Source organism: Thalassophryne amazonica, chromosome 13, assembly GCF_902500255.1.
Source record: "Thalassophryne amazonica chromosome 13, fThaAma1.1, whole genome shotgun sequence".
In the NCBI taxonomy this organism is placed as follows: Eukaryota; Metazoa; Chordata; class Actinopteri; order Batrachoidiformes; family Batrachoididae; genus Thalassophryne; species Thalassophryne amazonica.
Window position 1 is genome coordinate 12,266,873 of NC_047115.1, and position 72,089 is coordinate 12,338,961.

The window sequence follows — 72,089 nt, forward strand, 5'->3', positions numbered from 1 at the left end:
ATTGGAAATGTTCATGTATCCAACAACAACAACAAAAACTGTCTATAACAGTGATGGTTTGTCTTAGAAATAATACTGTATAGTATTATAATAGTGTATAAGTAGTTTGTCCAAGTACTTCTGGTCACTGAAAACAGAGGGACTTTGTATAAAAATGCTGTAATGTGTAATGATTAATAGCATATTTATCTTAAACGTCTTGATTTAAAGTTGAAGGTCAACAGTACAAGAAGCTCTTGTTTCATTTCATCTCCATTTTGATGGTCTACAGAGACAGTGGTCTAAATTCTGAAAGTACTTGTGTTGTTAGTGCTGTTTATATACGAGGTCTGTGAGAAAAGAAACCGACAGTTTTATTTTTTTTAAAAACTACATGGATTTGAATCACGTGTGATTACATCAGCCAAGCTTGAACCCTCGTGCGCATGCGTGAGTTTTTCCACGCCTGTCGGTGACGTCATTCGCCTGTGAGCACGCCTTGTGGGAGGAGTGGTCCAGCCCCCTCGTCGGAATTCCTTTGTCTGAGAAGTTGTTGAGAGACTGGCGCTGTGCTTTATCAAAATTTTTTCAAAAGCTGTGAGGCACATCTGAGTGGACATCATTTGAGAAATTCAGCTGGTTTTCTGTGTAACTTTTAACGGCTGATGAGATTTTGGATTGTTTCTATCGCTGTAAGGACTTCCCACGAAGCGGGATGTCGCGCAGCGCTCCGAGGCGACATCGTCATCCTGTTTCAAGCTGAAAACCTCCAGATTTAAGCCTCTGTTGACCCAGGACGTCGTGAGAGAACAGAGAAGTTTCAGAAGAGCTCGGAATCAGCAGTTTATCCGGACATTCCACTGTTAAAGGAGATTTTTTTAATGAAAGACATGCGGACGGATTGGCGCGTCAGCTCGCAGCCGGCGAGGCACGCCCGCCACAGGAAAAACACCAAAAACCAGCTGAATTTCTCCAATGATGTCCACTCGGATGTGCCTCACAGTTTTTGAAAAAATTTTGATCAAGCACAGTGCCAGTCTCTCAGCAACTTCTCAGACAAAGGAATTTCGACGAGGGGGCTGGACCACTCCTTCCACAAGGCATGCTCACAGGCGAATGACGTCACCGACAGGCGTGAAAAAACTCTCACATGCCCACGAGGGTTCAAGCTTGGCTGATGTAATCACACGTGATTCAAATCCATATGGTTTTTTAAAAAATAATAAGGTCGGATACTTTTCTCACAGACCTCATATATACACACACAGTAGTGTGTCATATGTAGTTTTCTTAAAACTTGGAGAAAATAAACTGAAAGTAAACCCAAAGAGAATCCAGACTGCACCGAAACAAGAGAAACCAGTAGAGTGCTCTGTGAGAACATATGACAACCAGTGAAACTGAGATAGTAGCAACACACAATGTGGACAGGAAGCGAGGAAAACATACAGATTCATCTTCAAGACCCCTCCCTTCCAGTTTCTCTGTCGAGCATTCTCTGGCCCTCCTCCCTCATCTCCAAGCTCCACATTAGTCAGTCTGAGTGTGCGAGGGCGGGACGTCAAAGGCAGACAAGTAGTGAAAGGCTGAGCGAGCTCGAAGAAAAGCCACGGAGAAGATGAAAAAGTGAAAGTGGATGTCTCATTGTGACACTTAATATATGTCCCAATATTCATTGCATGTTGTACCCCTCGCTCCTCTCTCCCTTGACCGCTCAACCTGGTTGGGATTTAAATTAAATGGTGTGTGCAGGTATGCATGAGAGAGGGAGAGAGAAATAGCTTCAAGTAGAGAAAAAGAATTATATCTCTGCCTTGTAAAGCCTTTATTAAAGTTTCTGCATCATTACACGCAAGCATTTCCACACATTCGTGGACGCACGTATGCACAGCTGATTTTGAGACGTCTGTCTGCATCCAGATTCCTTTATATTACTGTGAAAACAAGCGTGCATGTGTTTGTGCTGCTGTAGATCCTATCTGATGCAATTTATATCAGGAAGCCCTCACAGTCACATTCAAGAAAGTCACCTAAAACACACACAAACATGGATTTATATTTGGAGAGACTTTATGTGGAGACAATGTAAGGGTGAAACCATGAAGTTCTGATGGATGAGGGATGGATGTCTCAGGAAAAAATGATTTCTGAACTAAATTTCAAATGGTGTCATTTTCAAGTTTTACGGGGGTCTGGATAGGTTCCAGACTCCCGTGACCCTTAATTGGAGGAAGCAGGTATACAGAATGAATGAATGAATGAATGAATGAATGAATGTTCAAGATATGTTCCTGTCCATATTGGTAGTAGTGGGCACAGCTAACCAAAAAGTTAGCTTTGAAAACCATTAATCCGATAACTGAAAAGCTGATAAACTAAAAAAGCTAAAAGCTAAAAAATTTATCTTTATTACCGATGACCAATAACTTTTAGTATTGATTCGGATGCGGCTACATCATATTACACTGTCAACTTCTGATAAACCAGTTTCACTTTAAGTGCCACAGAGGCTGCTGGGTAAATTCAAGAATCACAAACACATAAGAACGCAAGAACAAATTAATCAATAAAAAATAAAACTCCAAACACTGTCATCATCTTTCAAAAGCAGTAAAACACAGTATTACAAGTCACAGTTTATCTTGATATTAGATACACCGTCATTTACGAACTAAAACGTTGCTGCTTTTTTCACACACTTTCACCCCTGCAGCTTAAACAACCGGAATACGTCCATTAATTTATTCAGTGCGATTCATCTGAATAAATAATCCACATAAAGTGTCCTTTTTTTAAAATCCAAAACAATGTCTAAACAGTAGAGAAAAGTCCCTCCCGCTGTACACACAGCTGTGCTGTGACAGCTTCTCCCCCACACCAAGTCTTGGTGATTAAATTATACCGTCAGCCACAAAGAAATAAAATAAAATAATGTTAAAATTAGTCTGTTTTGGTTTTGTGTTGAGCAGACGATAACACTCACTGTAATGTCCAAAGTGAACCTAAACTACACTACCCACAATGCTCCCTGTGTCGACCGGCCAATCATGTTTTGCGTTTAATGATGCCATCATCAGCAAGCAACAGGCAGCCAGTCTGCTACAAACACACAACAGACAGATTAAAATGTTTGATTTTAGGGTTTACAAACGTTTTTGACTGTTAAACTTTGCTCACTTTACCCGCAAAAAAAAAAAAAAAAAAATTATCAGACTGAAAGTTGTCAGAACGAAATTTATCGGAAGATAATTGGTCCAATGATAGTTTTAAAACTCATCTGAAAAGCTAATTTGTGAGCAAAAACATTAGCTTTGATAATTAGCGGTTATCGGATTCGCTGAACTGTGCCCACCACTGCATATTGGTAAACTTTTAATTACATTTTCACATATTAAGTGGTGACAAGAAGTGAGTTACTGTGTGTTTTTAGCTTTCCTTTCACAAATACATGAAGTTAGCCCGTAAAGGTATTGTGTTCTAAATTAGTACTACAATGAATTGATTCATTTTTGTCTCAAGTAATAAGATGAACACCTCAGCAACTAAAAATATAACCCAGGTTGAAAAACGTCAAATTTTCCCTTTAAACTACAGATAAAGTATTTTAAAGACACACAAATGTTGCTGTATTTGTAGTGAGAGAGAGAGTAAGAGAGAAAAAGTCTCAGTTCATCGGGATTTGGAGTCTGTCCTAAATTTTACAAGGCAGAAGATGAGATATATTCTGCTACTTTCTGGCGCTACACTTTCACACAGCCAAGAGGAAATCATTGTTTGTTGTTAAGCTGTAAAACAATTTCAATTCAATTTATTTATTTCATTTATATAGCGCCAAATCAGAACAGAATTGCCTCAAGGCAAAACAAACAGAGAAGGCAGGTAGGATATAGTGAGGGAGACAGTGGAGTGAGATACGCAGTGAATGAGGCCTGTGAGAGAGAGAGAGAGAGCATTTCTGCACAGAAATATACAAAATAAAAAATAAGCTTTTTTTTTTTTTCTATTGTTGAAAAATGGATGTTTTAAAACTCAAACAGCTCGGTCACATGTCCACACAACCTGACAGGAGGTTGTATGAATGCTCATGACACTTCCCTCTTCGTCTATCAACAACTGTGTGGTTTTGAAGTTACTTGTAGCTTCAGATTAGCTCTCTTGTTGGTTTCTGTCATTCCTAAAGCCTGGGTCTGGTTCCCAGCAAGGCCATTTGCTGCTTGTTAATTAAATCTGACTAATAAACACAACTGACAACAATAAAAAACGTCTTCTCCTGATTCACAGTCTCAAGCATAGATCTAAGTTGGGAACATGTTCTGCTTGTAGACCTCCCAAAGTGAAAACTTCTCCCAAAGAGAAAACTACCCACTCAGATGTCTTTTGTTTAAACAGAGTGAAGCTGAGTTGAGGTTCCTGCAGCTCATAAAGCACCATAGCTGCCATCCCAATTACTAAGAATGCCATTTGGCGGATGCTTTTATACAAAGTGCCTTACACTCACATAAATGCATCCACTCACCAGCTAGGGCGGTCCCACGGGGAGCCATCGTCTGAACAGCGGCAGTGTTAGTGGCTTGTTCTAGCTGCTTAGCTACACAGAATTCAGTAAAACGGCTGAGTCTTAATCAGCTTTGGAAAACAAACCTGTGAAATTGAATTTTCACCCTAAATATTCAAGGTCAGCTGCAAAAATTGCAACTGCACACTATCAAATGTGTTCTCGTGTACTTTTATAGTATCACAGTGAGATTTAGTGCCCTGATTTAGTGCCACACATTCTTGCAAATATAGTTGCTCTATAAGAATACACACTTGATACTTACACCGTAGGTACCAATGAGGAGTAGGTACACTGGCACCAAAACACCCAAAGTCAGAAACGAGATGAGATGAACGTATATTCCTGATATATTGGGTCTGTGACAATTTAGGTCAATTGCCACCAACAGAACTTGAGCAAATATTTACGGGTCCGACTCTGTAATTGACCATCCCAGGTCTTCTGTTGACCCAGTGGGCTTGTGCAGCCATGTATGCACTGACACTTTCATCCTCAATGTAGATTTTCTCATTCATCCTCGAGGACTCAAATCTTTGCTGGATCTCATACGTCAAAAAGAAAGCCAACAGCACTTGTACCACCTTGTAGGTGCATCTGTCGTCTGTAATATTCATATTTTGTTTTGGTTCTTCTGCAGTTCTCATTTTGTGTTTCTGGCTTGGCACTTGTTGCTTGTTTTCATCTTGTGACGTAACCACCAATCAGCGTACAGCCCCACCCAATAGTTTTTCAGGACCGTTCACAAGTTTGGGTCCAGGGACCGAGCTTGCCCATGAAAAAGGCCCACAGAAGAGGGGTGGGCCGATGCATGAGTTTGGCCAATATGATGTACATCGGATTTTGAGTAACATGTCTAATTTCATACTCACTCAGCACTCACTCATCTTCAACCGATTATCCGGGATGGGGTCGTGGGCGCAACAGCTCTAGCAGTGGATCCCAGACTGCCCTTTAATTTCATCTAATTTCCAATTAATACAAATTTCATTAATTTCATCCCAACAGGCAATCCTTGACGAATTTCGTCACAAATAAAAATATCGTAAATAACTCATCTGATTGTGTCCATTTTTTGTTCTGTTCTCATTCGTTAATTTAATTTAATTTCAGCTGGGCATTTAACCCTCCGACGGGCAAATACGATAATTTAATAGCGGATTAATAATCACTTGATTGCTGCAGCTTTGTTGCACACACCATGATGGCGAGAACTAAAAGATCATGAAAGATAATGTTTCTATTTGAAACAAGTTCCAAGCAGAATGAAAGAAAAACAACCTTTTGTGACTGGATTTAACACAACGTATGAAATTGGAAAAAAAGTTCTATAATTTTATATGAGGCTGAATTGGCTTGTATATTGTAAATTACTGTATATGACATAACATACAGCTAAATGCATGACCCTCATTCCTGTCCTAACAGATCCACATGAACCTGAACGGACTTTCTTGTAGCATGCTGAGGCTGGTGCTGCAGAAACCGATGGACATGTTGGAAAAAGCCTCATTTAAAAAGTACAAAAGTGATTAAAAATTGACATCCAAAATCCCAATAAACACCAAGATGTTCAGACGGGAGCGGAGTTAGCCTATTTACCCTAAATATATTTTAAGCACCCCTAAAAAAAAAAAAAAAAAAAAAAATATATATATATATATATATATATATATATATATATATATATATATATATATATATGCTTCTATACTACTATTTTTTTAAACAACCTATTTCAAGCATTATGCCAAAATATGTATTAGAAGAACACAGTAATTTGATCATCTCCCCTTCTTGGGCAAATGGTTCAGTCCACGAAGTGCGCCTACATTCATCTCTCTCTCTGCTCTGGCATGTGTTTGTGTCACGTGGTGCTGCTGTGGGTGGCGCTCATTTAGCAGAGGTCCTGTGAGCGCTGGTGGTAACCTCGCCCAGCCGCGCTGTCATGTGATTTTTGCGAGGTATTTATTCACAGTTTATGTCTCAGAATGTGAAGAGCAAGTGCAACTTTCTGAAAAGTGCTTATTTTACTCACCTAGCTACCTATCGCAAAACAGTATATTGCTCTACAAATTTGTGTGTGCTGTGCGTGGTCAAATGTAAGATTGATTCGGTGTTGTCTTTTTTTGTTCAACTAAATCCTCTTGTCAGCTACTAAATGGTGCTGGACCTTCAATCTGTGTAGCTTCCATGAACAAATCACTCTCCTACATCAAATCCCATGTACACAGATCTTACCTTAAATGCTTAGTTAAGGTCCTTAACTAAGCATTTAAGAATTAAGACAGTAAACTTTACCACGAAGTTTAATGCACAGCATGATAATAAGTGAATAATTTAAATTCCTGCTAAAAAGGCATAAATCATAAAACTCATTTTGTGTTTTTATTTGTTGGTAGTAAGTGGCAAACCAAGCCTGCAGTGCAGTGATGAATATCAGAGCATTTTTTTCAAAAGCAAAAAAAGCTTCAGGTGAGGTTTGTGCACTCTATAGCAGGGTTCTAGCTAGCGCAAACTTGCGTTACGGCCTGTTACGCTATAATTTTGGACCGTTATGCTTATTTTCGACTGTTACGATTTTCAATACAGCATCTGTAATCAACCGTTTCTGCAGTGCTTCGATTCAATGGCTCATGGCTCTTTGATTCGCTGCTCTTCAGAAGCGGTAAGTCCGCTTCTTAACCCCTCTGAAAGCCATTAAAATATCACGAGTCACTTTTGTGTGGATTAAAGTCACTAAAGGGGACTCTTGTCTTGTTGCAGTCGACAAAATGAGAATCGTCCTCCGTGCGGCTCTGTGCTGAGACCAGAGTCCGCTCGGCATTAATAACTTCAAAACGAATTGCCGCTTTAAATAAAATGACACCTCTTACAAACGTTGCAATACAGACAAACTACAATTGACTAAAACGTTTTTTCCTCCCAAAATGAGACGTCTTGCATTCTTTATAAACCTGACCTACAGCACAGCTGTAAGAGCTCAGCTCATAGGTATGGAAATATATTCATGCCAATAATAATGTCTGAAAGGAAATGCTTTTGACAAAAACAATCAATCAATCAATCAATTTTTTTATATAGCGCCAAATCACAACAAACAGTTGCCCCAAGGCGCTTTATATTGTAAGGCAAAGCCATACAATAATTATGTAAAACCCCAACGGTCAAAACGACCCCCTGTGAGCAAGCACTTGGCTACAGTGGGAAGGAAAAACTCCCTTTTATGTTTATGCCCAGAGATCAAGGATCCACCATGTAGAGTTTATTATGTCCAGAGTTTAAGGATCCAGTAACCAATTTCATATTTATTTACTTTAAGACTCAATAAAATGTTGTTCAGTTTCAACTTAATCAGCTTATAAAGTGCCAAATTACAAGAAAAGCCATCTCAAGGTGCCTCACACAGAACAGTTCAACATAAAAAATTTAAATAAATAAATAAAAAAATTCAAATACCTAATCAAAAACAGAAGTAAAAGAATAAAACATAACAAAATAAAATCTACTCATAAGAAAGATAATTCAAATAGGTTTTAAGTATTGACTTAAAAATGTCCACGGACTCCAACTGCCTCACTGAGGGCCATGTACTGGCTAACCCAAAATGAGACTGCCCACTCAACAAACTTCCCCAGCCTTCTGGACATGATGAAGGGACTTGGGCTGTCGTACCTGGCTTTTCCCCTCTGGGTACCCCTAGAATGGCCAATTTTTAGCTTGAATTTTCAAAAGCTTCCCCCTTCCGCACCCCCCCTCAGTTGCTTCGCTCCCTTGACATTACCACTACGCTAAAATTTTATCCTAGCTAGAACCCTGTTATAGACCTTATGTCAGGGGTGGCCAAGTTCGTTCCTCGAGAGCCCCTGCTCCAACACACCTGAATCCAGTGAAAGGCTCATTAAAAGTCTGCTAATGAGTCTTTCATTGGATTCAGGTGTGTTGGAGCAGAGACACAACTAGGAGTGTCAGGAAGGTGGCTCTCGAGGACCGAACTTGGCCACCCCTGCCTTATCTGATAGATATGGACATTGAGAATAGCAAAGGATGGAAGGTAAAGCTCAGGGTAAACTGAATATGTGTATCAGACTGTGGAGGTGTCTTACTTGTGTTACTGGTGTTTTGGTATGATTTCTGACTTTTAAGTCACACATTTTTATTTTTCTTACTTTTAAGGACTTCATTAGATCTTGTCTGTTTTTTCTATGCTTTGCTGTTAATTCAATAAATAATTCATATTCATATGTTTCTTATCCTGAACCCATTTATGTGCAGTATACCATCTGTGTTCTCCATCCAGCCTTATAGTGGAGTGCTGCTGTAGCTGTGCTAAACCAGGTCCTCCTGCACAGGGCACTAAACCTCACTGATCAGAACACCTGCAACTACTGTATTTTTATGACTTACAACGTGGATGTACGTGCTGCCAGAAAAACCGAGACACCAATCAGTTTGTAGAATAAATCAATGAATAGCCAAAACTAAAACACAGTCTAAGTAATGCCTAAAACTGACTAAATATAATTGAAAAGTGATACCAGGGTGAGTGTTCTGTACTAAGTACTATGACATAATAACCTGTTAAGATGAAATAAAAAATCTTCAATAACTATAGGCTCATAAGACTAATATAAAACCAAGGATAATATACTGTACTCAGCCTCTGAATATTTCAGACCTGCTCCTAAGTTGCAATTACTATTTGTCCTCACCACATTAGGAGATTAAATTATTTGTTATATAAACTGCACCAGAATGCAGGAATTTTATGTATGGGCTGTTATCTATTGCTAATATGTTTTTTTTTTTTTTTAATCATTCTGACAATGAATGCAGCTTTTACAAGCAATGTTTTCACTCTGAAATCATGGGAAATTGTATTTCTGGACAACTAGATTTTAAAAATTTTAAAAATGTGCTAAGCACTCCTAAAACTGGAAGTCTAAAATCGCCTCTGTGTTCAGATGAATAACATTGATCGTTTCTTGCCGATTGTCTGAAGACAACCAAACATACTCAGATGAAAATAGAACATTTTTGGTGGCGGTAATAGGTGGCGTGTGGGATAATGATTGTTTAACTGCTACCGATTCCAGCCATTTCTTTGATCCTAATCAAATCCATATCAAAAGATTAGGTTCATCAACTGAAAGTGGCTTCAAGCAAAATTTACGATGATAGTTTGATAAGTGACAAACATTAGTTGGATAAGATCTTCGCCCGTGGTGATGTACGGCGTGTGTGTGGGTGTGTGTATGTGTGTGTGTCTAATGCAAGCTGGTCTACCAGCTTGTAAAAGAATCTTCTTTTACAAAAACCAACCTGAGAGCAAAAAAAATAAAGAAGCGATATGGAGACAGATGTGGACACAGACTCTGTTTTAGGGGAGGAGAGGAGAACAAAGAGAGAGGGAGACAAACAAATGAGAGCTTTCTTTTCTTTGTGCAGTACCTTTAAATCTCTCACCGCACTCCTCCTCTGTGTTGGTAAATTATTCACAACCTCTGATTTATCACCCAGAACAACAACACAAATATAATACTTGTGGGTCTTAATGGGAACAAAACTGGACGGCAGCTTCCTCCAGCAGTAGAGACTCGGATTATACAAAGTGTTGGCCAAACACCCCCCTCAAAATTACATACTTTACATGTACATGTAAAAGAACAGGATCATATATTCTTATTTTTTTTTAGATGCTTTCCTCAGAGACGAACAAATCTGACTCAACAGATGATTCTCTCCATATTCTCAGCAACGAGGTCTGGAGTTTCCTGTTCCAGCAACGGCAGCGGTGGTGGATACATGTGGAATAACCAGGGCTACAATTTAAGAGTGCGATAGCCAACTTTAGTTATTGGCAATTGAGTACTAACATTAGTGGTTTTCTCTGAATGGTTCTTTAAGAGTCCCACTATTAAAATCACAGCAGGCCTAATAGATCTGTTACATTGCAGTTTCAGTGGGTAATAGAACAACCTGCGGTTAATAACGTGCAGCTGAAAATCCTACCTCCAGGAACAACAACTGAATCAATTCAGCCTTAAAATTTTAAAACAGGACCTGGAGAGGTGTTTTATTATCAAATTATCAAACCAGCTATTAACGCCTTTACCAAAGATTGTAGCATTAGTGCTCATGATGCTCCAGAATAAATTGTTTTAAATCATAGAATTTACCTCCGTTAAAGTTTGGAGCCTTTTATGAACCAGGCTGTGGGACAATGAAACAGTTTTGTTACAAATTTACAAAGTACACACACTCAAAAAGTGGCTCATTGGATGAATTCAATTCAGTTATGTGCAGGATTTCCATCCAATAAATATATCTAGCCCCAAGTCAAAACATATCCATGCAAGATAATGTAATTTTATTTAGTTGGGACTACATATATTTATTAAATGGAATCCAATCCAATGAGTCAGTTTTTTGAGTGTATCACACAAACAAATGACTCATTGGATGAACTCAATTCAATTATGTGCAGGATTTCCATAAATATATGTAGCCATAAGTCCAATAAAACACATCCATGCAAGATAATGTAATTTAATTTAGTTGGGACTACATATATTTATTAGATGGAATCCAATACAATAAGTCAGTTTTTTGAGTGTCAAACAACTGACTCATTGGATGAACTCAATTCAATTATGAGCAGGATTTCCATCTAATAAATATATGTAGCCCCAATTCCAATAAAACCCATCCATGCAACATAATGTAATTTAATTTAGTTGGGACTACATATATTTATTACATGGAATCCAATCCAATGAGTCCATTTTTGAGTGTATCACACAAACAGATGACTCATTGGATGAACTCAATTCAGTTATGGGCAGGATCTCCATCTCATAAATATATTTACAAAACAACATCAGGCTTAAAAGGTAGAAAGAAATTGTGTCTGCGGGTTGAAAAGAGCTGAATTCTTTGAAAGCATAATGCTTCCATTAGTGTCGGAATTTTTTTTATCTGCAGGGTTTTAGTTTGGTCAGGTGGGTGAACAGTGATGGTGCTGCAGGAGCAGCAGTTTTGACAAGAGGATTATCCATGAACCAAAGCCAACTTTTAAGCTTCTTTCCTTTCCCCTATCTGTGTTGTGTCCTAAAAAGATAATCACTTAATTAAATATTGATGATATTTCAAACCAGAAGCAAACGCTGAGACGTCTGGAAGGTGCAGATTGATTGGGCCACTGTTTGTCGAGTCCAAGCTGCTGCTTCTGAAAGCAGAAAGAAAACAAAGCGAGGCAAATGAAGAGAAACAAAGGCAACCTAAAGGCAAAGAACACATGCAGAGGAGCTGTTAAAGCAGCGCAAGTCTCATTATCAGCATCACGTAAGTAATTTTGACCAAAGTGAACACATGTGGGACCACAGTCTGACCCAGGTTGGGGGGAGGAGCCTGAACATGGATCACATGACCCGCGCTGATCCTTGGAGACTGGCTGGTTTGACCTGCGTCACCATGTCTTTCTGATGGGGGCGTTATTGAGTGCTCTTAAAACAAAATTATTAATTCAGAAGGGTGTAGATATGAGTTTGGCTTTGTATCATATCTGATCATACATTTTTCATACAGCAGCAATACCGCCACAAGAAGATTGGCTTTTTCCCCCGCGGACACCAGGGAACCCATTGGTCCATTAAAGTGTGCACGCCTGTGTATGTGTGTGTGTGTGTGTGTGTGTGTGTGTGTGTGTGTGTGTGTGTGTGTGTGTGTGTGTGTGTGTGTGTGTTTTAAAGGTATTTGCTTTTAGGGAGGAAATCCAAGATCTAAGAGGAGATGAGGCGTATGTTCCAGAATAACAAAAAAAAAAGACGCTGCACGCATGTAGACAGACAGTGAAATGTGCACGTGCACACCACAAACACACACGGAATAAGTCCATTTCACCCGAATGATGTTGACTTTAACAAGTGAGCGCGCCTGCTCTTGACGGGGGGAGGATGGGGGGGGGGGGGGAGATGCAGACAAAGGATGGAGTGATAACAGAGGGATGTTACAACAGATTGATAGAGAAGTGAATATTCCTCTGGTAGAAGTCTTCAGATTACACGGATGGTTAGATTTCATCGCCCCATAGGTATTTCTCTCTCTGTGCGAGCGCAAGTGTGTTTGCAAATCTGTGTGTACTTAAAGTGATTTCCAAAAAGACCGTCCAAGGATCACAAAATGTCACACACACAATAAATGGGTTTATTGCATGTTGGTCATACAACGTATGTACACCGTTGATCTCTCCTGCAACTTACAGAAACCCACCTGTGTTGTGTGGGCCGCCAGAAGAGGAGGTACTGCTGGCCCACCACCAGAGGGCGCCCTGCCTGAAGTGCGGGCTTCAGGCATGAGAGGGCGCTGCCACGGACACAGCCGGGGGTGAAAGCTGTCACTCATTATCTGTTGACAGCTGTCACCCATCTACTCTACAGCATCTCACTCCATAAAGACCAGACGTCATCTCCACCTCGTTGCCGAGATATCGTACTTCTATGGAGGTAACTGTCTCTGCCTGTATTATTTGATTCTAAGAGCTATTGTTTTGCAGCTGTCAACCAGAGGACCGGCGTGGGTCGCGACTGTTTCGTCCTACGTCCGTCAGATAAGTGGTTAAACAGACGCTGCACGAGTGTGTGTTAGAGGTGGAGGTGGCATTCCCACCGTTGTTGTTACGGGGTGTACACACACCCACACTTGACTGTCTTTGTTCTTCGTCAGCAGTACCAGATCCGACAGTCGGGGACGGTGATCACCTGGGAATTCGGGACTTGGCGGCTCCAGTATTCACCAGGTTCGGTGGCGGCGGAAATCGTGTGGTTCCGGCTCTTCTCAGGACAGACGTCTTCTATCCTCGAGCCTGCCACACGTCACCTTTGTGGATTGACTGTTATCAGATTCTGAGATTGTCTGTGTATTCGTTGTGCACCTTCACAACATTAAATTGTTACTTTTTGGCTCATCTATTGACTGTTCATTTGCGCCCCCTGTTGTAGGTCCGTGTCACTACAACCTGTTTTGGTAATTAGGTAACAGCACCCATGATGTCATAATCCAACCTTTCATCCACGTCATGAGACCTTGGGTCACAGATCAAGTCAGTGATTGCTTGTTGAGGTGAAATATGGTGAGGACCTTGTGTGCCCCATGGCCACTACAGTGACCATGAAGACCCAACAGGAACCCTGAACACAAGACGGCTAAAAGGGCTCTGGTGAAACAAGAAGTTCTCAATGGGAGATCAGGTGGAGGAAGTGACAGCTTGTATTTCAATGACTGTGAAGGCTGCAGCAGGTCGTCAGACCCCAATCATCTAGGATTTCCCAGCCATCGGACCAGGCTAAGGATTTCTCAAGGACCGTGTGCAACAACATCCCCACACTAGACAAACCCACACACAGGTGTCGCTAGATTGACCTAGGATGTAAATTTTCACCACATACACCATCCCTGTTCAGGAATCGATCAAGAGATGATCTTCCTCACCACCAAGCGATTATCACAAATGCTACCCAAAAGACTGCTTGAGGATCACAATGTGTTTACTGTATGTTGGTCAAAAATACAGCATTATCACTCCTCTACCTTTTGCACCTTATAGAAAATCTCATGTTGTTGTAACTAGGTGATAGCACACCTGGGCAAGAAGACAGCAATCTGACATTTGACCCCAGTGACTTTGACTTTCACCCAAATGATTGACCTCTGGCTGACTTTGCCAGATCATTTCAGGAATCCATCAAAGTGTGTGTCACATTTCATTGAAATCAGGTAGAAAATCAAATTTCTTGACCTTGACCGTTTCAATTTCACAGTCAACCTTCATTGACATGTCAACTTTGTTTTGTTTTGTTCACTTCATTTGTAAAAAAAAAAAAAGCCATTTGCAAAGCCAAAAAGTTGATTTGGTGCCCAGACGCTTAGTACTTAGGACGAATACTGCCATGAACACTAAATCAAATCAATTCAAATCAAATCAAATCAATTTTATTTATATAGCGCCAAATCACAACAAACAGTTGCCCCAAGGCGCCTTATATTGTAAGGCAAGGCCATACAATAATTATGGAAAAACCCCAACGGTCAAAACGACCCCCTGTGAGCAAGCACGTGGCAACAGTGGGAAGGAAAAACTCCCTTTTAACAGGAAGAAACCTCCAGCAGAACCAAGCTCAGGGAGGGGCAGTCTTCTTCTGGGACTGGTTGGGGCTGAGGGAGAGAACCAGGAAAAAGACATGCTGTGGAGGGGAGCAGAGATCAATCACTAATGATTAAATGCAGAGTGGTGCATACAGAGCAAAAAGAGAAAGAAACACTTAGTGCATCATGGGAACCCCCCAGCAGTCTAAGTCTATAGCAGCATAACTAAGGGATGGTTCAGGGTCACCTGATCCAGCCCTAACTATAAGCTTTAGCAAAAAGGAAGTTTTAAGCCTAATCTTAAAAGTAGAGAGGGTGTCTGTCTCCCTGATCTGAATTGGGAGCTGGTTCCACAGGAGAGGAGCCTGAAAGCTGAAGGCTCTGCCTCCCATTCTACTCTTACAAACCCTAGGAACTACAAGTAAGCCTGCAGTCTGAGAGCGAAGCGCTCTATTGGGGTGATATGGTACTATGAGGTCCCTAAGATAAGATGGGACCTGATTATTCAAAACCTTATAAGTAAGAAGAAGAATTTTAAATTCTATTCTAGAATTAACAGGAAGCCAATGAACACTACTGGCCAGTAGATGGCAGTAGAGGCCTTGAAAACAAAATTCCAGATAATCCCTGTCTGCTACATTTAAAATGCATGGAATTTAACAAACGCAAATACAATAACAACGTCTGTAAACTCAGAGAATATATTCACAAAAGTTTTAGGCACTAGAGTTTAATGCTGTTGTCCGTGGAGCCTGAACAGAGTGTCTGAAATGCAATTGTCCTGTCGTGAACGTACTGAGATTACATCATCCTACCCATAATGCACTGCTGGGCACAGCATGTGCTCACAAAACCTTAAAAATTAGCACATTACTTTAAAACTAAAACATATATCTGATATTTTCACTTTATAAAACTTCAGACATGACAGTAATTTTAAATAACTTGTCCAAAATTAGTTTGGTTAAAATTTGAACCATAAGTTAAAAATGTATGCCTCTGGATGACTTAGGTGATATTGCCAGCATATCGGTATGGTGTCAAAGGAAATTATTATTATTTTTTTTTTTTTGGCCGTTTCTCCTTTGTCTACAGAGGCTAGAGACGCTTTTCATAGAAGCATCTCTCTTCTGTTAGTAGAGGGTATAACTGTCCATCTATTACAAAACTTTAAACAGGTAGGTGCTGAACTGATTTTAAATTTTAAAAATGCTTGTCGCTGTCCAGCTTTGTTTACTTTGTTTATCGGTCTAAAAGTTATCGGACAAAAATTAATCGGAAGATAATTGGTCCGATAATGGTTTTTAAAGTTATCTAGAAAGATAATCCGATAATGAAAACTTTATCTTCGATAATTATTTGTTATCGGATTATCGGAAGTGTGCCCACCACTGGTTCTGGAATTACCAAGGTGACATCAAATTTACCAAAGGTCAGTCAGTGGGTTTAAGGTAACTTAGGGTCAAATATCAAAACATAAGCTTTTCACTCCACTTTGCATTGAGCTTGCCACACATACTGCATGTGGGTGGGATTCTGAATTGCTCACCAAGGCCACATTTGCCAAAGAGCAATCACGGGTCTCTTTGTTGGGTGACCTCTCCCAGTTGCTTTTGCTGATTTCTGTTAAACTTGTCAGTGAAGGTTGACTGTGAAATAAATTCATTTTGGCAAAGGTCAAAGTTAAGGAATTTGATTTTCAAGCTGATCTGAATGAAATGAGACTCACACTTTGATGGATTCCTGAAATGACCTGGCAGGGTCAACTGGAGGTCAATCATTTGGCTGAAAGTCAAGGTCTTCATGCCCGTAGCTACTATTATCTAACTACAAAACATTTCTATGAGGTGCAAAAGGTGCAGGAGAGATAAATGGTGCATGTATGGCCAACATGCAATAAACAGATTTATTATGTGTGTGACATTTTGTGTCTCGAGCAGTTGGTTTTTTTTAAAAAATACATTTGCAGTAGCGACCAAGGTTCATAGTTTGTTTGTATATCTGAACACTGATGGTGGTTGTTCACCAAACAATTCTGTTGAAAACTAATTTCCATCTTTTGTTGCTAAAAGTATTTCTTAACCATGAGATTCTCTTTGCTGAAAAACACTTAAATTTTATTAACACTTGTGACCATGGCAACATTATGAACAATATCACAGACGGCGGCTCGGTCAAGTTTAATAGCCTGCAGCTGTTATTTGTACAGTAGCTTTGTGAATGAAACAAAATGGCCCGTGCTGTTTTGTGGCATCGAGCTTTGATGTTCTGTAGCAGTGTAATAAAGATGTTCAAGGGCCTGAAATACTCTGTCGAAAAGAATAGCGTTCAGAAACGGAGCAGGCAGCAGAATAAGTCAGCACTTTTATCTCCCAGTCATAACAAATAGCTGTGAAAGAAAATAGAGCTACAAGAGAGAAGCGACAAGAACAAAGAACGAGATTAAGGAGGCCAGTGCGATGGCGTTATGAACAAGCAAGTGGATAATAGATAAGAGAAGCTAATGGTAAAATCACATAACAATGTTCTGCCAGCCAACACACTGCAGTCGATGCAGGGAGCGACGCTTATGAAAAAAAAAAACAAGTTGTAATAAGAATCCCCAGCCGTCACCAAACACACCGTGGCAAACTCTACCCTGCTCCAAGATGGTGCTGGGAGCAAAACTCAGGATAAGAGCTTGTTTTTGTGGAGATAAGAGAAGATGCTGAGCGCCAGGAGAGATAAAAGGCTTCAGGAGATAAAGCCAGTGTAATATGTGCGACTGTTTCTTGATGCAAGTGATGAGTCATCAATCTGGGATTACATGGAACAGGATTAAAGAAACAAAAATCTGAAATATGCTGCACTTGCTGAAACAAGCACAACAGTCAGATTATAATTACTCATGTTGTGACCTTTGTTTGATGGGGTGGAAATAATGAGGCGTCTGGATCTGAGAAGAATTCTTTGTAACAGGATTTGGATCAACGATAAGAACAGTTTTGAAGACGTGGTTCATTGAGCATTCAGTTTGGTTACTTTATTTAGTTTTTTCTTTTATTTTTATTTTTGTGAGGACGGGGCCAGGGCATGTTTACTGCAAAGGTGCAAAGCTCTAATTGTTAAATTAAATAGCAGTTTAACTGCTAGGTTAGACACTGATACTTAACCCAGTTTACCCAGTGGGATCATTAATCTTTAACAGCCTGCTCACTTCATACTTTTTAAAAATGTTCAATTATTCCCAAAGTGCTCCCCTATCCCCTCAAAAGCACTCATTAAGTAAAACCACCGTATGAGAAACCAGAGTGTGTACTCAGGGATCTAACCCCAGTGGAGATACCGCTGAGTGATTGGAGAGTGGGTGCTTCCTGTTGTGCATCACTGCGCCCCTATGAAGATCACACCTGAACATCTCAGCACCACACCAGTCTCAAGGACCACATCTTTGCAAGAGAATGAAAGTCTAAGGCTTTCAAATTCCAGTACTTCTGGTCTTATATGCAAGACCTGGATGCTAAGCACTAGGCGGGTTTGCATTATTGCCCAAATTTTCAAAAGCGAAGCAGCAAACTGAAAACATACAGTAAGGTAAATGGTAAAATGGACTGCATTTATATAGCACTTTTCCATCTGCATCAGATGCTCAAAGCGCTTTACAAATAATGCCTCACAATGACCCCGATGTCAGGCTGCTGCCATGCAAGGCGCTCACTACACACCGGGAGCAACTAGGGGATTAAAGACCTTGCCCAAGGGCCCTTAGTGATTTTTCAGTCAGGCTGGAATTTGAACCAAGGATCTTCTGGTCTCAAGCCCAATGTCTTAACCACTAGACAATAACCTCCCCTAAGGCAATTAAGTATTTCATCCACTGTCGATTTTGCACGTTTGCCCACCTCTAAAGAATGGGGAGGTCACGAAAGTGTGCTAAAGATTATATAAGGTTGTGTCTAACTCACTTGGCTGTGGTTGAAATTATGCATGTGTCTAGCTAGACGGGCCACGGCAACTATGATAGACTTTGTTCAATACTCTACTTTGACCATGTTGTGGCCTTGGCCGTGGCCTGCAGTTGTTGTGACCCCATCTTGGCCTTGACCCCAGAGACCCAGGACTTGGATTCAGCCTTGGCCTTGGGTGACATGGACTGGAGGCCTATTTCAGCCATCTATGCAACCAGAAACCCATTTATGAGACCACTCATCACCCTAAGATGAGAATGGTCTTCCTCAACAACAGTGTGGTTGTTAACTTAAGGCGACCAGGCGTCCTGTTTTCCAGGGACATATCTTGTTTTTCACGTCCTGTCCTGGCCGTCCTGGGTTCTTTTTTGTAGAAGGTGATGAAAATGTTGTGGTTTTCATTGCTTTTAATCTTTGAGAATCTTTGAGTAAACTTTGAGGATCATTTGAGTATCTCATTGCCGGTTCGAGTGTCCTGGTTTTCAGTGATCAAAATATGGTCACCCTTGGTAATTGTTACTTAGGAAGGCTCAGAAAAACACAAAAGCGATGTTTTCTGTTGTCTTCCATGCTCATTCCATTTGAACCACAATTACATTGATATAAAACATGAGAAAAGAAAAGATATTGGCAGGATAATCATACTTACGTTTATTAAATTACTTGTATGTCAACCCATGTCTGTGTAAAATTAGGTGCTTTTCCCGTAAAACCCAGAATCTTTTCTCATATCTGCCCTGCTGTAGTTGAATGAATACTCTACTACCCTCAAGGTTGTGACACATCTACAAGGTAGAGTTGAGTTTCACTTTCTCCTTTCCATTTTTTTTTATTTTATCACTGCTAAATATGTGGCCTAGAACTGTATGAATGGCGTTAATAACCGTGTGTGTCTTACAAACACTTTGACTCCACAAAAAAGGCAATCATAAAAAAAAGGCCGTTGCCAGCTGTTATGATAGTGCCAGTTATCATGCAAGTAGTGCGTGAAAGAAGCAATAGAACCCAAGCGCATTTATGTGGTGGACAAAATGAGAGAGACAAGAGTATCATAACAAGAACAAAAGCAAAAATGCAGAGAAAAAAAAAAACAAATTCAGAGGATAAGACCAAAAGTGATGGAGAATACTGGCAGTGCAGTATTGGATCTCACTTAATCCCCATCATGTGTTAATGTGGCTGTGATGGTGTTGTGCTCTGCAATTACCTCCCACTCATACACTGCACAGACAGATAGGGACAAGAGCAGATGCTGCTGCTATGAAGACGGATCGCTGTGGGCTCAGTACGTTTCCCGTGCTGCTCACCGAGGTGCCACGGCCCAGTCCTATCACGCCTTAAGTGAGTCAGAGCCACTCTACTTCTGTCCAAACCGTCTGAGGTGTTTGTGTTCTTTTTGTATTTACTGAGAAATATGTATGTTGTTGCTTGCCTGTGTGAAAATACGAATTATACTGAATATCACTTTGAAGTGCTGTACTATAAGGATATATATATCCATAAGAACTGTGGAGAAACTAATAAATATCACACAAAAAGTCACTGAGGCAAGAAAAACACACGAACAGGCAAGAAATATCTAATTTAAAAGAGATTATACAAAATAAAATATGTCCAAGTGTCTGCTTCCGTACAAATGTCAATGGGTACTTCCTGCGTTACCATGGCAACAACATGTCAAAAGCACCACTATGTGGACACTTTGGGTTAAGAATGTTTTGTAGTATCTCATTGAGCCTGCTTGTGGTTAACTGTAATGAATAAAAAAAAAATAAAAAAAAACAGTAGTACATAAGTTGTGGGTTTGTATTTTATTGCTCAAAATATTGTTCAAGTAATGTAAAAAAAAGGGGGGGGGCTTCAATAAGATGATATTTTGAAACCCAATTTCATTTTAACTGTAATCAAACTCCAGAGAAATGAAGCCAACATGGAAGTGCCAAACTATGTAGTTCCTTCAACAGCCACTTGAGGCCCACTACAACAGTGAGTCACTCCTAACAGGAGCCTATGTTACTGCAGAAATCAACATGTTTGTAGCCCAGTTACAAAACAAAAAATAATAACAAAATAAATAAAAACTGTTGGACTCCATAGCACGCACTAGCTTGTTTCCCCATTCATAACAATTGCATAGGTATTATCTTTTTTATTTATTTTTGTAACTCATCAGTTCAAACCATTTTAATCCCAGTCATGAAGAATTAGTTGTGTTTTCACTTTGAGTGACAGTTGGTGTGTCAAACAGAGACTGTTAGCTGCTGTGACTCGACCATATTTGTCCTTTTTGAGTATTTTATTAAAAAGAGCTCTTAGTGGAATTTTATTGTACATGCATTTATGGTAAATGTCCACCAGATGGGGATTTTGCTTCATTTCAAGAACCTTGAGTACAGAGTGGTGTGGGACACAACCGCAAACCTGTTGCTTATAGCAGTGACTATAACTGACAATTTGGTTTGCTATGCAGTTAATTGTACAAATGGACCATCTAAGATGTCTGTGCTCCAGTATTTCTGTTTAGTGAAATTTCAGTAATTTTATCATTTGTCATGGCAATCCCTCAGTGATGAGGAAGATGGTCTCTTGATCAACTCCTGGGTGGGATGGTGGATGCAGAGATGACTGAACAGGCCCAGTCCTGATGTGCACTGCATGTGATTGCTGGGGGAAGCTTCTGTTGGTCAGGATCTTATTCTCTATTTGCTTCCTCTTTCTTTTCTTCTTCTCTGTATTGTTTGTCCAAATTTTATTTTGAAGAGTTCCTCTCCAGTGTGGATCATTGCTCACCAGGTGACTCAGTCACTCACTTGTTCTTCCCAGGTCTTCCATTCAATGGAGCAGCTCTCGGGTTTGTGCTTCAGGATGTCCTTGTAGCATTTCTTGTTCCCTCCTCTGGACCATTTTCCTTTACTCAGCTGGGAATAGAAGATCTGCTTAGGAAGTCGGATGTCATCCATCCTAACGATGTGATCCACCCACTGAAGCTGGCACTTGATGAGGACAGACTCAATGCTCAGGTGGTTGGTTTCAGGCAGGATGCTGATGTCGGTACTGTAGTCTTTCAGCCTGATGAGGAGAATACTCCTCAAGCAGTGTGTGTGGAATCACTTGAGAGTCTTCCGGTGGTGGTGATAGGTAGTCCAGGTCTCAGATTAGTACAGCAGGGCTGGCATGACAACAGCTTTGTAGGCAAGGATTTTCATTGAAGGTCTATGTTGTTGAATACATGGGTGTGAAGTCGGCCGAAGGCATTTCCTGCACACTTGAGTCCGTGTTGAAATCTTTGGATTGGATTGTCAGTGTTGGGTGGAGGCTAATACAATACCTGTATCTTCTTCAGGTTGATGTAAAGACCAAGCTTGGTGTAGGCTTCATCAAAGTTTTCAAAGATTTTCTGAAGGCCTTCTTCTGTAAAGGACGACAATGCTGGAAGTCCAGGAGCAAAATGGTGGTGATTTTCTAATTAGCTCTCAGTTGCAGGCTAAAGACCTTCCCATCTGTTTTGTACATGGTGTCAATTAGTGGTGACACCTTTGTCATTGATCAGGTGGGAGATTGTTGCCACAAAGATGATGGAGAGTGTAGGGGCAATGAAATGGAGCAATATCACCACCTTATGGTCATTTATCATTAATGTGAATATAATAGAATTCCACAGAGAGCTAAAGAACTTAAAAAAAATTCTAAAGAAATGTACGAAAATTTGAAAGATACGTTCTGGTTCTGGGATATATATATATATATATATATATATATATATATATATATATATATATATATATATACACACACACACACACACACACAGCTGTGCTCATAAGTTTACATGCAGGATTTTTTTCAGAGAATATGAATGATAACACAAAAACTTTTTTCCCACTCATGGCTAGTGGGTATGCGAAGCCATTTATTGTCAAAGAACTGTGAACTCTTTTCAAATCATAATGACAACAGAAACTAACCAAATGACCCTGATCAAAAGTTTACATACTTTGGTCATTTTAGCCTGATAACATGCACACAAGTTGACACAAACGGGTTTGAATGGCTACAAAAGATAACTATCCTCACCTGTGATCTGTTTCCTTGTAATGTGTGTGTATAAAAGGTCAGTGAGTTTCTGAGCTCCTGACAGACCCTTGCATCTTTCATCCAGTGCTGCACTGCCATTTCTGGTTTCTGACTCATAAGGAAAGCAAAAGAATTGACAAGGAAAAGGTAATTGAACTGGACAAAACAGGAAAGGGATATAACAACATATGCAAGGGACTGAGAATACTAATCAGCAGTGTTTAAACTCTATGAAGTGGAAAATGAGGGATTCTGTTGGAACCAAACCACGGTCAGATAAACAACAACAACAAAAAAAAAAACAGCTGCCAGGGAAATTGTACAGGACGCAAAGAAAAACCTACAAAATGAACCAAAACTTGAGTTTAAATGCGGGATTCTTTCTAAAAAAAAAAAAAAAGAAAAAAGAAGAGTGGTGTGGCTGTGTGAAGATGCAAAATTGGGAGGCACTTAAAGAAATTGGACTGCATAGTGGAATCACCAGAAGAAAGCCATTTCTGCACAAAGTATCCCACTTACAATATGCCAAACAGCACAGACAACAAAGTCGCTTGGAGTGATTCAAGGATTCAATGGAGTTTATTGTCATATGCACATAGGAACATGTTCCCTGCACAATGAAATGTGTTTACTGCATTTAACCCATCCTAACTGCCAGTTAGGAGCCGAGGTCGCCTTTATGGCGCCCGGGGACCCAGCTCTAGATGTATGTCCCTGCCCTGAGTCATGAGCAGGGCTGAGCAAACCTTGACCGGCTTCATGACACACTTAACAAACAACAACACACATAAGCCGGTCATCACAGGACTGGGAGGGGGAAAGACAAGAGAGGCGGGATAAGACGAGGAGCGAGGCATCAGGAGTGTTCCTCGGGGGGGAGGATTTTATCTCAGCGGCCTTGAAGGGCAGCTGGTATTTGAAAACCAAACAGATATCCAGATTAACAGACGCCTGAAAGATTCCACTGTCTGAAACTTCAGAGTGGCTCCCAAATACATCTGAATAGAGGAGAAGAGATGTGGTCATTACTGACGATCAAAGCGGTTTTCCAGTGCAGCCATTCTCCCCGAGATGGATTCCAACGTGTGGTTAACACCCGCCGACTAAGCTGACACTGCCCTTCCAATCGAATCGATCATGTGGGGCAGCCTGGACGGGCCAATTAATGCCGCCTCCACCTTCTTAATTTTCCGGTAAACCAGTGCTATGGCCGCTCCACACAGCAGAAACCCGGTCACCACAGCTCCAAATAAGTAAACATCTACAACGTCCTCCACAGACAACGTGTACAGGCACATGACTTGCCACCTCCGCCAGCTGTCCATCACATAACCCGCCACATGTGTCCCGGCAGGACAGGTCGGGTCCTCCGCTCCCGAGTGTCTTGTAGAAAAAATAATGTCAATTGCGTTCAGAGACCACTTGATTAGATCCATTTTGCCGTTTCCAGAGGAGCAGAGCTGGCAGCCTCACAGACAAACACGCTACAGTAGCAGGAAAGTTGGGGAGGGAGGAGGAAAGAAAAATGCGACCGTCCCGACCGAGAGCAAGAAGGCAAAAAAAAAAAGATACCAAAATTAAACTTTTTGGCCACAACCATAAATATTACATAAATATTTCATTTTAGGCCTTGTTGACAGAGGTCATCAAGGCTGATGATGACAGGTACACCATGCCTACTGTGAAGCACAGAAGTGGATCACTGATGTTTTTTGGATGTGTGAGCTACAAAGACACAGGAAAATTAGTCAAAATTAATGGCAGAATGAATGCATGTTATCAGAAAATACTGGAGGAAAATTTGCACTCATCAGCCCGGAAGCTGTGCTTGGATGTTCCAACATAACAATGATCCAAAACACAAGGCCAAGTCGACCTGTCACCGGCTACAGCAGAATAAAGTGAAGGCTCTGCAGTGGCCATCTCAGTCTCCTGACCTCAATATCACTGAGCCGCCCTGGTGGAACTCAAAGATGCAGCTCATGCAAGACAGCCCAGGAATTTTCAAGAACTGGAGACTTTTTGCCAAGAGGAATGGACAGCTTCACCATTGAAGAACATAAAGAGCCTCATCCACAACAACCACAAAAGATTCCTAGTGGTCATTGATGTTAAAGGGGGAAATATACAGTATTAATAACTAGGGCATGTAAACCTTTGATCCAGGTCATTTGAGTAGTTTCTGTTGTCATTATGATTTAAATGGTAAATGGACTGCATTTATATAGCGCTATTCCATCTGCATCAGATGCTCAAAGTACTTTACAATGCTGCATAACATTCACACAAACACACTCACATGCCGATGTCAGGCTGCTGCCATGCAAGGTGCTCATGACACACTGGGAGCAACTAGGGGATTAAGGACCTTGCCCAAGGGCCCTCAGTGATTTTCCGGTCAAGCTGGGGTTTGAACTGAGGATCCTCTGGTCTCAAGCCTAACGCTTAACCACTAGACCATTGCCTCCCCTTTAAAAAGAGCCTCACATTTAAGAAGAGCAAACACAGTTGTTTGACAATAAATGGTTTCACACAACCACTAACCATGAGTAAAAAAAAAAAAATTGTGTTATTAATATTCTCTGAAAAATGGACCAAAAAAATCCAGGGTATGTAAACATTTGAGCACAACTGTGTGTGTGTGTGTGTGTGTGTGTGTGTGTGTGTGTGTGTGTGTGTGTGTGTGTGTGTGTGTGTGTGTGTGTGTGTGTAAACGGTGAGGAAAATAAGTATTTGAACACCCTGCGATTTTGCAAGTTCTCCCACTTAGAAATCATGGAGGGGTCTGAAATTTTCATCTTAGGTGCATGTCCACTGTGAGAGACATAATCTAAAAAATAAAAAATAAAAATCCGGAAATCACAATGTATGATTTTTTTAATAATTCATTTGTATGTTACTGCTGCAAATAGGCATTTGACCCCCTACCAACCAGCAAGAATTCTGGCTCTCACAGACCTGTTAATTTGTCTTTAAGAAGCCCTCTTATTCTGCACTCTTTACCTGTATTAATTGCACCTGTTTGAACTTGTTACCTTCACACACTCAATCAATCACACACCTGTCCACCATAGCCAAGACCAAAGACCTGTCTAAGGACACCAGGGACAAAACTGGCTGGGATGGACTACAGGACAACAGGCAAGCAGCTTGGTAGAAGACAACAACTATTATGATTATTTCTTAGAAAGTGGAAGAAACACAAGATGACTGTCAATCTCCCTCGGTCTGGGATTCCATGCAAGATCTCACTTTATGGGGTAAGGATGATTCTGAGAAAGCTCAGAATTACACAGGAGGACCTGGTCAATGACCTGAAGAGAGCTGGGACCACAGTCACAAAGATTACATTAGTAATACATGATGCTGTCATGGTTTAAAGTCCTGCAGGGCAGCAAGGTCCCCCTGCTCAAGCCAGCACATGTCCAGGCCCGTTTGAAGTTCACCAGTGACTATCTGGATGATCCAGAGGAGGCATGGGAGAAGGTCATGTGGTCAGATGAGACCAGAATAGAGCTTTTTGGAATCAACTCCACTTACCATGTTTAGAAGATGAGAAAAACCCCAAGAAAACCATCCCAACCGTGAAGCATGGGGGTGGAAACATCATACTCTGGGGGTGCTCTTCTGCAAAGGGGACAGGACGACTGCACCGTACTGAAGGGAGCATGGATGGGGTCATGTATTGCGAGATTTTGGCAAACAACCTCCTTCCCTCAGTAAGAGCATTGCAGATGGGTCATGGCTGGGTCTTCCAGCATGACAATGACCCCAAACACACAGCCAGGGCAACTAAGGAGGGGCTCTGTAAGAAGCATTTCAAGGTCCTGGAGTGGCCTGGCCAGTCTCCAGACCTGAACTCAATAGAAAATCTTTGGAGGGAGCTGAAACTCCAAACCTGAAAGATCTAGAGAAGATCTGTATGGAGGAGTGGACCAAAATCCCTGTTGCAGTGTGTGCAAACCTGGTGAAAAACTACAGGAAACGTTTGACCTCTATAATTGCAAACAAAGGCTACTGTACCAAATATTAACATTGATTTTCACAGGTGTTCAAATACTTATTTGCAGCAGTAACATACAAGCAAATTATTAAAAAAATCATACATTGTGATTTCCGGATTTTTTTTTTTATTTTTTTTTTAGATTATGTCTCTCACAGTGGACATGCATGTTGTGAAAGTGTAGTGACATGGACCCACAACAGGGGGCACAAATGAACGGCCAATAGATGAGCCAAAAAGTAACAATTTAATGTTGTGAAATGTGCACAACGAACATACAGACAATCTCAGAATATAATTACAGTCAATCCACAAAGGTGACGTGTGGGCAGGCTCGAGGATAGAAGACGTCTGTCCTGAGAAGAGCCGGAACCACACGATTTCCGCCGCTACAGAACCTGGTGAATACTGGAGCCGCCAAGTCCCGAATTCCCAGGTGATCACCGCCCCCGCCTGTCGGATCTGGTACTGCTGGCGAGAACAAAGACAGTCAAGTGTGGGTGTGTGTACACCCCGTAACAACAACGGTGGGAATGCCACCTCCACCTCTCACTCAATACGTTGCAGCGATCCCTCAGAGGAAAAAGAGTGCCGTCTTGCACAGCCTCCCCAAACTAAGGACTTGCAAACACTCACAATATTACCTCTAATGAAGTACGATATCTCGGCGATGAGGTGGAGATGACGTCTGGGTTTTATGGAGTGCGATGATGTAGAATGTGTGACAGCTGTCAGGAATTAATGAGTGACAGCTGTCACTCCCGGCTGTGTCCGTGGCGGCAGCGCCCTCTCGTGCCTGAAGCCCGCACTTCAAGCAGGGCGCCCTTTGGTGGTGGGCCAGCAGTACCTCCTCTTCTGGCGGCCCACACAACAGGACCCCCCCCTCAACGGGCGCCTCCTGGCACCCGACCAGGCTTGTCCGGGTGTCGGCAGTAGAAATCGGCCAGGAGGGCCGGGTCCAGGATGAAGCTCCTCTTCACCCAGGAGCGTTCTTCGGGTCCATACCCCTCCCAGTCCACCAAATACTGGAACCCCCGGCCCATTCGACGGACGTCCAGGAGCCGGCGCACTGTCCAAGCCGGCTCCCCGTCAATGATCCGGGCAGGAGGCGGCGCCGGACCGGGAGCACAGAGGGGTGAGGTGTGGTGAGGCTTGAGTCGGGACATATGAAAAACCGGGTGGATCCGCACTGAAGCTGGGAGTTGGAGCTTCACTGCGGCAGGACTGAGGATTTTGAGGATCTTGAAAGGTCCAATGTAACGGTCCTTCAACTTGGGGGAGTCCACTTGGAGGGACATGTCCTTCGTGGACAGCCACACCTCCTGCCCGGGCTGGTAAGCAGGGGCTGGGGATCGCCGGCGGTCCGCATGGGTCTTCGCCCTCGTCCGGGCCTTCAACAAGGCAGAACGGGCGGAGCGCCACACCCGACGGCACTTCCGCAGGTGGGCCTGGACCGAGGGCACACCGACCTCTCCCTCCACCACGGGAAACAATGGGGGCTGATACCCCAAACACACCTCAAACGGGGAGAGGCCGGTGGCAGAGGACACCTGGCTGTTATGCGCATACTCGATCCAGGCCAGATGTTCACTCCAGGCCGTCGGGTGTGCGGATGTTACGCAGCGCAGGGCTTGCTCCAACTCCTGATTGGCCCGTTCTGCCTGTCCACTGGTCTGCGGGTGATACCCGGACAAGAGGCTCACAGTGGCCCCCAGTTCCCGGCAGAAGCTCCTCCAGACGTGTGAGGAGAACTGGGGACCACGATCAGAGACGATGTTGGTGGGTATCCCATGCAGACGGACGACGTGGTGGACCAGGAGGTCTGCTGTCTCCTGGGCTGTTGGGAGCTTCGGGAGGGCCACGAAGTGGGCTGCCTTGGAGAATCGGTCCACTATCGTGAAGATGGTGGTGTTGCCCTGGGACGGCGGGAGGCCCGTGACGAAATCCAGGCCGATATGGGACCAGGGGCGATGAGGCACAGGAAGTGGCTGGAGAAGCCCTTGGGACCTCTTGTGGTCAGCCTTGCCCCTGGCACAGGTGGTGCAGGCCTGGATGTACTCCCGGACGTCGGCCTCCATAGACGCCCACCAGAAGCGCTGCCGGACAACTGCCACGGTCCTTCGCACCCCTGGATGACAGGAGAGCTTGGAACCGTGACAGAAGTCCAAGACTGCAGCTCTGGGCTCTGGTGGGATGTATAGACGGTTCTTCGGACCGGTTCCGGGGTCCGGGCTCCGTGCCAGGGCCTCCTGGACGGTCTTCTCCAAGTCCCAGGTGAGGGTGGCCACGATAGTGGACTCCGGAATGATGGGCACCGGTGGATCCGACAGCACCGTTTTGACTTCGTCTTCGTGTACCCGGGACAAGGCATCCGATCTCTGGTTCTTGGTCCCGGGGCGATAGGTGATCCGGAAGTCAAAACGTCCGAAGAACAGTGACCAGCAGGCTTGCCTGGGGTTCAGCCGCTTGGCGGTCCTGATATACTCCAGGTTCCGATGGTCAGTGAAAACCGTGAATGGCACAGACGCTCCCTCCAACAGGTGTCTCCACTCCTCAAGAGCCTCTTTCACTGCAAGGAGTTCTCGATTGCCGACGTCATAGTTCCGTTCAGCTGGGGTCAACCTGCGAGAAAAGTAGGCACATGGGTGAAGAACCTTATCAGTCTCTCCGCTCTGGGATAGCACGGCTCCTATCCCTGAGTCAGAGGCGTCCACTTCAACCACGAACTGGCAGCTAGGGTCGGGCTGCACCAAAACTGGTGCAGTAGAGAACCGTCGTTTCAACTCCTTGAACATGGCTTCGCACCGATCCGACCAGGTGAAGGGGACTTTTGGAGAGGTCAGGGCTGTCAGGGGCTGTCAGGGCCCTCTCGTGCCTAAAGCCCGCACTTCAAGCAGGGCGCCCTTTGGTGGTGGGCCAGCAGTACCTCCTCTTCTGGCGGCCCACACAACAATGCACCTAAATTTCAGACCCCTCCATGATTTATAAGTGGGAGAACCTGCAGAATGGCAGGGTGTTCAAATACTTATTTTCCTTAATGTGTATATATATATATATATACACTCACTTTTCAGTTGCTTCCATCATTTCTCATCTCCATCTTCTGTTTCTGTGATATTCCAGTTTGTCACCCAAAGAGCCTACGCACTTATGTAACTTCTCACCTTGACTCAGTTGGATTGTTATTTTTCTGTGTTATTTCAATATGTTAATGTTTTTCATTTGTTTTAGACACTTCTGTAAAAAATGTGTTACAAATGTTTGTATAATTCCAGTAAAGTCTTAGATTTATTTTATTTTTTACTGTATTATATTCTGAGAGATATTAACAAAAAAAACTTGGGAAAAAGTATTTTGTTTTCTTGTCAAGAACCCACATTGCTTCATTTCATACCACTGACACTGACACGTACCGATACGTGTGCACAGACCACTGAAGTGCCACCAACGGCAAACACTACAAAACAATACAGGAGTCTTTCAAGGCCCTCTATTTGGAGTGAAGGGAAGACCAGATTTAATGCACTACTTATCATCTACGTTTTTCCAGGGAATTTGAATTTTAACTAAAACAAACACCAAAGAAGTGACGGCCAATAATGTAACCATCCTTTGTCAGAGGGTTCTTGAATTCCCCATCAGAACAGAAAATCATTAAGTGCTCTTTGACAAAGTCTTTAACCCTTAGAGCCCTAATAATGCTCTCCTGCATCCTGGTCAACTATTTATTTAAATATACTTCTATGAATAGACCATGTCTTTGGACAGTGTTCTAGACAAATATGCGCCACAGTTCAGAAAGCTGAAATTGTCCTGAACATTTTGATATGCAAAACATTGGCGTAATACTCAAAGTCAATACCTTAAACGAGGAACTTCTTAATGGGTATTTTCTGGATTTTAACAGAAATTCCACTTAAAAGGGGAATTTCTGGCTATTTCACAGGGTGCCGTTCCTTCCCGCTTCATCCTGGCTAGCAAACTGAGGAAAGTTTTGAAGCATCATAGGAACGTCTTGATCCATCTTTGTCAGTCTTGAAGAAACTTGGTGCACATGGTTATGGGCATCAGTGGCACCCGTTTTGAAATCAGGGTCAAATTTTTGAAATGTTCAAAACTTTCATACTAAGTTGCAAAATTGTCACTAGTGCGTGGTAACGTCTGAGTTTTTGTAGTCTGAACAACTTCAGTCATGTTCGAACATCTTTAAGGGCCCCTTCACACATAAGACAAAAGATGCAGAAACAAACCAAAAACGTAATGGAGAACCGTGAAACATTCCACCTGCTGTCAGGAGAGACACACGGTCGGACATGAGTGCACACCACCACAGCGGAGCAAAAAAACATGAATAAAAACACCACAATTTATAATACTTAATACCTGTTATAAAGAGTGGAGTTAACCTCCGCCAAGATATACACCAGGAAGTAATGAAATGACGTGGATTACTGTTCTCCCTCTTATGTTTTACATGAATTACCTGATGTGCTCCTCTCATGAAGACATCAGCTGGGCTCCCATCTCATGAAGAGCCGTCTCTCATGAAGAGCCAGCTCTCATGTCATGAATTCATGAATGCATCAGCTAGTATGGCGTGTCCAGGGCGCAGTGATCCGCTGGTGACTGTGTTGCAAATGTGATGTGTGTTTTAATTATTACAATGTGGGGAAATCCGACACTGATACGCACCTCATGGTTGCAGATTGCAGGGGGACACGCCCCCCTTTATCTGCGGATGTCGCTGCTGTGGGGAAAAAAAAAATACACCATGAAAAAAACACATCAATTTATAGAATCTCTCTTCTCGAGCAGGCAATACAAGTATGATCCTTCTGTTCCTCTGTAGATGACCATGGTCATAGACGTACAGTCATGAAATGTCAAGAATGACGCAGTGTGTGCTTATCATGTCCACATCTGCTGGCCTGGCATGTCCAGCCGGCCCCGCACGTGTCCAGCGAGCAGCGCATCGAAGTAGAGACACTGCGTCATGTGGACCAGAGCTTACGTGGGTGACATGACGTTCAGAATACCAGCTGACTGTTCACATGATCAGACGGTCCTTTTCACATGGAGTAGCCTGCCGGTGTGCGCACTGAGCAGCCGCTCCAGCCTGTGGCAAAAGAGATACAGTATATGTTTTCATGTATTTCCACGTGAGGACAGCAGGCACACGCACGCACCTCATGGCGTAGAGTTGTAAGGTCATGTCCTTCAAAACACAGTACTTGTTCTCCAGCTGGGACTAGTGGACCCGGAGATCTCAACAGCTGCTGCTGTTTGGGGCCACGCTAACCTGTTTGTGCAGTGTACAGAACAAAGTGTCACTCTCTGTTTCTGTGTTCTGTCATTAATTATTTTAGTTATTTGTTATGTAATTGTGTATGTAGTTATTGTAGTAATTATTTGTATACCTGTCCCGGCTGTGGTCTCTGTGTATTTAATGTAACGCGTCGTGTGCACTGAGCCGTCATTTCCAGCTGTCAGTGAGTGACTGGCTGGACATCAGCTGAGAGGTGCCTTGCCGTGCTGTGTGCGCTCAGACGTGGATGGCCGCTCCCCGTGTGAACATGTCTGTACATACATACTAGCATTTCATGCAAGTGTGCTCCCGCCCCCGCACGACACGTGTTGCAGGGGGGCACGCCGACACTCTGGCATGCCTCGTGTGTGTTGCTAGGTTACGTCAAACCCGTGGGGCACTTAGACACTTTTCACAGACAGGTCGAATGTGAACACCTGCTGTCTACTCTCATGCGGGGAGTGAGAATGGACACACCTTTTCTAAGTGCATGATGAGCAGTGTTAGATGTTAATGTGTGGCACCTGGAATCTGGCCAACACCTGCTGAGTGAGGGGTCGAATGGCCACTCGCAGGGCATTCGCTGTCTTTCAGCCGCTTGTGTGTGCAAATGGTTGTGGAGACAGCTGTACGAGGCATATGAGGTGGCTCAGATTTTTCACGAGTGGCATGCAGTTGCACCGTGCGCCATTCGGTTTTAATCGTGTTATGTGTGAAGGGTCCCTAAACGGGGTATTCGTCGTGAGTATGGTTTGAAACTTGTTTAATCGTGCTCCATCAGGGTAAATATTTGAAGCTGAAGCAGCATTTGTTGCAGTTCTCACCGAGCGTGCAGTTCTTTACTTTCATTTTTGGGTAATTTGCCAGGTCTGCACTTTATAAGCCAATCTGTCACCAAGCCATGTTAAACTATTTTATCCTGTTTTTGCACTTTGTTTGGATCATGGGTGAACATAGTAGAATGGCACCCTGTGGAATAGGGGTGTTAAGGCTCTAAGAGTTAATCCCCAAATACACTCAACAAAAATATAAACGCAACACTTTTAGTTTTGCTCCCATTTTGTATGAGATGAACTCAAAGATCTAAAACTTTTTCCACATACACAATATCATCATTTCCCTCAAATATTGTTCACAAACCAGTCTAAATCTGTGATAGTGAGCACTTCTCCTTTGCTGAGATAATCCATCCCACCTCACAGGTGTGCCATACCAAGATGCTGATTAGACACCATGATTAGTGCACAGGTGTGCCTTAGACTGTCCACAATAAAAGGCCACTCTGAAAGGTGCAGTTTTGTTTTATTGGGGGGGGGGATACCAGTCAGTATCTGGTGTGACCACCATTTGCCTCATGCAGTGCAACACATCTCCTTCGCATAGAGTTGATCAGGTTGTCAATTGTGGCCTGTGGAATGTTGGTCCACTCCTCTTCAATGGCTGTGCGAAGTTGCTGGATATTGGCAGGAACTGGTACACGCTGTCGTATACGCCGGTCCAGAGCATCCCAAACATGCTCAATGGGTGACATGTCCGGTGAGTATGCCGGCCATGCAAGAACTGGGACATTTTCAGCTTCCAAGAATTGTGTACAGATCCTTGCAACATGGGGCCGTGCATTATCCTGCTTCAACATGAGGTGATGTTCTTGGATGTATGGCACAACAATGGGCCTCAGGATCTCGTCACGGTATCTCTGTGCATTCAAAATGCCATCAATAAAATGCACCTGTGTTCTTCATCCATAACAGACGCCTGCCCATACCATAACCCCACCGCCACCATGGGCCACTCGATCCACAACATTGACATCATAAAACCGCTCACCCACACAACGCCACACACGCTGTCTGCCATCTGCCCTAGACAGTGTGAACCAGGATTCATCTGTGAAGAGAACACCTCTCCAACGTGCCAAACGCCAGCGAATGTGAGCATTTGCCCACTCGTCGGTTACGACGACGAACTGGATTCAGATCGAGACCCCGATGAGGACGACAAGCATGCAGATGAGCTTCCCTGAGATGGTTTCTGACAGTTTGTGCAGAAATTCTTTGGTTATGCAAACCGATTGTTTCAGCAGCTGTCCGAGTGGCTGGTCTCAGATGATCTTGGATGTGAACATGCTGGATGTGGAGGTCCTGGGCTGGTGTGGTTACCCGTGGTCTGCAGTTGTGAGGCTGGTTGGATGTACTGCCAAATTCTCTGAAACGACTTTGGAGACGGCTTATGGTAGAGAAATGAACATTCAATACACGAGCAACAGCTCTGGTTGACATTCCTGCTGTCAGCATGCCAATTGCACGCTCCCTCAAATCTTGCGACATCTGTGGCATTGTGCTGTGTGATAAAACTGCACCTTTCAGAGTGGCCTTTTATTGTGGGCAGTCTAAGGCACACCTGTGCACTAATCATGGTATCTAATCAGCATCTTGATATGGCACACCTGTGAGGTGGGATGGATTATCTCAGCAAAGGAGAAGTGCTCACTATCACAGATTTAGACTGGTTTGTGAACAATATTTGAAGGAAATGGTGATATTGTGTATGTGGAAAAAGTTTTAGATCTTTGAGTTCATCTCATACAAAATGGGAGCAAAACCAAAAGTGTTGCGTTTATATTTTTGTTGAGTGTAGTTCCTGTTGTGCAACTGAAGACCTCACATGGCATCAAGCTGATACCAATGTGTATGTATGAATGGGTGAATGTGAAACATCATTGTTGAAGTGTTCCAGAAATGTTGTTTTCTATCATGCAGTCCATTTAGCATTTAGCCCGAGCTGGAAACATCAAGGTTTCTTCTTGTTAAAACTGAGACAATGCCTTTTTCCCAAATAAACCTCATTTGAATTAAATTGGCGCCAAAGGTTGTGACTTCAGCATAAACCCAGTTAGGAACCAAGTTGCTAGTTTGTCAATACTGGATATTGTCTGAAAACAGCAACTGGATCAGGAGCTTCAGGTGTCATCCTTTCATCCCTGCCCACGAAAATCGAAGCATTTTGCAGTTTCCCCAAGATGACCACTGCCAACGAACCCGTCGCTGGCAAAAAGTCATTAAAATGTCTTCAAAGCAACAATCATTTTCATTGTTGACTCGACAGACTCTGTTGGATCATCAGTGGAGGCACAACATCTGCATACTCACCAAGAAGTATTTCTTCCTCATTCTCATGCATTTAGTACCAGTTTTTGAGTCTCTCTGTTCCGTCAACTGGAGCGCATGTAAAAGTGGCTTAAACTGCTAAAACCAGTGCAGCATTTGGTCGGTCATATGCAACATTATCTTTAAGGCCTTGGAGGGAATATTGGCAGCAGTTATGATACCAAGTCTATTTTCACAGTGTGTTAAAATCATAAAACAGACATTTTAAAGCCATGGGGAGGTCATTTTACAGAGCGAAGCATAGGTATCTAATCATCAAAAAAACAACTTTATATTGTTTTCATTGGAGTGTTTATTGGTCCAATGATTTTACTGTGAATAAACTTGCACTTAATGTTTATTGCACAAAGCCTTGACTTACTGTTTGTGATGATCTTCTGGCCTGAGATGTATGACATTACATGTGAAAACAAGCAATATTACTTGGACAGATATCCAGAGGTAATTAGATTTTGGAAATGTGTGGTCAAAGGTAAAGAAAAACATGATCTGAAAAACATCTTTTTTAATATCTCAACAACCAAGTAGCCTTGATTCATCAAAATTAGTGGAACTATTAGTTTGATAGATATGTATAGGTGATGTGAATTTGAAGTAGTTTGATCATAGATAAAAGAAAACATGGTCTGAATAATTGTCTTTATACATATACTTCAACAACCAAGAAGCTGAGATGGATGATCCAACAATACTGATCAGCAAAATATTTGTGATTGACTGGTATGAATTAATCATGAAATCATCAATAATGAAGTCACAGAAATTGTATGACAGAGTCACACATAGTCAAAAACATAACTGAGGTTTATATTTATATTCATATTGTGGTGCGAAGAACATGCAGAGTATCCATCAGCCCTCTGATGATGTATCCATCTCCTGAGGAAGTTTTCACAATATCGTTGGCATCGTTGGGGAGGTGATGGTCTAGTGGTTAAGGCGTTGGGCTTGAGACCAGAGGATTCTTGGTTTAAATCCCAGCCTGACTGGAAAATCACAAAGGGCCCTTGGGCAAGGTCTTTAATCCGCTAGTTGCTCCCGGTGTGTATTGGGTGCCTTGTGAGGCAGCACCCTGACATTGGGGTAAATGTGAGGCATTATTGTACAACCCCAATTCCAATGAAGTTGGGATGTTGTGTAAAATGTAAATAAAAACAGAATACAATGATTTGCCAATCCTCTTCAACCTATATTCAATTGAATACACCACAAAGACAATATATTTAATGTTCAAACTGATAAACTTTATTGTTTTTGTATAAATATTTGCTCATTTTGAAATGGATGCCTGCAACACATTTCAAAAAGGCTGGTACAGTGGTATGTTTACCACTGTGTTACATCACCTTTCCTTCTAACAACACTTAATAAGCGTTTGGGAACTGAGGACACTAATTGTTGAAGCTTTGTAGGTGGAATTCTTTCCCATTCTTCCGTTGAACTTCCGTTGTTCAACAGCCCGGGGTCAAGTATCAAGTATCAAGTATCAAGTAGACTTTATTAGCCCCCCAAGGGCAATTTGTTGTGCAGCCAGCAGTAGAACACATTCGGACATACATAGACATAACATGATCTAAAATATAGCATAAAAACTCACCATGAAAACTCACCACACAATAAACATAATAACTCAATAATAAGAAAACCTAGTTAAAAACCACTCATGTGATAGTGTTTAAAAATCTAATAACAATAGGAACAAAGGAGTTCTTATACCTGTTGGTCTTACATTTCTTAGACATAAATCTACGACCAGATGGAAGCATTGCGAACTTGGGGTACAGGGGGGTGACTGGAATCGTCCATGATCAACTTTGCCTTCTTAATTAATCTGTTTTAATATATAGATGGCAGGTCGTTTAAGGAAACGCCAGCAATCTTGTTGCACTCATTTACAATACGATCCAGATGTTTTTTTTCAAATTTAAAAACCCATACCAACAGATAAAAGAAAAGGTAAGAACAGATTCAATAAAACAGGAATAAAACATCTTCATAAAAGTACTGTCCACATTAAAATGCCTGAGTTTACGGTAAAAATACATGCGCTGGTGAGTTTTCTTACATACCTGGTCAATCTGGTGCTGAAAGGTTAATCCACTGTCAATAAAGGTTCCAAGGTACTTATAGTTCTGTACAGCTTCCACAGCCAGTCCATTAATAACTACAGGAGAAATGTCATCCTGCTTTTTCCTAAAATCAATTAACATCTCTTTAGTTTTGTTCACGTTGATATCTAAAAAGGATGACTTACACCAGCTGATAAAATCTGACACCACAGGACCATGGTCATGATCATCTGAATTTAAAAGAGACACAATGACAGAATCATCAGCAAATTTAAGGATAAGTCGACCTTGATGTTGACTTTGACACGTTTGTATATAGAACAAATAAAAGAGGTGAAAGGACACAACCCTGTGGAGAACCAGTGGAAGAAATTAGAGCATCAGATAAAATGTCATTAACTCTAACCTGTTGAGATCTGTTAGTTAAAAAATCCATAAGCCAGCATAAAATTCCTGGGTCAAAGTTGTGCTCATATTTTAACCTCTCTGCTAGGATATGTGGCTGAATGCAGTTAAAAACAGAAGATAAATCAATGAATAAAAAAGGACATACAAAGGTTTTAGCCCCCCTCTAAATGTGCAATTACTGTATTCAGTAAAGTGCAGAGTGCATCATCAGTTCCTCTACCTGACCTGTATGCAAATTGAAGAGAATCCAAATCATCTTTGACAAGGTCTAAAAGAGCATTTTTCACAATTTTTTCGAATGTCTTCATCACCAAGGAGGTAAGTGCAACATGCCTATAATCGTTTAGCTGCTTAGGTACACTGATTTTTGGCACAGGAACAATTATTGAGTCTTTCCATAAACTGGGGACCTTGTGGAGACAAAGAGAACATTCAAAAAGAAAAGAAAACATCTCTGCCAGCTGATCAGCACAGTTCCTAAGAATGCGACCACCAGTGCCATCGGGGCCTGGACTTTTCCTCTCCTTTGTGGTCCTGAAAAGCCTCTGAACCACGTCCTTACTGACATGGATGGAGTTTTGTCCAGGAACTGCAACCTTGAAGAGGGACTGTTCTTTACTAAAATCATGAATGTTAAAACGATTATAAAAATCATTCAGTTCATTGGACAAATTATAGTCCGACTTATCCCCAAGGGAGATTGGGCCTTTCCTGGACTGCATTCCCATCATTGCCTTTACCCCATCCCAAGCTGGGCGGGAATTATTGTTGCGGAGAAATGACTCCACTTTCTCTTTATAGTTACGTTTAGCAAGTTTAAGTTCCCTCTTAACTTGTTTCTGTAACTCTCTGTACCTGCTGGTGTCACCTTGGTTATAACAGATATTGCGCTGATTAATTATATTTTTAAGAGATTTGGACACCCAGGGTTTATTATTAGGATAGATGGAGATATGTTTACGGGGGATAACCAAGTCCTCACAAAAAGTTATGTATGCAGTGACAGTCTCTGTGAGTTCATCTAGATTGCTGCATACGCCTTTAAATAAGTCCCAATTTGTGCAGCTAAAACAGTCCTGCAGAATGCGAATTGCCTCCTCCGACCAAACCGGAACCAAACGTCACACCAATTTGTGTTTCTTCAGGACCTGTTTATAGGACGGAAGTAAATACACAACATTGTGATCCGACAACCCGAGCGGGGCTCGCGAGACAGATCTGTAGCCTCCCCTCACCGAACCAAAACAGAGGTCCAGTTGTTTACCATTATGAGTTAGACAAGTCACATATTGTGAAAAATTACACAGCGATCTCCCTGGCTGACAGTGATTGAAATCGCCCATAACAAGAATCAGTGCATCAGGGGACAAAGCCTGCAGCCGCAGCGCGGTCATGGCTATAGCCTGGGTAGCTAACTCAGCATTAGCCCTTGGATGAATGTAAACAACTGTTACAAATAACTGTGGAAATTCCCGAGGTAAATAAAAAGTTCGAAGAGACACCATGAGGAGTTCAATGTCGGGTGTACACAGTGTCTCCCTAACAATCACCGTGTTACACCAGTTTTTATTGACATAAAGACAAACTCCTCCACCTAGCGATTTGCTTGTCGCGGAGGGGTCTCCGTTGTTGTATTTTACACTTCATAATGCGCTACACATATTCAATGGGCGACAGGTCTGGACTGCAGACAGGCCACTCTAGTACCCGCACTCTTTTACTACGAAGCCACGCTGTTGTAACGTGCAGAATGTGGCTTGGCATTGTCTTGCTGAAATAAGCAGGGACGTCCATGAAAAAGACGTTGCTTGGATGGCAGCATGTGTTGCTCCAAAACCTGGATGTACCTTTCAGCATTGATGGTGCCATCACAGATGTGTAAGTTGTTCATGCCATGGGCACTAACACACCCCCATACCATCACAGATACTGGCTTTTGAACTTTGCGCTGGTAACAGTCTGGATGGTCTTTTTCCTCTTTTGTCCAGAGGACACAACAGCCATGATTTCCAAAAACAATTTGAAATGTGGACTCATCAGACCACAGCACACTTTTCCACTTTGCACCTGTCCATTTCAAATAAGCTTGGGCCCAGAGAAGGTGGCGGCATTTCTGGATCTTGTTGATGGCTTTCTCTTTGCATGGTAGAGTTTTAACTTGTACTTGTAGATGTAGCGACGAACTGTGTTAACTGACAGTGGTTTTCTGAAGTATCCCTGAGCCCACGTGGTAAGTTCCTTTAACACAATAATGTTGGTTTTTAATGCAGTGCCACCTGAGGGATTGAAGGTCATGGGCATTCAATGTTGGTTTTCTTTCCGCTTACATGTAGAAAATTCTCCAGATACTCTGAATATTCTGATTATCTTATGGACTGTAGATGATGGAATCCCTAAAGTCCTTGCAATTGAACATTGAGGAAAAATTGTTCTTAAACTGTTGGACTATTTTTTCACGCAGTTGTTCACAAAGTGGTGATCCTCATCCCATCTTTGCTTATGAATGGCTGAGCCTTTTGGGGATGCTCCTTTTATACCCAATCATGGCTCTCACCTGTTTCCAATTAGGTGTTCTTTGAGCATTCCTCAACTTTCCCAGTCTTTTGTTGCCCCGTCCCAACTTTTTTGAAACGTGTTGCAGGCATCCATTTCAAAATGTGAAAATATTTTCACAAAAACAACAAAGTCTATCAGTTTGAACTTTAAATATCTTGTCTTTGTGGTGTATTCAATTGAATATAGGTTGAAGAGGATTTGCAGATTATTGTATTCTGGTTTTATTTACATTTTACACAATGTCCCAACTTCATTGGAATTGGGGTTGTAATGCGCTTTGAGCATCTGATGCAGATGGAAAAGCGCTATATAAATGCAGTCCATTTACCATCTCACATATTTCTCCTCCCAGTGTGCCCGGAAATCCAGCCTTCTTACCTACCTTCCATCAAACACACAATGCCTGAGCTGAATGACTGACGGACAGAAATGTCCAACAATAGTTGGATTAGTGACACAGTTTTTGGAATATTTTGTCCACAGTACCATTTTTTATTATTATTTTTTGGCCTCGTAATAGGACTCTTACAGTGTATTTGACATTACGTCGATCTAACATCAGCTGCAAAACACGACACAGTGTTACAAGGTGGAAAGGAAAGAAGCAATGAAAGAAGGGAGGAAGAAAAGCATCACTGGGCATGTTGAGAAAAATTTAACCTCCGTAATCAGCGTCAGCATTGCTCTTTAGCTGCCAGGGTAGCCTTTTCTTCACTCTTTTATAATAATGTCTCTCTGTGGTGTGAGTGACATCATACCACAGAGAACCCGTCCATGCATTTTCTGCATCCACATTGTACTTGGGCCACAAAAGACTCGTGAATCACACTATGCAGAGGGCACGTTAAGGGATCTGCGTATGTCTTTCAGGGAACGTGCGAAGGTTGAGAGATCAAGCAGAGGAGCAGCAAAATGAACATAAATATGAAGCAGGCTACAGGAAAAAAAAATTGTCATCTCTCTCGTCCTTGTTGGAACAATCCGATTACACGCAGGTGAGGATGAGAGTTTGCAGTACAAAAGCCACACTTTGACTACTACACAGTATAAAAATGATAAAATCCTAGTTAATTTACAAGAAAACTACTGGCAGAGATAGTAGGATTATAGTGTTAATCTAGAGTGGAAGCTCTCTTTGCTGATGACTGTCGCCTGATGGCACACAGAAAGTCACTGAGGAAGTTACACAGGAAGTCAAACCTACAGATAGTCAGCTAATATGCAGATGATTTCTTTGGGCTCACACTCAGCTCTGGCTCTGGCAACACTGAGGTGATAATGCAACTGTATACCGTATTATCAGCACCTCCACTTTCAGTCTTCAATGAGAGGACGCTACTGAAGGTAGTGGAGGACTTCAAATACCACGGCAGTATAATCTCCAGTGATGACTCACCCAACAATGAGATCAATGCCAGGATCTGCCAGGAAAGTTAAGCTCTTGGTTGGTTCAATTCCTGTGTGGTGAAGCAACACAACACCCAGAAGCCTACAATAATCAAAGTGTATAAGGCCATCCTCTTCACCAGTCTCCTCTATGGATGTGAGACATGAAGTTTGTACAGAAGGCATCAGTGTTGTTTGAGGCAGATTCTAGGCGTCAAATGGAAAGACAAAATCTCAAACCTCGATGTCCTGGACTTCATAGGCATTTTGAACGGAAGGCTGTTAACGACGGCGAAACAGTTTTTATGAACAAAATGCTGCTTGTTGCCTGTAAGATGGTGTTAGTTTGATAAGGTTCCCTGGGTGTGATGGGCCAAACAGAACCTCTTTAGATCACAGCCCCTCCATGGGCTGCGAACCCTCCCACAGCCAGCGAGAAATATCCGCCTTTTTTTCCCTGCATTGAAACCGGAAGTGAACTTACAAGCGCGCCCATTGGTCTTTGTGGTTGGGCATATATGCTTGCGTATTTACTTTATTGAACCAACAGTTTGGCGAACAGCCACTCCGATTCCAATGTGCGGATACTGTAAAGCTGAAAGCTTTTTTTTTAACCATTTTGGAAAGGAATCGGAATCGCTGCTGGAATTGAAATTCTAATGATACCCAACCTGACGAATACCCTTTACAGTTTTTCCCTGAGGGTGACAATCCCTCTTAAAATGAAGAAGAAAAGGGGAGGCAGACGCCTTTGAACATTTTACAAGTATGATCCTTTGCATTGCCATGTGTTTGGATGGTGCTTTTTAAATGCACTCACCTTCCTTCACAGCAGACCACATGTTGTTAAAATGCTTCCAGTGCTTCTAAAAAGATTTCTAATGCAGCAAAACTGAATACGTCTTTTTTTCCCTCTATCACCAATTTTTCCCATAACCCGTGCAGATAAGGCGCCACAGAAATAGCCACTTATATGGGTGGAATCTCATCTTCTGAATAAAGTCTCATAAAACCAGACAGTTTGTGGGTGACTGGAGATCTATGTAAGTCCAAAGCTGCAGAAAAATGTAATCTGTCTTTGCAGTGGCCTGTCTGATGTGACCTGAGACTGAGCAAATTTTACCTCCCAACAACCAATTTTGTGCCACGTCTTGTTACATCTATACCTGTCCGCCTGTCACCGTGCATCTCATTCTCATCTCTTCAGCTGTCACGACCCCCCGCCCCCTCCACCCCACCCGACCGTCCACCCACCAACCGAGCCAAGGTATCCTTGTCCTCAGATATTTGACAAAAGGTCCAGACTCAGTGGTACAAAGCTTGTTAGAAACCTGATGTCTTGACACCTAACGTGATTTTTTTCTTGTAGCCATCAAAGACAAACTAACATGTTCTCTCTCTCTTTGCCTCGGTATCACAAACCCAGTACCCTGTGGCATGAGTGCGCAGTCCAACTTTACTCATTTCTGAATGTGCTTTCCATCTCGAGGCACAACATAACTTGGAAGTTATTACTGAAAGGAGGACTTTCTGTTTTCTCTTGTATTTGCTTGTTGTCTTGCACAGGTTGCTCTTTTCTTGCGTGGTGGTCTATCTATTATTCAGAGAGAGGGTTCACAGCCTGTCAGAGATACTCAGGTGAGTTGGGAACTGATATGGACCTAATGGCATAAGAGAAAATAAATAAATAAATAAATAAATAAATAACTTTCTTGCTTCTAAAATTGAAAGAACAGAGAGGGGAAAAAGGTTGAAAAAAAGGAGAGAATGTTAAAAAGGATATAAAATAAGTGACAACCAGAAAACCAAAACAGTGCTGTGAGTTGGTGATATCAATAACACTGTAGTCATCAAATCAAATCAATTTTATTTATATAGCGCCAAATCACAACAAACAGTTGCCCCAAGGTGCTTCATATTGCAAGGCAAAGCCATACAATAATTACGGAAAAACCCCAACGGTCAAAACGACCCCCTGTGAGCAAGCACTTGGCGACAGTGGGAAGGAAAAACTCCCTTTTAACAGGAAGAAACCTCCAGCAGAACCAGGCTCAGGGAGGGGCAGTCTTCTCCTAGGACTGGTTGGGGCTGAGGGAGAGAACCGGGAAAAAGACATGCTGTGGAGGGGAGCAGAGATCAATCACTAATGATTAAATGCAGAGTGGTGCATACAAAGCAAAAAGAGAAGCTGAAGGCTCTGCCTCCCATTCTACTCTTACAAGCCCTAGGAACTACAAGTAAGCCTGCAGTCTGAGAGCGAAGCGCTCTATTGGGGTGATATGGTACTATGAGGTCCCTAAGATAAGATGGGACCCGATTATTCAAAACCTTATAAGTAAGAAGAAGAATTTTAAATTCTATTCTAGAATTAATCATTACAACCCCTAGCAAAAATTATGGAATCACCGGCCTCGGAGGATGTTCATTCTGTTGTTTAATTTTGTAGAAAAAAAGCAGATCACAGACATGACACAAAACTAAAGTCATTTCAAATGGCAACTTTCTGGCTTTAAGAAACACTATAAGAAATCAAGAAAAAAAGATTGTGGCAGTCAGTAACGGTTACTTTTTTAGACCAAGCAGAGGAAAAAAATATGGACTCACTCAATTCTGAGGAATAAATTATGGAATCACCCTGTAAATTTCCATCCCCTAAACTAACACCTGCATCAAATCACATCTGCTCGTTGACATTAACCCTATGTCATGAAATTGACCCTATGTGTCTTTTTGCAAGGAATGTTTTCACAGTTTTTGCTCTATGGCAAGATGCATTATCTTCTTGAAAAATGATTTCATCATCCTTAAACATCAGAAAAGTGTCCAAAATATCAACGTAAACTTGTGCATTTATTGATGATGTAATGACAGCCATCTCCCCAGTGCCTTTACATGACATGCAGCCCCATATCATCAATGACTGTGGAAATTTACATGTTGTCTTCAGGCAGTCATCTTTATAAATCTCATTGGAACGGCACCAAACAAAAGTTCCAGCATCATCACCTTGCCCAATGCAGATTCAAGATTCATCACTGAATATGACTTTCATCCAGTCATCCACAGTCCACGATTGCTTTTCTTTAGCCCATTGTAACCTTGTTTTTTTCTGTTTAGGTGTTAATGTTGGCTTTCGTTTAGCTTTTCTGTATGTAAATCCCATTTCCTTTAGGCGGTTTCTTACAGTTCGGTCACAGACGTTGACTCCAGTTTCCTCCCATTCGTTCCTCATTTGTTTGTGACATGTTGTGGCTTGCTTGCCTCTACTGGTGGTTGGCTCTCACTGCGGTATTGTATCACTTCCTGTTCCGGAGCACAGCGGTGTTTTTCTGTATCTGTTAGCTGTTTAATCTGCGCAGTTAGATTGATCTAGTTATCTAGATTACGATTTGTTTCCCAGTGTAATCTTTACGTGCCTTAACTAAAGCACTCCTTCTGCTGAATCGCCTCTAAATTATTTACACATTATTCACTTTGCGTGTTTTTAGGAATCCGCTAGCTTAGCGTAGCTACTAGCTCTTAGCCGATTTAGCATGGTGGCTTCTCCTGTCTCTCCCGCACTTTTCTGCTCTGGGTGTGAAATGTTTAGTTATTCCTCGGCCTCCTTTAGCAGTAATGGTACTTGTAATAAGTGTAGCTTATTCGTAGCTTTGGAGGCCAGGCTGGGCGAATTGGAGACTCGGCTCCGCACCGTGGAAAATTCTACAGCTAGCCAGGCCCCTGTAGTCGGTGCGGACCAAGGTAGCTTAGCCGCCGTTAGTTACCCCCTGGCAGATCCCGAGCAGCCGGGAAAGCAGGCCGACTGGGTGACTGTGAGGAGGAAGCGTAGCCCTAAACAGAAGCCCCGTGTACACCGCCAACCCGTTCACATATCTAACCGTTTTTCCCCACTCGACGACACACCCGCCGAGGATCAAACTCTGGTTATTGGCGACTCTGTTTTGAGAAATGTGAAGTTAGCGACACCAGCAACCATAGTCAATTGTCTTCCGGGGGCCAGAGCAGGCGACATTGAAGGAAATTTGAAACTGCTGGCTAAGGCTAAGCGTAAATTTGGTAAGATTGTAATTCACGTCGGCAGTAATGACACCCGGTTACGCCAATCGGAGGTCACTAAAATTAACATTAAATCGGTGTGTAACTTTGCAAAAACAATGTCGGACTCTGTAGTTTTCTCTGGGCCCCTCCCCAATCGGACCGGGAGTGACATGTTTAGCCGCATGTTCTCCTTGAATTGCTGGCTGTCTGAGTGGTGTCCAAAAAATGAGGTGGGCTTCATAGATAATTGGCAAAGCTTCTGGGGAAAACCTGGTCTTGTTAGGAGAGACGGCATCCATCCCACTTTGGATGGAGCAGCTCTCATTTCTAGAAATCTGGCCAATTTTCTTAAATCCTCCAAACCGTGACTATCCAGGGTTGGGACCAGGAAGCAGAGTTGTAGTCTTACACACCTCTCTGCAGCTTCTCTCCCCCTGCCATCCCCTCATTACCCCATCCCCGTAGAGACGGTGCCTGCTCCCAGACCACCAATAACCAGCAAAAATCTATTTAAGCATAAAAATTCAAAAAGAAAAAATAATATAGCACCTTCAACTGCACCACAGACTAAAACAGTTAAATGTGGTCTATTAAACATTAGGTCTCTCTCTTCTAAGTCCCTGTTGGTAAATGATATAATAATTGATCAACATATTGATTTATTCTGCCTAACAGAAACCTGGTTACAGCAGGATGAATATGTTAGTTTAAATGAGTCAACACCCCCGAGTCACACTAACTGTCAGAATGCTCGTAGCACGGGCCGGGGCGGAGGATTAGCAGCAATCTTCCATTCCAGCTTATTAATTAATCCAAAACCCAGACAGAGCTTTAATTCATTTGAAAGCTTGTCTCTTAGTCTTGTCCATCCAAATTGGAAGTCCCAAAAACCAGTTTTATTTGTTATTATCTATCGTCCACCTGGTCGTTACTGTGAGTTTCTCTGTGAATTTTCAGACCTTTTGTCTGACTTAGTGCTTAGCTCAGATAAGATAATTATAGTGGGCGATTTTAACATCCAACAGATGCTGAGGATGACAGCCTCAACACTGCATTGAATCTATTATTAGACTCTATTGGCTTTGCTCAAAAAGTAAATGAGTCCACCCACCACTTTAATCATATCTTAGATCTTGTTCTGACTTATGGTATGGAAATAGAAGACTTAACAGTATTCCCTGAAAACTCCCTTCTGTCTGATCATTTCTTAATAACATTTACATTTACTCTGATGGACTACCCAGCAGTGGGGAATAAGTTTCATTACACTAGAAGTCTTTCAGAAAGCGCTGTAACTAGGTTTAAGGATATGATTCCTTCTTTATGTTCTCTAATGCCATATACCAACACAGTGCAGAGTAGCTACCTAAACTCTGTAAGGGAGATAGAGTATCTCGTCAATAGTTTTACATCCTCATTGAAGACAACTTTGGATGCTGTAGCTCCTCTGAAAAAGAGAGCTTTAAATCAGAAGTGTCTGACTCCGTGGTATAACTCACAAACTCGTAGCTTAAAGCAGATAACCCGTAAGTTGGAGAGGAAATGGCGTCTCACTAATTTAGAAGATCTTCACTTAGCCTGGAAAAAGAGTCTGTTGCTCTATAAAAAAGCCCTCCGTAAAGCTAGGACATCTTTCTACTCATCACTAATTGAAGAAAATAAGAACAACCCCAGGTTTCTTTTCAGCACTGTAGCCAGGCTGACAAAGAGTCAGAGCTCTATTGAGCTGAGTATTCCATTAACTTTAACTAGTAATGACTTCATGACTTTCTTTGCTAACAAAATTTTAACTATTAGAGAAAAAATTACTCATAACCATCCCAAAGACGTATCGTTATCTTTGGCTGCTTTCAGTGATGCCGGTATTTGGTTAGACTCTTTCTCTCCGATTGTTCTGTCTGAGTTATTTTCATTAGTTACTTCATCCAAACCATCAACATGTTTATTAGACCCCATTCCTACCAGGCTGCTCAAGGAAGCCCTACCATTATTTAATGCTTCGATCTTAAATATGATCAATCTATCTTTGTTAGTTGGCTATGTACCACAGGCTTTTAAGGTGGCAGTAATTAAACCATTACTTAAAAAGCCATCACTTGACCCAGCTATCTTAGCTAATTATAGGCCAATCTCCAACCTTCCGTTTCTCTCAAAAATTCTTGAAAGGGTAGTTGTAAAACAGCTAACTGATCATCTGCAGAGGAATGGTCTATTTGAAGAGTTTCAGTCAGGTTTTAGAATTCATCATAGTACAGAAACAGCATTAGTGAAGGTTACAAATGATCTTCTTATGGCCTCGGACAGTGGACTCATCTCTGTGCTTGTTCTGTTAGACCTCAGTGCTGCTTTTGATACTGTTGACCATAAAATTTTATTACAGAGATTAGAGCATGGCATAGGTATTAAAGGCACTGCGCTGCAGTGGTTTGAATCATATTTGTCTAATAGATTACAATTTGTTCATGTAAATGGGGAATCTTCTTCACAGACTAAAGTTAATTATGGAGTTCCACAAGGTTCTGTGCTAGGACCAATTTTATTCACTTTATACATGCTTCCCTTAGGCAGTATTATTAGACGGTATTGCTTAAATTTTCATTGTTATGCAGATGATACCCAGCTTTATCTATCCATGAAGCCAGAGGACACACACCAATTAGCTAAACTGCAGGATTGTCTTACAGACATAAAGACATGGATGACCTCTAATTTCCTGCTTTTAAACTCAGATAAAACTGAAGTTATTGTACTTGGCCCCACAAATCTTAGAAACATGGTGTCTAACCAGATCCTTACTCTGGATGGCATTACCCTGACCTCTAGTAATACTGTGAGAAATCTTGGAGTCATTTTTGATCAGGATATGTCATTCAAAGCGCATATTAAACAAATATGTAGGACTGCTTTTTTGCATTTACGCAATATCTCTAAAATCAGAAAGGTCTTGTCTCAGAGTGATGCTGAAAAACTAATTCATGCATTTATTTCCTCTAGGCTGGACTATTGTAATTCATTATTATCAGGTTGTCCTAAAAGTTCCCTAAAAAGCCTTCAGTTAATTCAAAATGCTGCAGCTAGAGTACTGACGGGGACTAGAAGGAGAGAGCATATCTCACCCATATTGGGCTCTCTTCATTGGCTTCCTGTTAATTCTAGAATAGAATTTAAAATTCTTCTTCTTACTTATAAGGTTTTGAATAATCAGGTCCCATCTTATCTTAGGGACCTCGTAGTACCATATCACCCCAATAGAGCGCTTCGCTCTCAGACTGCAGGCTTACTTGTAGTTCCTAGGGTTTGTAAGAGTAGAATGGGAGGCAGAGCCTTCAGCTTTCAGGCTCCTCTCCTGTGGAACCAGCTCCCAATTCAGATCAGGGAGACAGACACCCTCTCTACTTTTAAGATTAGGCTTAAAACTTTCCTTTTTGCTAAAGCTTATAGTTAGGGCTGGATCAGGTGACCCTGAACCATCCCTTAGTTATGCTGCTATAGACGTAGACTGCTGGGGGGTTCCCATGATGCACTGTTTCTTTCTCTTTTTGCTCTGTATGCACCACTCTGCATTTAATCATTAGTGATCGATCTCTGCTCCCCTCCACAGCATGTCTTTTTCCTGGTTCTCTCCCTCAGCCCCAACCAGTCCCAGCAGAAGACTGCCCCTCCCTGAGCCTGGTTCTGCTGGAGGTTTCTTCCTGTTAAAAGGGAGTTTTTCCTTCCCACTGTAGCCAAGTGCTTGCTCACAGGGGGTCGTTTTGACTGTTGGGGTTTTACATAATTATTGTATGGCCTTGCCTTACAATATAAAGCGCCTTGGGGCAACTGTTTGTTGTGATTTGGCGCTATATAAAAAAATTGATTGAATTGATTGAATTGTTTTGTTGTGCATTTTCGATTTTTGAGACATATTGCTTTAAGTTTTCTGTCTTGACGCTTTGATGTCTTCCTTGGTCTACCAGTATGTTTGCCTTTAACAACCTTCCCATGTTGTTTGTATTTGGTCCAGAGTTTAGACACAGCTGACTGTGAACAACCAACATCTTTTGCAACATTGCGTGATGATTTGCCCTCTTTTAAGAGTTTGATAATCCTCTCCTTTGTTTCACCTGACATCTCTCATGTTGGAGCCATGATTCATGTCAGTCCACTTGGTGCAATAGCTCTCCAAGGTGTGATCACTCCTTTTTAGATGCAGACTAACAAGCATTTACGTTGATATTTTGGACACTTTTCTGATGTTTAAGGATGATGAAATCATTTTTCAAGAAGATAATGCATCTTGCCATAGAGCAAAAACTGTGAAAACATTCCTTGCAAAAAGACACATAGGGTCAATTTCATGACATAGGGTTAATGTCAACGAGCAGATGTGATTTGATGCAGGTGTAAGTTTTGGGGATGAAAATTTACAGGTTGATTCCATAATTTATTCCTCAGAATTGAGTGAGTCCATATTTTTTTCCTCTGCTTGGTCTAAAAAAGTAACCGTTACTGACTGCCACAATCTTTTTTTCTTGATTTCTTATAGTGTTTTTTAAAGCCAGAAAGTTGCCATTTGAAATGACTTTAGTTTTGTGTCATGTCTGTGATCTGCTTTTTTTCCTACAAAATTAAACAACTGAATGAACATCCTCCGAGGCCGGTGATTCCATAATTTTTGCCAGGGGTTGTAATCATCATGTGAGGGTAGAAAGTCTAAACTTCAGGTCAAGTCTGGAAACATGCGTCTGTCACACAATGGAAGCACCCTGGATCCTGGTTGGCAATCATCCAGGTAGACCACCACTCCATCCTTAACTCTTCCAAGTTAGCCACCTATGTGCTTCAGCCAGGAGGTACCTGTTCCAGTTGCTGAGGTCCTCAACAATGAGGCAACGGAACGAAGGATTATGTACAGAGAAATACATCAAATGGCCAAAATGTCATAGATGATACCATCTGTGTCTCTCTCTAAGTAACTTTTTGTTTGATATAAAGTCATTGCAGTGGCACCCAAGGATCCACAGTGTGCACCAGATGTGAGTTTGCAACTCCACTTGCATGTGACATCACTCCATTGCAGGTTATATCCCCAGCCAAGGCAGGCACCTATCCTATCCATAAATAAATGGATAAATGTATCCATTTATTTATTAATCTTATGAATCATTCATTTCTATTATCTCTAATTTATATGATAAACATTGCCCTTTGGTGTCAAATGTTGGAAATAAGCAAAATGTTGACAAACCTTGGATCACTAAGGGACTGCAAAATGCATGTAAAATGAACAATTTTCTGTACAAGCAATTCTTAAAACTAAGAACATTTGATGCTGAGAAAAGATATAAGACATAGAAAAATAAACTAACAAACATTATGCAATCTTGTAAAAGGCAGTATTATAGTGATTTATTGGAAAAAATAAAACAAACATTAAGGGTACTTGGAAGATTTTAAATGAAATAATAAATAATAGAAAAGGTGTTAAAGAATATCATGCCTTTTTTTACAGAAGCACTGGTACAGTTGTTAAGGAGAATAAAGCTATAGCAGATCACTTTAATGATTACTTTGTAAATGTGGGTAAAATACAATAGTCCATTAGCTAATCCAATAGTATCTTCTGGAATCCGCTCTTTGGATTACAGAAAAACAATTAATAAAATTCAGGATTCAATGTTCATTAAAGAAACTGATGAATACGAAATAATTGACATTGTTCGTAAACTCAAGGGGAAGAAAATCAACTGATAGTCATACTTTTGATGTGTTTTTGATTAAAAATATTACTGATTGTATTATTAAACCTTTCATGTATATTTGTAAACTACAGAGGTATGGTATCATGGGACTGGCATACGATTGGATAGTTAGCTATTTATACAACAGATATCAGTGTGTACATAATGGTGGGACAAATTCTGAAATCGTGAAAATTACTTGTGGGGTGCCACAGGGTTCAGTTCTGGGGCCATTGTTGTTTCTTCTGTATATTAATGACATATGTTTGGTTTCCAAGTCTGTCAGTTGTATTTTGTTTGCTGATGCAATGACTGTATTTTGTAGTGGGGATCACTTGGGACAGACCTTGGACATGATGGAGAAGGAGGTGCAGACGTTTAAACAATGGTTTGATTCAAACAAATTATGGCTCCACTTTGGTAAAACAAAGTGTATCATATTTGGAAACAAGTCCAGGAGTTCCTGCAGAAATTTATTATTAAATGATACTGAAATTGTAACTGATACAAGAAAATTTTTGTGTTGTTATTGATGATAAATTGAGTTGGAAAACGCATATTACTTTGTTAAATCCAAAATGTCAAAAGCCATTGCATTTCTGCATAAAGCACAATATTTCATTTCCCAACACTCTTTAACTATTTTATATCATTCATTGCTTGTTTCATATATAACCTACTGCATTGAGGTATGGGGAAATACATATAAAACTAATACTAATCCAATATTTTTGTTGCAGAATAATTATCTGTAACAAGAAGAATTATCTGTAACAAATCACATTGTGAGCCAACAAATCTATTATTTGCTTGTTTACATATTCTAAAATTCTGGGACTTGGTTGATTACATTACAATACAAATTATCTATAAAGTTTAAAAATAAACTGCTGCCACAACATGTCCAGGAAGATTTGTTATTACTTTTGGGTTTGTGTGTTGTGTGCCAGTGTTTGTCTGGTTGTATTTTGTAAATGTTAGTTCATTGACAAACTTTGCACGTTTTTTTTTCTTTTTGGTATTGTCATCATGTATGTGCATATGTATGTATGCATATATATATATATATATATATATATATATATATATATATATATATATATATATATATATGTGTGTGTGTGTGTGTGTGTGTGTGTGTGTGTGTGTGTGTGTGTGTGTGCGTGTGTGTGTGTGTGGTTGTGTAGATATGTATTTTATGAAATTGTGTTTGTGTACATGTGTGTATATATTTCTTTTTTAGTATTAGGGGTGGGTATTTATAAGCTTTGCTTCTGCTCTCAACCTTTCGGCCACACAGGATCTTTGTAAAGTTGTTTTGTTATGAGTTTTTTGTTGTTGTTGTTGTTGTGTGCTGAATAAACTTATTCATTCATTCATTCATCTGCTTCAAAATTAATTTTTATACCACAACTCTTTGCAAAATTCTATTGTACCTGCATTAATGGTAAATGTCCACCAGGTGGAGAAATTGCTCCATTTCAAGAACCTTGAGAACGGACTGCTGTTGAGCATGACAATGAACCTGTTGTACTAGTAGCAGATATCTCTGTAAATAGTTTAGATTTATTTATTTAGTTTAGTTCATTCAAAATTACAAGAAGTAGCATTTTTCAACATTTTTTTTTTTTTTGTGAACTTCTCAAGGGATAACAAAACATGACCACATTGAAAATAAGTGTGTTGAACACTGTGCGTTATGCTTGCTAATTTATCTGTATATGTATTTTACATGTATGGATTATTTTGTTTTACCAAAATGAAAATGAATTGACCAACCAAAGATTTTTGAAAATATTAGCATATGCAGAGTGCCAATATTGACATCCAGAAAATATGGATTGTTGTGCAGCTCCACATCAAATCTCACCTGTTCTTAGATACTTGCACTCTAAATATATAATTTTTCTCCAAAAACAACCATGCATGAACTGCTGAGAAATTCTCAAAAATCTTTCTAAATGGATCCGTTCCAAAATTTCATGGTTTCCTCCTTGAGCCGTGCCCAGCCCAGTCTCACACTTTGTTTTTGTGATACCATCAAAAAAAGGGCCACATTTTCATGACACAGTCAAGTTTAGCTCACTGTTTTTAGCTCATCTCTGAATGATAACCATAACCATACTCCTCCCCCCCATGCCCAACCTTTCCACCAAGTTTCACCAAAGTCATCAGTTTTGCAGTTTTTGTGTAATGGGTCAAACCAACAAACAAGCAACAGCACTGAAAACATTACCTCCTTGCTGAATGTAATTAATGTAAAAAGCAAAGAAAAGAGAGCCGAAAGTCCACACTCGATTATCCCAACAAACATCACAATTCTTATTATTGAAATTGGTGATATACCCCAAATATGGAGATATTCTGAAACGAGAATCAGCCCACCAATTTTCATGGAGATCCACCAAAACTCTTCAGACAAATCCTGCTAACGGCCAAATGGGGTCCTGGAGGAAACGATCCGAATTAATATTTGAACGCGTAGCTTCACCTTCTCTCCCAAAGCCAAAACCTCAGCTGCCTTCACTTTTATAAAAACATAAAAGACAAAAAAAAACCCAGGACAAAAGTCAGAGAGGAGTGTAGAATGTGAGCAGAGAGGATCAGCGGCGAACCCACAAACACACAGCTGTTCTTCCTAATAAGTGAAAACCCTCCGAGCAGAAGAACTGTGAGGTCTCTGGTGGCAGGTTGCAAAAAGCTTTCTCCTCCATCTCTCCCTCTCTCCCTTAACTTCTTAACCTCCTTTTCAAGTCCACACTGTGCTCCCCATCCTCCATTCATCCATCCATAATCCTACACACACATCACTCCTCTTTCCTCTAATCAGTCTATGTATCCACTTTGTCACTTAGTTCTCCCTCGTGTTCTCATCCACATACAGTGCATCCAGAGAGTATTCACAGTGTCTTACGTTTTCCACATTTTATGTTACAGCCTTATTCCAAAATGGATGAAATTAATTTTGTACTCAAAATTCTACACACAATACCCCATAATGACAATGTCAAAAAAAAGTTTATTTGAAATTTTTGTATCCTGTTTCTACTGATCATCCTTGAGATGTTTCTACAGCTTAAGTGGAGTCCACCTGGGGTAAATTCAGGTGATTGGAAATGATTTGGAAAGACACACACGTGTCTACATCTAAGGTCCCACAGCTGACAGTGCAATTAGAGCACAAACCAAGCATGAAGTAAAAGGAATTCTGTCAACCTCTGAGACAAGATTGTCTCGAGACACAAATCTGGGGAAGGGTACAAAAACATTTCTGCTGCTTTGAAGGTCCCAATGAGCACAGTGGCCTCAATCATCCATAGTTCAAATCCACCAGGCCTCTTCCTAGAGCTGGCCGCCCGTCTAAACTGAGTGATTGGGAAAGAACAGCCTTAGGCAGGGAGGTAACCAATCTGATGGTCACTGTGTCAGAGCTCCAGCATTCCTCTGTAGAGAGAGGAGAACATTCCAGAAGGACAACCATCTCTGCAGTAATCCACCAATTTTGCCTGTATGGTAGAGTTGCCAGACAGAAGCCACTCCTTAGTAAAAAGCACTTGGCAGCCCATCTGGAGTTTGCCAAAAGACACTTGAAGGACTCTCAGACCATGACAAACAAAATTCTCTGGTCTGAGACAAAGATTGAACTCTTTGGTGTGAATGCCAGGCGTCCTGTTTGATGGAAACCAGGCACCATCCCTACAGTGAAGCATGATGGTGGCAACATCATGCTGTGGGGATGTTTTTCAGCAGCAGGAACAGGGAGACTCGTCAGGATTGAGGGAAAGATGAATGCAGCAATGTACGGAGACATCCTGGATGAAAACCTTCTCCAGAGCGCTCTTGACCTCAGACTGGGGAGACGGTTTATCTTTCAGCAGGACAATGACCCTAAACACACAGCCAAGATATCAAAGGAGTGGCTTCAGAACAACTCTGTGAATGTCCTTGAGTGGTCCAGCCAGAGCCAAGACCTGAATCTGATTGAACACCTCTGAAGAGATCTGAAAATGTCTGTGCACTGACGTTCCCCATTCAACCTGATGGAGCTTGAGAGGTTCTGCAAAGAGGAATGGACAAAATTGCCCAAAGATAGGTGCACCAAGCTTGTGGCATCATATTCAAGAAGACATGAGGCTCTAACACCTGCAAAAAGTGCATCAACAAAGTATTGAAAAGGGTGTGAATACTTACGTACGTCTGATTTCTTATTTATTTTAATTTTTAATAAATTTGCAAAAATAAAAAAAAAACATTATTCATGTTGTTATTATGGGGTATTGTGAATCAAATTTTGAGGAAAAAAATTAATTTCAATATTTTGGCATGAGACCGTAAAATAAAATGTGGAAAAAGTGAGGCACTGTGAATCCTTTCTGGATGCACTGTATATTCAAACCATTGTGTGCATTCTATCCTCCTGAGTGTCCTGCTGTGGAAGCTGTTGATCCTGGCTGCTGAGGTGTTGTTTAGCGGTTGTAAACCCTCCTATTATTGATGCCCTGATTCGGGTGGGAACATGAATGTGCTGCTGATCATGGCATTTATAAAAATAATAATCACTTGCAATCAAAGTAATCACGCTGAGGGCAGATATGAACAAGGACAACCATGTAGCTAACACACACTAGCCTGTTGGATGAGCAGCGCACGTGTATGGTCACATGAAAATGTCACAAAGATGTACACGCGTGCACACCCACACACAAGCCGTCTCAATCACGTTGTCCTTTGGCCTCATCTACCGAGCGCTAACATAATGGGCCTCAGTGATAAACCACTTCCATTTTCTCTCTCAGGCTGTTTAGTAAGAGACTGCGAGGAAGGGAGGAAGCGAGGGAGGGGAAAAACGAGAGATTGTGATTGAGTGGAAAGCAAAGGCAGAGACCGGGAGATCAGGAGAGGTGAGACACTGAGGAAAAGCATGTTTATATTGCTGAGAGGAGGAAAGATATTAGACACAAATTATTTATGTGCTTACGCCCGTCCACAGCACACGAGGAGAAATCATTTGTACCTTGAAGACAACATCCACAGAGAAGAGAAAAGGCGGTGAGTGAGTGTGCACAGAGGGTTTGATGGAATTCTGACCCACATCTATTTATTTTTTTTACTTTAAACACGGTGAAATAAAATGTACAAATTTTTAATGTAAAAATCAAATGTAAACATTTTTGCAGAGGAGGGACCCAGGGTATATAGGGAGAAGGATGCTGAGGATGGAGCCACCAGGCAGGAGAAGAAGACAGAGGCCAAAGAGGAGGTTTATGGATGTGCTGAGGGAGGACCTGCAGGTGGTTGGAGTGACAGACGAGGATTCAGAGGACAGGGTAAGATGGAAACAATTGATCTGCTGTGGTGCCCCCTAACGGGAACAGCTGAAAGAAGGCATTTTTAGGCATTTTTAGTACAGCTTTGGCATTTCTCTAGTTTTATGAAAGTTGCATTGTGACTTTGTCTTGCAAAACAAGGAGGTAGAAGGTAGCTTGATTGACAGATGTGTGGAATTTCAGTAGTTTATGGACATAATTCCCGTTTCCAGTGCAGGAAATTGTGTGGCATTTTAGGACATCCGGCACCTTCACCCATGTCTCTCCATCGCAGGGACCACCCCTGCAAGGATATTCCAGAACTTTTTCCAGCGGCAAGATAAGTCCTTGCTCTGGGGAAAGTACTTCTGAGAGGCCCGATATACCCCTGGGCACAGCACAACAATGATTCGTGGTTAACTGAGGTGGGAGAATACAATGACGACGACAACAACAACCACCAAGCTAGCAAAACAAGAAGAACTGAAAGCAGAGGCAACAGCTGGACCAGTAAGGAGGTACATGTGCCGTTGGCTTTCTTCTGCCGTTGGCGTTCTCTCCACGCAAACGTGGGGAGAACATGAAAACCCCACAGAGAAAGGCCACAGGCGGGAATCGAGCCCATAACCTTCTTGTTCTTGCTGTAAGGCAACAGTGCTAACCACTAAGCCACTGTGCTGACTTCCTGTTTATCTGAAAAAATGTTCCAATCATATTGAAAGCTATACCACATTATGTGTCTGATCACAAAGATTCCAAAAAGGTATAGTTTGGACTATCTGTGACTGAATGTTCTAGAGTTATGGGGTAAAAACAGCAAGCATGGCGACAAAGGTCAGTTTGAGTTTGTACAGGGGTCAAAATTTAAAGTTGCTCCAATTATGGTAAAACATGATGCAAATTATTGGTTGAGTTAGTAGGATTTAAAAAGGAATAGTTTGCACCATGTGCCATGCTTAGTGATCATGTTATCAATCAATCAATCAACTTTTTTCTTATATAGCGCCAAATCACAACAAACAGTTGCCCCAAGGCGCTCTATATTGTAAGGCAAGGCCATACAATAATTATGAAAAACCCCAACGGTCAAAACGACCCCCTATGAGCATGCACCTGGCCACAGCGGGAAGGAAAAACCCCCCCTTAACAGGAAGAAACCTCCAGCAGAACCAGGCTCAGGGAGGGGCAGTCCTCCGCTGAGACTGGTTGGGGCTGAGGGAAAGAACCAGGAAAAAGACATGCTGTGAAGGGGGGCAGAGATCGATCACTAATGATTAAATGCAGAGTGATGCATACGGAGCAAAAAGAGAAAGAAACAGTGCATCATGGGAACCCCCCCACAGTCTACGTCTAAAGCAGCATAACCAAGGGATGGTCCAGGGTCACCTGATCCAGCCCTAACTATAAGCCTTAGCGAAAAGGAAAGTTTTAAGCCTAATCTTAAAAGTAGAGAGGGTATCTGTCTCCCTGATCTGAATTGGGAGCTGGTTCCACAGGAGAGGAGCCTGAAAGCTGAAGGCTCTGCCTCCCATTCTACTCTTACAAACCCTAGGAACTACAAGTAAGCCTGCAGTCTGAGAGCGAAGCGCTCTAATGGGGTAATATGGTACTACGAGGTCCCTAAGATAAGATGGGACCTGATTATTCAAAACCTTATAAGTAAGAAGAAGAATTTTAAATTCTATTCTAGAATTAACAGGAAGCCAATGAAGAGAGGCCAACACGGGTGAGATATGCTCTCTCCTGCTAGTCCCCGTCAGTACTCTAGCTGCAGCATTCTGAACCAACTGAAGGCTTTTTAGGGAACTTTTAGGACAACCTGATAATAATGAATTACAATAGTCCAGCCTAGAGGAAATAAATGCATGAATTAATTTTTCAGCATCACTCTGAGACAAGACCTTTCTGATTTTAGAGATATTGCGTAAATGCAAAAAGGCAGTCCTACATATTTGTTTAATATGCGCTTTGAATGACATATCCTGATCAAAAATGACTCCAAGATTTCTCACAGTATTACTAGAGATCAGGGAAATGCCATCCAGAGTAATGATCTGGTTAGACACCATGCTTCTAAGATTTGTGGGGCCAAGTACAATAACTTCAGTTTTATCTGAGTTTAAAAGCAGGAAATTAGAGGTCATCCATGTCTTTATGTCTGTAAGACAATCCTGCAGTTTAGCTAATTGGTGTGTATCCTCTGGCTTCATGGATAGATAAAGCTGGGTATCATCTGCGTAACAATGAAAATTTAAGCAATACCGTCTAATAATACTGCCTAAGGGAAGCATGTATAAAGTGAATAAAATTGGTCCTAGCACAGAACCTTGTGGAACTCCATAATTAACTTTAGTCTGTGAAGAAGATTCCCCATTTACATGAACAAACTGTAATCTATTAGACAAATATGATTCAAACCACCGCAGCGCAGTGCCTTTAATACCTATGGCATGCTCTAATCTCTGTAATAAAATTTTATGGTCAACAGTATCAAAAGCAGCACTGAGGTCCAACAGAACAAACACAGAGATAAGTCCACTGTCCGAAGCCATAAGAAGATCATTTGTAACCTTCACTAATGCTGTTTCTGTACTATGATGAATTATAAAACCTGACTGAAACTCTTCAAATAGACCATTCCTCTGCAGATGATCAGTTAGCTGTTTTACAACTACCCTCTCAAGAATCTTTGAGAGAAAAGGAAGGTTGGAGATTGGCCTATAATTAGTTAAGATAGCTGGGTCAAGTGATGGCTTTTTAAGTAATGGTTTAATTACTGCCACCTTAAAGGCCTGTGGTACATAGCCAACTAACAAAGATAGATTGATCATATTTAAGATTGAAGCATTGAATAATGGTAGGACTTCCTTGAGCAGCCTGGCAGGAATGGGGTCTAATAAACATGTTGATGGTTTGGATGAAGTAACTAATGAAAATAACTCAGACAGAACAATCGGCGAGAAAGAGTCTAACCAAATACCGGCATCACTGAAAGCAGCCAAAGATAACGATACATCTTTGGGATGGTTATGAGTAATTTTTTCTCTAATAGTCAAAATTTTGTTAGCAAAGAAAGTCATGAAGTCATTACTAGTTAAAGTTAATGGAATACTCAGCTCAATAGAGCTCTGACTCTTTGTCAGCCTGGCTACAGTGCTGAAAAGAAACCTGGGGTTATGGGGTAACATATGTCACATGTCATAGAATCCAATGGACGTCGACATTGTTTGACCTTTACTTTGGAGACCAAACATTCAACACAGTCAGAACTATTCCATATGTTAATCCTATTAGTTCAACCAATAATTTGCACCATGTTTTACCAAAACTAGAGCAACTTTAACTTTTGACCCCTTTACAAAATCAAACTGACCTTTGTCACCATTCTTGCTGTTTTTACACCATAACTCCAGAACTTTCAGTTATAGATAGTCCAAACTATACTTTTTGGAATCATTGTCATCAGACACACAATGTGGTATCACATTCAATATGATTAGAACGTTTTTTTTTATTTTGACCCTGTGCAATTCTTCACTTAACCCCTACTTGGCCCCCTATTGAAAATTCAAATGGCTAAAGTTATTTTTCTACAATATGTACCAAAAGGTATACACAGTCAAATTTGATGCTTGTAACCGGATTTGAACGATTCTTACAGTTATCTGCTGTACTAAAAGGCCTATGACCCTGACAAACCGGAGTGTGAAGACCTCAGTAACTGATGAACGTGTTCTCATGTGTAGCTTCTGCCATGTCATGTGTGTAAAAACACCTGTAGCAAAAACTTGGTGTGTCCAAAAAACAAGATGCGATGGGGTGTATGACAACAAGGTCCACTTGCACAAAATCACCAAAGTATGTCAATGGTCGTGACAAAAAAATAATGACAATTTTGACTATGTTGAAAAATCAGTCATGTTTATCCAACACCCCAACTTAAAAAAATAATGCAGTGATTCGTCACACTCCGATACAGAAGGTGGCGGTATATAGCTTTAAGGCTGTGTTGCAATCCACCAATAAACAGAAAAAAAGAAAAAAAATTTGTATTTAAGCTTGTTTTTGAACTGTGGCTGACAATGGGACCAAGGTAAGCACCTTAAACCGATGATTCATGATGGATATAATCATGTGCGTTTTGAAAATTTCATCTTTTAGAAGTTGTGAGTATCACGTAGCACAATGCTAACAGCTGAAATTAGCATAACCCAGTGCCTCTTCTGTGAGCATTTTATTACAAATATTTGTAATAATGTGGCTTGATATGCAGTTAATTGGCCTAACGGATGATATGAGAAGTGTGTGCCGCAGTATTTCTTTCGAATGAGGCGGCGGTTTATACCTACTTCACACAAGAGCATGAATAGCACGAATCCTGTACAAATTGACATTCAAATGACATTCGTGCATTTCTAGCTGTCGTTCACCTACATTCAAGACATTCAAGCAGCCAGAACACATGCACTCTACATTTTTGTTGCACACGTGCTGGAAAGCATTTGAACGACGTTCGTGTTGCATTGCGGTACGGCATTCATATGGCAATTCAAACCACTCGAACTGCATTCAAGAGGCTGTACAAATTGTTCAAACATGTCGAATCCTGGCCAAATGTCTCCCCGTCACACTACAGCACGAATTGCACGAATGCCGTACAAATGGACATTCAAACGACATTCGTGCAATTTGAACTGCATTCGAGCAGGATTCCTCGTACAGCATTTGTGTGGTACTTAACAAAATGCACCATCCAGCACAAATGTAGAGAGCATGCACCTCACTGCTGTGATGCATTCGAACTGGGGAATATTCGAACGACATTCAAAGGTCAGCCGTACCGCATTTGTGATGCATTTGTATTCAAAATGGCAACTCACCAGCATTTGGAGCAATCTAATCGCATCTGCACGTCCCGATTGTGCCCCCAATGACATAAACATTGCTCAATCACACCAAATACATCGTGTGTCACAGCAAGTCAGCGCATCTCTGTGACATGCTGTTACGCACAGCGGCTTTCTGGATGGGGTCTGACAGCCATGATAACATAATAATACAGATAAATCCTCTGACACTTGAGGTGTACTGACAATGGATCTGTGATTTCATGCTCATTCCGGATGTCACACTGTGATCACAGGCACTGTGGGTCAGCGTGTCTCTGTGATGCGCTGACGTGCATGGCGGCCGTCTGGACGGAGTCTAACAGCCACGATAACATGATAATACAGACAGATGCACTCTAAGGAGTCGACCTGGATTTGGGTGCTGCTACACTCTGAATTGCGCTTCATACCATATTCTGGGTATTCGTACACGACTATACGTATGTCTGCTCCGTATGAATGCAGCTCAAATTCTGTTTGGTCCAATTTGTGTGATTCGTATGACATTTGTGGTTTAGTGTGACAGGGCCCTTATGGAAGCGGAAAGCCACAATGACGAGAGTGTCGCTTCACTGAGGACACGCACACAGAGCAACACACACACACACACACACACACACGGCCCTTTATGGTCGAGATTAATAGTTAAAGTCACTTGTCATAATAGTTGAGAGTAATTTTTCTGTGGAGCAGCTTCAACTATACCACACACAAATTGGCGAGACGTGCTCCGCTGGCCGCTCTAAGTCAGAGTCAGCTAAATAATTTAACACAATTAATGCAGGCCAAAGCCCCGTCACTCTCCGTCTCCCTCATTTTTCGATGTCTATTCATCTCCTGTCTCATTTTCAATTACTCTCTTTTCCACTAGCGCCTTCTGTCTCTCTCTCCAACTTAAATTCTTAGGGAGGGATTTCATGTAGTTTAAAGCAAACACCTACATCGTGCCAACTGTGCTAACCCAGGATGATTGTGAATGTAGGCATCAGATGTTCTGATTGTGCGGCACCAGTTCATGTAGTGAAAAAGACAATTTATTGTGCAAAACTGGAGTGGCGAAACTGGAGGGGAAATCATGTGGTCATCTTGCATACAGGTTGACTTAGCACCTGAGGCTATGGCATCAGTTCAAGGAAGTCATGAAGTTCAAAACCAGGGGTAGGAACTAATGTAATACAAGTTATATACAAGAACTAAAAAAAAAAAAAAAAAAACCATAAAAAAAAACTGTTTTCACATGCCTTTTTTCTAACTATTTCTACTTGTTTTCAGTTTTTTTGCCTGAATAATCTGCTTTTTACCTACCTATATTTGCTGCATTGTGCACTCCAATACAACAATTCCGCTGAATCCAAATGGCAATTAAAAGGGAAATATGTGTCCACAAGCTGAAAGTGGGCATCATGTGCGATGCTTTCTGCAGGTTTGGCCAGTAACACAACACACATTTCTGTTGTGCATTAGTACAGCAAAGCATTCTGTCAAGTGCAAGTTTTACCCTGCTGGTCCAATCGGGAGTCAGTCGGGCGCCTACATAAGCCCATGTTTGAACGTAGGCATTTGAAGGTTATTCAAGCATGACATGAGAAAGCGCTGTAACCTGCTGACTTCTTTTGCACTGTTAGGTTAGAAAGTTGGCCAACATTTTGAGATCACATGAAACCAATGAATGAAGCAAGGTCAGCACTGGTATAATATGTTCAAGATCTGTAAGCTTTTGAGCAGCACAAACACTAACAAGGCAGATTTTATCTCCACCTCATGAGGTGGAAGGGTGAAGATTATGCAACTAGACATGCTTCATTCTCTGTGTTCAAGATCATCGAATAAGTAATTGATGGGTTTCAATTACATTTTGTGAAGAGATGGTCCTTGAATAAGAGTCTGCTCAAGGTCTCATCTACCTAAAAAATAAATAAATACTTTTTTGTTTTATCCCTTTTACTTTGAATATTATGAGATTCCAAAATCAAAGCAATTTTTTCCAGAACCTTGGAATTCTGTGTGGATTGGTGACCAAAGTAAATAAATAGCATGATTGTAATAATCTTCAAACATGTTTTTGTGATAAAAATGTTGCCAGAAGTGCACCAGCTAGAGTATCCTTTCACTATCTCATTCTGCAGTACATGAGGGAACTACAGACGTAGTCTGTCATTCCATCAGGGAATTGCAATAATTAAACTCCTCCCCAATGGGCTACAGACACAAATTTGATATTGCTAGATAAGGTAATGGGTGGTCTGTAATTTTATTCTTCCATATTCCTTTCTGAGCTTCACCTGCAAAATAACCTTGATTTGGGACATTGAGATCTGGGTTGCATCTTGTCACCACAAAACCTACATCTCCATGTGGCTTTTGTGTTAACATTGACCCGCAAATGTAGATGACCAGTATGCAGACCAGGGTTAGATAACAATTCACGCTACCGTTGTCCTTGTGACGCTACTTCATCTGCATTGTCCCAGGCCACCCAGTTATAAGTTGGGACTGTCCATAGCTGGGGAAGTAACCTGCGACAGACTGGCGCCATATCCAGGGGGACTCAAACTCATCCACGTCACACTGCGAAATCTGGGGCTAAGCAGTTGCATCAATGGGTATCTGCACCAGTATACCATATTTGTGGATCTGAGGACTTCCTTTTTTTTAAAAGAGTTGGCTATACACCCACCCAACACTACATTTTCTTAATTAAAATTTATTAAAGACTCACCTAATAAAAAGTATTTTTGTGAACCCCAACACACTGTAAAAAGAAAAAAAAAAAGATTTCACAATGTTTTTCTCATTTCTTGTGATTTCATCCGTTTGACCGGTGCTCTCATTGTGAAAGACTCTTGTGCAAGAAACAGGAAGTGTTCTGTGACAATGTGGCCAGCTTTGTACAAGCCCCAGTCACATGGTGACAGAGCTACTATCAGTTTGTGTTTGTGTTTGTCAAACAAAAGTTCTTTTTTCTATCCAGCAAAATGAGTTCCTGGTCAGCTTATGTCCACAACATTTGTCAGTAAGTTTTGCTCGTGTTCAAAATGTTGAAGGGAGTTCAGATGGAGATCTTTCCTGCTGCCTGGATGTTAGTACTTGACACCGTTTAGTGTGAGACAGTGGGACACAGTGAGCACACGCAGTGCTTCTGGACAAGAACACGGAGAAAATGGAGTTCACGTGTTGACAGCGACAGAGTGATTGTTCCACCATTTTCATTGAGAGGCTGAAGGGAAAATGACTGACTTTTATCTTAACGAGCAGGAATCACAGACAGCAACAAACAGATTATTGAACTGCAGTGGACAGGACTTAAATGGGTAGGAATGTTGTGAAGTGTCCATGAGAGCCAGAGGTTTCTGATTTAATGTTGTTGGCTGTTTTAAATGTTTCAGTGAATTACTGTCCATGTAATTATATTGAAACTTAACCGTGCACGCCATATCACTTTTTTTTCTACCGAGATGAAAAAGTCTAAGAACCAGAGACATCAACTGACAAGGAACACATATGACAAAAGGATAGGACCAAAACAGACACAGACAACTGGTTTATTCTTTATTTATGAGGAAATCGGACATTTTCTTGAAATGGGCGGTCTGAAAAATGGAATATTTGGCAGAGTTTCTGCACACGGCCGTCACCCCTGCAGGCAGAATTTCACGTGGAATGCTCAGGTACTGGATTCACTCAGACATGTGAATACAGTACTTAGCTGACATGGAACATAGTTGCAATGTTTCTTGAAGGATACAGTTTAGTTGCTCCAGGAAAAAAAAAAAAAAATGCCCACTTTCTGGCAACTGTCTACTCCACCACTGACAAGTTCAAGTCTTTTAAATATAATATACAACTAATCATATCCAGCAGCACTCTAATTCAGTGTAACTATACCATGTATACAGTAACTTTAGTTTACTGTAATTCTTGGTCATTGCAATTACAGGCTTCGAGAGCCTTTATTTATTGTCATAGTTACATTTTTCTTTTATGGAGGGGTTGGATTCAAATGGGGTTATAATGACATAACAGTGACGTGATGACACAGTGTTGTAGTAGAGTTGTAGGTCTGTTGGTTGCTAACGTTCTCTGCAACATCCCAGCAACTCTGGACAGACCACGAACAGACGTTCCTACACTGTTTTGATGTGTCACTGTCACTTTAATGCAATGTTCAGGCAATAATTGCTTTCTAGCTGGGTAGGATTTCTGTGTTCTTCGTCATCAAATGATGCTAATTCAGTAAATCAAAAATAATTCTCGAGGCATATAAAAAAAAAAAAAAGACTTGAAATGTCAACACCCAGCCAAAACTAAAGGTGACAGAACAGTTTGGAATATTTTCACAGTGGCAGCCGTTTATTTAATACATTTTTATACTGAATTATTTTACACGTTTACATCAATCAATCATATCCTCCGAATGACCATCTGATTTTTTTGGCAGTTTTTGAGGGATCATGATTTGTATTTAGTACAGATGACACAATAGGTTGGCTGTCAAGCTAAAATCCCAAATTGTAGCTAGTGCTGGACTGTGGATGTCACGGGTGTCTTTTGACTGTTCTGCCTCTCTCTTGCATTGGTCTATGGTGGCTTTCAAAGGTCAAATTTTGCTTTTCTGTAGCAGCTGGCTGACTGGATGAAGCGTAATCAAGCGTGCCAGACTATTTCCACAAACTGAGACACACACACACACACACACACACACAGAGGTCTGTGTAAGCTATTTCCTGGTGTTGACACATTGTCATTTGTTACACAGACATCTCTTTTCCTTCACCAGCAGGTCTGCGGCCACAGATTGTTGTGTTGCTAAATAGAAATAAGAGAGAAAAAGCAAAGAGGGGAGTAGGAGGAAAGAACCAGAACGAGATGATGTTTACTTTCAGCTAAATTGTTATTTGTACTTTTTGGCTGTTTTTTTTAGCTCCACTGATTGAAGCTCATCAGCAACTTTATGGTATTACTGATTCTCTGTTGTGGTCTGTCCATCCCTGTCAACTTTATCTCAAAATGCCGAGCATTCTTCTTGGATCAATTAGAACTTTCTACCAAGCAAACTAGTCCTATTGGGCCTCAGAGCAATGAGGACACAATTTTGGATTTTCATCCATAATTTCCATAAGAAGTGGAAACATTGGAAATTGAGTCCAATTGTCCTCCAGGTACTCCTCCTCAGGTTGTTACTGGATCCATCTGAAGTTTGTACCATGAAAACGGCCAAGTGGGCATCAAGCTGGTTTTGAGTTTCCATCAACATTTCTCACAGGAAGTAGAATTTTTGGAAATTAAGCCAAAACAGCTAAACACTCCTCCTATGGATCTCATTGGATCAGTCTGATTTTTTTTTTTTTTTACCTTTAAAATGAATTTATTTATTTCGATCCGCTATGGTGACTCCATGCAGCTGATAGATGGTGAGTAGTTTGCATTGTGTGGCACCTCCAGGGATCAGTGATGCTGCCCAGTTCTTGATTATTGTTCAAACAACATGTGAAGAGATTAAGAGATGAAGAGACAACGCCATGTTGTGATGGAAGGAAAGGCTCTGTACGTGGTAGAGAAGGGGCGAGTTGAGTTGTCAAATGCCGTAGAGGGAGTAAAAAGGCAATGGCGGCAAATAGCAAAAGATGGATGGTTGAAGCAGGTGTGGACGTGAGAGCCAGGTGAGGTAAATGAAGAAGGAATGAGAGAGTAGACTGCGTGGCAGAGAGACAGTCCATCATGTGGGCTGTCTCTGTATGAAAAGAGGAAGGACAAAGTTTAACCAGGATTTATCACCCGTGTCTAGTCCCTGGAAGAAGGCGTGGGATATAGATCATTATGGAGGACACAAATAGCCTCCATGCATCTGAGCTGCGGTCACTTTTCTCTCTTTTCCTTAAATTCAGAATTTTCTGCCATATTAATACTTTCAAAATGAGCTTTTCCCTTCCTTTAAACATCAGAATAATCATGTACCCTTCTGACACTTAAAAATCAATCAGCTCAAATACTGTTTGAGATGCGCTAAACCCTCACTCGCAAATGTTCTTTTTAACACTAAAGGAATGCTAATTCATGGAAGCTAAAGATAGTCTTATTTGTGTTTCACTGTGGATTTGTAATGCCCTTCTAATATTCTGAGTCTGTAATGTGAATTTGCTCATCTTTGTGTATAGTAAGAGTTGTTTTTCCGGTATTTTTAGCACAACAGTGTTGAGGTTTCTATGCTCAAGCTAGCCACACTAGCTGACTTGACAATGTAACACAGTGACGTCTAGCCCAGCTAGCTTGCTAAGTTGCTACAATTATAAAAAAGATAAAAAATAAAAAAAATTCACTGATTAGGTATCTTAGCTAAATACACTCAACAAAAATATAAATGCCACACTTTTGGTTTTGCTCCCATTTTGTATGAGATGAACTCAAAGATCTAAAACTTTTTCCACATACACAATATCACCATTTCCCTCAAATATTGTTCACAAACCAGTCTAAATCTGTGATAGTGAGCACTTCTCCTTTGCTGAGAAAATCCATCCCACCTCACAGGTGTGCCATATCAAGATGCTGATTAGACACCATGATTAGTGCACAGGTGTGCCTTAGACTGCCCACAATAAAAGGCCACTCTGAAAGGTGCAGTTTTATCACACAGCACAATGCCACAGATGTCGCAAGATTTGAGGGAGCGTACAATTGGCAGGCTGACAGCAGGAATGTCAACCAGAGCTGTTGCTCGTGTATTGAATGTTCATTTCTCTACCATAAGCCGTCTCCAAAGGTGTTTCAGAGAATTTGGCAGTACATCCAACCAGCCTCACAACTGCAGACCACGTGTAACCACACCAGCCCAGGACCTCCACATCCAGCATGTTCACCTCCAAGATCGTCTGAGACCAGCCACTCGGACAGCTACTGAAACAATCGGTTTGCATAACCAAAGAATTTCTGCACAAACTGTCAGAAACCGTCTCAGGGAAGCTCATCTGCATGCTCGTCGTCCTCATCGGGGTCTCGACCTGACTCCAGTTCGTCGTCGGAACCGACTTGAGTGAGCAAATGCTCACATTCGCTGGCGTTGGGCACATTGGAGAGGTGTTCTCTTCACGGATGAATCCCGGTTCACACTGTTCAGGGCAGATGGCAGACAGCATGTGTGGCGTCGTGTGGGTGAGCGGTTTTCTGATGTCAGTGTTGTGGATCGAGTCGCCCATGGTGGCAGTGGGGTTATGGTATGGGCAGGCGTCTGTTATGGATGAAGAACACAGGTGCATTTTATTGATGGCATTTTGAATGCACAGAGATACCGTGACGAGATCCTGAGGCCCATTGTTGTGCCATACATCCAAGAACATCACCTCATGTTGCAGCAGGATAATGCACGGCCCCATGTTGCAAGGATCTGTACACAATTCTTGGAAGCTGAAAATGTCCCAGTTCTTGCATGGCCGGCATACTCACCGGACATGTCACCCATTGAGCATGTTTGGGATGCTCTGGACCGGCGTATATGACAGCGTGTACCAGTTCCTGCCAATATCCAGCAACTTCGCACAGCCATTGAAGAGGAGTGGACCAACACTCCACAGGCCACAATTGACAACCTGATCAACTCTATGCGAAGGAGATGTGTTGCACTGCATGAGGCAAATGGTGGTCACACCAGATACTGACTGGTATCCCCCCCAATAAAACAAAACTGCACCTTTCAGCGTGGCCTTTTATTATGGACAGTCTAAGGCACACCTGTGCACTAATCATGGTGTCTTATCAGCATCTTGATATGGCACACCTGTGAGGTGGGATGGATTTTCTCAGCAAAGGAGAAGTGCTCACTATCACAGATTTAGACTGGTTTGTGAACAATATTTGAGGGAAATGGTGATATTCTGTATGTGGAAAAAGTTTTAGATCTTTGAGTTCATCTCATACAAAATGGGAGCAAAACCAAAAGTGTTGCGTTTATATTTTTGTTGAGTGTATCTAGTGGTAATTGGAGTTTGAAATAGTTAAGTCAAAGGTCAAGTAAAACATGGTCCAAAAAAGACCTTTTGTTTGGATATTTCAGCAAACAAAAAGTGTCTATGGAACAAACTTGTTATGAATATTACATGGTTAGACATTCCATTTTAGAATAGTTTGGAAAAGGTCAAAGTCAATGAGAACATGGTCTGAAAAACACTTTTTTGTGTGTATCTCAACAACTTTTTTCAAAGTTCAAGGAAAATATCACTTTAATAAACATGTTAAACAAGCAGACTGGATGGATGATCTACATCCATCCAGTCTATATACTGGGTGGATGTAGATCTCCAGCTGATCAGTATAGATGGATGCATAGACTGATCAGCAAAATATTTGTGATTGATGGGTATGAATGAGAATAGCATGGTGGGACCATGCTAGCACTGTTGCCTCACAGCAAGAAGGTCTTGGGTTCACTTCCCACCTGGTCCTTTCTGTGTGGGGTTTGCATGGGTTCACTCCAGGTGCTCTGGCTTCCTCGCAGTTCCAAAAACATGTGGGTACAGTGAATTAGACACTTTAAACTGACTGCCTACACCAGGGGTGGTGGTCAGTGTGCTTGGTTTAAATGCAGAAGCTTCTCGGTTCAAACCTCACCCCTACGACTTTTCTCCATGTAAAGTGGAGGGGCATCAACGTGGGTAGGTAGGACGGTAAAACCTGTGCCAAATCAACATGTAGATCCACCTTGGATCTGCTCTGGTGCCCCCCAGTGAAAACTGACTCTGGATCTGTGGCCCTGCAGCCTGTCGAGGGTCCACCTGCTGGGACAGGCTCCCAGCGCCCCCATAACCCTTTACTGGAATAAACAAGTACAGAAAATGAATGAATGAAGTCACACGAGTCATATGATGAAGTTATACATAGTCCAAAACACAATTACAGACATATGTATTAATTGTGTATTTTTATTATGGTGTGTAGCGCGAGCAGGGAACGTATGAGCCGTCTGATGCCTTTCATTTGGAGTTGCTCTCACTTCAGTTTGCTGCACTTAATGACTATGTAAGTAGTTTCTTCAACCTGACATTGGTAGCTGCTGGATGTTTCTTTTTTATTATTATATTTGTTGATTTATTTACGTTTCAGTGTGCTAATTTTATTCTCTTGACAAGTGTTTCTTCTTGGGTGGCGTTCCCGAGCTTCATATTTGACTGGTTTTGCTTTCTGAATCACTAATTTGTGCAACTGTACAAAATGGACAAAGTTGTACACTGGGTAAGTGTGTTTAAACTTTTGACTAGTTATATACTTACACACACACACACACATATATATATATGGAAAAAATAACATTCACCAAAAATAAAAATTTCTTGTTGTAAAACTGGAGATTTTAAAATGGCATTCTATGGGCATTAACTAGTTTTTAGAGCCAGCCCTCAGAATGGCAGCTTCTGGCACGTCCTCGTTGGTTTCATATTTCACCTTCGGAGGTTTGTCGTTTGGTGTTCACAGAGATAGACTAGTTTAGATTAGACAGAACTTTATTGATCCCTTGGTTAGACTCCCTCAAGGAAACTGAGGTTCCAGCAGCATTGTATAGCAGCACACAGATTATCAAAAGTAAAAATAAAAACAGTTTGCAAATATAAATATAAATACATAATATAAATACCAGACATACTGATCAATACTGGTTCTAGAGGTGGGCGATACCGGGAATTTTGGTATTGACCCAATACCAAGTAGATACAGGCCCAGTATCGCCGATACCGATACTTTTTCATATTTAAGCTTCATAGATCCAAATGATCCAAAAGACCTAAGATAGAATTTCACCAAACATTGTATGTGACAACAAAATACTTTATTATCACAATTAACATTTTTGTTAAAAAAAAAAAATCACACAACTTAAAACAAAATCTCCTGAGGTAGAGGGCTGACAAACCACAATACAAGGGTGCGCTGCTCCATGTTGTGTGACACAGCACAGTGCTGCTCTTACAGACAGAGAGTAGACTTTGATGAATCTGCGTGCGCAGAAGTCAGTGCATGCAGGAGAGAAAAAAAGCTTGAGTACTGATCTTTTTACACACGGATCATTCAATATCAATACCAGCATTGGTATCGATATTATCAATATTAGGATCGATCCGCCCACCTCTACTGGCTATACTGTTTTTCTCATTCCCGTCCTCTGTCTTCCTGTTGCTCCTCCTCCCCGAGTGAGGAGTTGTACAGTCTGATGTCCTGAGGGACAAAGGAGTTTTTCAGTCTGTTGGTCCTGCACTTGGGAAGGAGCAGTCTGTGGCTGAAGAGGCTCTTCTGGTTGCTGATGACGGTGTGCAGAGGGTGACTAACATCGTCCATAATGTCCAGCAGTTTGTCCAGTGTTCTCTTCTTTGCCACCAACACCAGAGAGTCCAGCTTCATGCCAACCACAGAGCCAGCTCACCTGATGAGTTTGCACAGCCTGGATGTCTCCTTCTTGGATGTGCTTCCATCAATATCTGGCAACACTCTTAACTAACTGACACAGTTGTTAAATTTCCCCAACCTCTGAACAAAAATTGACAGTGTTCATGTTTATCAAA